This window comes from Cibotium barometz, chromosome 46 (genome assembly GCF_041138505.1).
Source record: "Cibotium barometz isolate CiBa-2024 chromosome 46, ASM4113850v1, whole genome shotgun sequence".
In the NCBI taxonomy this organism is placed as follows: Eukaryota; Viridiplantae; Streptophyta; class Polypodiopsida; order Cyatheales; family Cibotiaceae; genus Cibotium; species Cibotium barometz.
In genome coordinates this window covers 15195012-15267100 of record NC_141091.1, presented here as the reverse complement: position 1 = coordinate 15267100, position 72089 = coordinate 15195012, and positions in this window count along the sequence as shown.

Here is a 72089-nt window from a genome sequence, read left to right as displayed (position 1 = left end):
ATCCGTGTTCCCGTGAGTGAATATTCCCCCCTTCCTAAATCGCGCACGTCCTCGGGCACGGTAGAAACAAAAGCTGCAAAAAACAATGGAAGACAAGTAAAGTCTTTTATTGAAAAAAAAACAGCAATGACTATCTCACACATGAGCATGCAAGTGAAAGGCCGATTAGAGTTTTTAAAGAGTGCTAAAAGAAGCGTGTAAAGACTAGTCAAAGTGAGACTAAGTGGTAGATAGTGCTATGCAAAGGCAAGTATGCTTGTACACCACAGGTTATGACCGTAGTCTCAATGTCCTACAAGTGTTTAAGTTATTCCGAAGTGGCAACCCTACTCCTAAATATAAGCCATGGTGATTGGACCTTTCTTTCTTTCTTTTTTTGTGTGTAAAGAGCTGAAGATTAAAGAGAAAGTTCCTAGACATCATCGAGGTGTTCTCATTCATGTCACTCTCACTCTCAATGTCACTTCACTTTTACTCATAAAAGAGTCACACTCTCACTCTCACTCTCATTCAGGTCACTCTCACTCTTTTTCATAATGGAGTCACACTCTCACTCTCACTCTTCATTAACACTCCCACTCTAACTCTCACTCTCTCACTCTCAAGAAAAGGCTTTAAACCCACATTCCAAATTCATCATAAAAAATCATTTTCCTTCTTTTCAAGAAGTTCAAATCTCATCTTGTCTCCCTTAGGTCCACCTCAAAAGAGATAGAGTATTTTGATTACAAGATTAAGCCTTCTCACACTCTTCATAGCCATACTTTTGTTGTCTCTCATAATCACATATCCCATTACATGCAAAGTATTATGTTAGCACTCGGGGGGGGAGGGGGTGTCACTTATAAATATGTAAACGTAGCACGTGGGTTCAACAAAAGGGTTTTTTTAAATCTATTTTAACACCTTTTTACATACAGAAGGATACCATTCGAAGGGGGTATTTACACATTGAAAAGAAAAAGGGTGTGTTTTATTCATGAAGAATATACAGATAAGGTGTCTTTAAATTAGGCTTTGAATGCACGTGATATAGAGAGTTTACATATAGTGAACCCCCTGAGTGTTAGCACACCCTCTAGACTGAAGATAACTATCCAAAACATTATTAGATTTGTTGTGTACAACCTAGAGTGTAAATTCATCAATATACATCATCACATTCTCTTTTACATTTAAGCTATCATTAAAATCATGACTTTGTGGGAAATCAAGTCAAATTATTGTAATATGGGTATCAACTTGCACATTAGATTCAACAAGAGGAGGAACACATCTTTTACAAAGGGAAAGATGTAGAGTAGATGAAGAACGTGCCCTATAATCAAGGGGCACACTAAATTTTACCCTACTTCTACACATGTGCCTACACCCGAGTACCGTTAGGGGTACCACCATGCCAAATATTGACCACTTTTAAAGGCAAAAGACAAGCCACAACACGAGCCATGAAAGTGAGTCGATTGAGTGATTGGAGTGAAGTTATCAATTACTCAACGTCTCAATCGAGTCACAATCTTTGAAGTCCAAGAAAGTCACCATCTTTGATCAAGAGTGAGTCGTTTGAGTTATTGGAGTGAAGTCGTCAGTCACTCCGCATCCCAATCAAGTCACAATCTTTGAGTCGATCAAAGTGGCCATCTTTGATCGAGAGTGCTGAGCTTCAGGGGCAAGCATAGAAAACTATTGTTGTCATAGGATCATCGATGATGGTCGACAATGACATGGAAATGCTCGGACGTAGCAATGACTTGACTAATGTGTGGAATGGCCACCATCATGATCACATGCACACAAACACACACTAGTTAGGGTTTGATCCCCAAAGGGATTTTAACTCGAAACCTCTCGAATGAGAGATCCAAGCTCTATCCACTAGGCTACCGCCTTGGAGACAGCTCACTCTTTTTTGGGGAAGTGGTTAGGCACGATTAAACAATGTTAGGCCTGTTGGGTGGGGCACCTGTTGCCCAGTTCACAGAGATGCAACATGCAAACCAAGCGGCCATGCATGCTGCCACCCTCGAGGCGGGAATGTATGTTTTTGCTCCTATGCATGAATAGCACCACAGACAATTGCTATATTCGAAGAAATATAAAATCGTTCATATAGAAAAAATATATCAAGTACCGACATGCACACTCGCATCATGCATGTCTCTATTGTCGGTCTCTTGACATTTCAAAAAAATGCTCGTTGAAAACGTATAAATATGTGAGACCATAAATTTCCGGTCCAAGGGAGCGACCATGGAAAACACTACGTGTTCTGCAGTTCATGTTGAAGTTGTGGCCTCAGGCGACCTTTTGATGAACATCCACATTACTGAACTGAGCGCAGGCATGGCCGGCTCTACCGAGAACCTTTGCGAGCCTGGCTCTTCTGAAAGCCTTAGCACGAAGCATGAAAAGCCAGAAAATGAGACATCGTCACCACAGTACGATGACGTAAATGAAGTGCGTAGTTCTCTTCTCGAAGAGGATAGTTGCGCTTCAGGAGAAGGGGCGAAGTCGGATGGTCTGCACGTCAATGAAGAGATCAGCAGTCGCAATATTAACAGCGTGATGGATAAGGCCTTTATTGAGAGCCTCTTCACACAGCTTGCACTACCCGCTCAAGTTGAAGAAACGCCAGATAACTGTCTCTCTGGTTTTACCTGTAATAGTGTATATAATAACGGTGATGCATCTGAAACATTATATCTTGCAGATGAAGAGACCAGGTCCTCTACGAGCTCAAACCAGGGCTCCATTCTTGAGAGCCTAGCCATGCTAACTAGCGATGCCGCTATTAGTACAGACGAGCAACGAAACCCAGACGATGAGGTGCTACGTGGGACAGTCAGCCTTGTATCAGTGGATGAAAGAAATCAGATGGGTGTAGATGAAATTACGGACCGTGCTCTTGAAGAGATCAGCGCAGATTGCGTCGTTAATACCATGAAGGATGCGGCTTATAGCCCCAGTTTTGTTAATCATACAGAAGAAGGAGGTCTCAGTGTAGACATGTGTGGGATTGAGAAGGAGCCTGCTCAAGCACAAGAGTTCAGCACAGACTACGTCGTGAATACAATCAACGATGTAGCTTATAACGATGGTTGTGATAATTATACAGAGGAAGATGGTCTCATCATCGAAATGTCTGAGATTGGTGAGGAGATGGCGGAAGCTCAAGATGCTTGTTGTGATGTGAGAATGACGGAAGCAGTGGATGGCTTCTACTGGGTGGACAAGATGTCATGTCAAGATGATTATTGTGATGTGGAAATAACCAAAGAAGTGGATGGTTTCTGCTTGGTGGACAAGGTGCCATTTCCAACCTCCGTTCTATGGCACCCCATGGTCATCATAGAGAACTACTACCCCTTGGTGGACAATGCATCCCCACATGGAAGGAATATGACCCAATCTAAACATCAAACATGACTATCGGTGTATTGAAAGCTCTTCAAAAAGTTACTCCCTAATAAGATAGTCACCAAACATGATTATCGGTTGTGAAGGCTCTTCAAAAAGCTAGTCGAACATGATTATCGGTTTGGAAGGCTCTTCCAAATCTTCATTCGCTAGTCCCAAACAAGCCTACATCATCAACTAGTAATTTTGTAGTGCTTTTACTTGAATTTTCATTGGATAAAGCCTCTTCCATCTTTTCATTGGATAAAGGAACATAATTTTGTGCATTACCTTAGTGATTAATTGAAATTTTTAGTTCTTTTAATTGAATTTTCATTGTATAACCTTTCTGGTTTATCGAATTAAACATTTAAAAAAGAAACTAAGTTTTTGCCTTGGTCTTCTATGGCTAAAGAAAAACCCTAGGGTGGAAGGTGTCACCTTTAACTAGAGCACATTCTTCTAAGGTTAAAACATTTCTCTAAGGTGGAAGGTCTCACCTTTAACTAGAGCACATTCTTCTAAGGTGAAAACAAAACCTAGGGTGGAAGGTCTCACCTTAAACTAGAGCACACTCCTCTATTAAGCAGATCACTACCATGACACATGATATAATAGGAGTATCCAAATCACTAGTAAAGTTCGTGCACTTAATTGGTTGGTGATGGTATGAACCCCATTCTTCCCAATTTTATGGGCAACTTGACTAAGGTATATGGAAGGTCTACCTCTTTTCTTTACTAGATGATGTATGAACACTAGTTTTCTAGCCTAGTAGGACATGAAATATACTTTTTAAAGATAACAAGGTGCTTTTCTTAGTCTAAACCCTTTCTCTAATGCAATGTTGGTGGATGCTCTCTTTCAGACCATCACATACATCAGGCGAGTACAGGAGATCAGCGCACATAGATACGTTAAATTACTAACGATTGGCACAGACGGGAGATGAGTCTTGGTTTTCTAGTGTCTCTCAGTGGTTCACATTACATGGTCTAGCCAATTTGGCCTTTTGAAGGAAAATATCTTACATAGAAGAAATGGCACCATGGCCATATCTTTCTTACACAAGAAGGGCTAAGTTGTAACTCACATAGCTCAACTTCATCTCACAAGATAGATATGTTTGACTACAATCCAATGTATTTTCTATAGCTGGACATGCCATCAATGCACACTTGAGAAAAAAACTACTCTTAGTATAAGCATGTAGGAAATGGCCACTTATATTAATTTAAAGATCTCTCAAAATTTTGTGTTTAGCTTAAGGGTTACCACAAAGCATGGTAGATTCTGTTTTACAAACACATAAAGCATCATACACTTTTAAATAGTACTTTTATCAACATCACTTATGTCCATGAGATCATGTTCGCCACCACCACTGAATACTTTTTATAGAGAGTCATTGGCTGGGCTCACACGTTGTGGTCATTGCACATACAAGTACTGTAGATGATAGGATGCAAGAGATTTATGAGGTTCTTGAGGTAGCCATGGATAAGCTACAACAATATCAAGCCATGAAATCATGGGCCAAATTTCAAGCACCCATATATCTACCGTTTTCCAGTTATGACCCCTGCTATCAATAAGCTCAGTAATCTCTTAATGGCTCACATGCAAGTCCCAACTATAAAAATTTGTTTTTGCCATTACTATGAATGAAGCTATTTCCATGTGGGAAACCTTCGGAATCATCATCATCATTGGAGAGGAAAGGGAGCTCATTGCACAATGCTGCTCTTGAATCTTTTATTTGATATGAGTTTTCTAAATTTTCTCTCAATAGAGACTTGCTGTTTTTTTATATTGTATGAGCTATAGTTCTATTTGTTAGCCCACTCTTTAACACATATTTACTATGAATGGATTTTATGTTGTTGATTTAATACAATTTTGTTATATTTGAAATCACAAGTGTTTTCATAATTTGTTCTCTGTCGTGCTGCACCCTACTTTAAGGGGACTCCCTCTTGTGGTTTTCTCTATTATTGTAGTGCACTCTACTCTAAATGGACTCCCTTCTAAGTTTTTTGTGTTAGTGACCCTGGGAAAATTCCAGAGAGCAAGCCTATGCATATACCATTGACACTGCTAGATTTAGTGCATGTATTCATATTCAATTTCTTAATTGCACGCGTTTTGTGCTCGGTGTATTGATGTGGTTAGTGATGGGTCACCATTAATTGGAGGTCCAGAGTGGTTGTGAAGAAAACTCCCTTTTTCATGTGCAAGATGTGAGAATGTTTATGTACGTGAATGACGAGTGACAGTGGAGCATATTACAAAATGGGGATCTTTTGAACTAATGCCAGCCAACTTAATGTTGCAAGCGAATTCCTCTGTTAGTTTATAAACTTATGCCTTGAAATGTAAACTCATGGTTTGCCATATGTAATGTTGAGTGTCATTTTGAAATATGGTTCCTTAGGATGAGTTGGGCATGGACATTTGTGCACGAGTACTACACAATATGCCTCATTATTCTGTCATCATTGGGGGAAACTTAAGGAAGAACTTGGAAAGTGGAGCATGTTCAATACATTTGGATGACCCAGGATTTCCTCTGCATGAGATAGAGGAAGAGGATGTCATGGAGGAGACGATCACTCACTTTTTCAAAGGGACGGTGAGGAAGAGGCACTTAACTTCGAAACATAGGAAAGAGAGGATGTGTTACACAAGGAGGCTAACAAACCTTTGTAGGAGGGTGCAAAGTACTCAACTTTGGAGGCATGCTTGGAAATCCTCAACTTGCAAACAGCATATGGATGAAGAAATAATAGTGTGAATATCCTTCTATGGTTATTAAAGAAGATGCTCTCAACAAATAAATTTATGCCCACACGAAGAAGTTATGCTCAAAGAATACTTTCCAAGCTTGGTATGGATTACACTCAAATTCATGTATGTCCTCGTAATGATTGAGTACTATTAAGGAGTGCCTTTGCCAATGTCAAGCAATGTCCAATTTGTGGAGAGGATATTTATAGGAAGGATTTATATAGGGTCCAAAAATTTTGCAAAAGGTATTGAGGCAATTTCTTATTATACCTCGCATTTAGCATATTTTTTGGTGTAAATCCATCACTGACTTAATGACATGGCATGTGAACCATCATTCAACCGATGGTGTGATGAGAATTCCCGTTGACTCATTGGCTTGGACTCACACTCAAGATGGATTTAATTGTCTAGCATCGTCTTACAAAAGTTAAGGACCCTTCTCGTAATAGGTAAGATGGCAAAGCACTTTACGGTAGGTCAAGCAGGCAAAACCATGTTCACCTATAGAGTGGTACACATTGTTAGTAGTTTAATCCTTAACCATTGCTTTCTTCTTTTTCTTGGACTTGATTTTCTTGCACAAGTTCTTCTTGGCCCTCTTGGTTGCCTATGCTAACTCATCAAGTCCTAGATCTTCTACATCCACAATGATGACTGACTATCTCACCTTTGAATTGAGTCCTTTTGTGTCGAAGTGATCATCATCAAACTATGTGAACCCCTCCATTGGTATGTCACCAAAGGTGGCTGTAAATTGGTCTCTCTTTAGCTCCTTTAACCTCGGACCCTACCGATTTCCCTCTGATAGGGTGAACCCATTTGGATTTAATTGTACATCATGGTAAACATGGCCCATTGTTGTTATGAATTACAATATTCCTCCAATGGAGGTCCATCAAGAAGGGTCATATGATGCTTGCGTTTCTTGTGACTGGGAAGCAGAAGGTAAAGAATAAGGTAAAGAATATGGACGTATACCTTGAGCCCTTGATTGATGAGCTCGAGAAATTATGGAGAGGCCTAAGGGTGCATGATGTTTATCATCTAGTTTCATGCCACAATGCAATGGTATCTCGATGTGGACTATGCCTGATTTTCTAGGCTATACGGAGTGCTTACATATGTCAGACTCATAAATTGATTCTTATCCAAGCATGCACAAATGATTCATTTATAACTCTTATTTATTGTAATGTCTATTGACTTTAAGTTCATACATGTAAATTTTAGAGATCTCACAAAATCGCAGGATATAATGTGTATCCAATTTGTTGTCCATCACTTGTTTCAAAACAAGCACATGCGCTAAAGAAAGTGGTGAGACCATGTTCTTTTTGGAGGCTCCTAAAAAAAGGACTTAGCATTCCTTGGAATTTTTTGCACCTCCTTTGTATCCTATTTATTGATCCAATGAAAGGAGTTGCATCGGCTTCATTTTTTCTATGTCTGGTTCAACTTTCTTAACAACTTGAATTTGTACATTACTAACATGTTGAGTAGAACCACCACTATTATGAGTTGTATGACTTACATCTTCTAATGATGTGTCTTTGTTGGAACTTGTTGGATTCATGAAGTGTATAGCAACAACATAAAGTAAGCATGCTTTCTACGCATTTCAAATTCTTATGTGCCCATTCCTAAAAAACTTCTTTGACCATTATATCATAGTCAAGCCATGCTTTTTGAAAGTAGTACAACTTGTACTACTATCTTTGTCACTTGCACTTGGAGCCTCTTGTACGTTATTTTTTCCTAGATTTCTCGTAGTAGTAGTAGCAGAGGTGGCTATTTCTATTGATTCCATAGTCTCTTGATCAAGTTTAGTTTTTTCCAAGTTAGATGTAAAAAAAACCAAGGTTAAACGTCCAAAAAAGCTTTAGTAATGTCAACATATTAAAATAGTGTCACATATGATTGACATACATAAAGTTTACATCATTTAATTTATACTTGAAAGTTGAAACTGAGAATGGTTACAAACTTTCCAAACTGAGAAATGTATTGTGGGTTAGGAGAGAAAAAAAGTCATTTCTCTTGTTGGCAATCATGGTACTTGTATTACATAACACCATTTAGGATCTCTTTGGTCTAGATGAAATATAATCTAAAAGAAAGAGCCACAAAATAGTTACAAGAAAATATATACAATGGCTTCCTTCGATCTGTAGATCCATAAAAATTGAAAATCAAGTGTAAACTTGTTAACAATGTTGTCATAGAACGTATGTGTCTCTTGAATCTTGCCATAATTTGAGTGCCAAAATGTCTACCTTCTGACCACATTGCATTATGCGCTTTATACTACAACCCAGTTAAAATATTTAATATGGCTTATATGTACGCAATTTAGTACTCAACATTATATATCTTGGCAAAACATCTTTACTTACATGGAAGTCTCATCCCCTTGCATACTCCCATTCTTCTCTTGTAATCTCCTCTTCCATCCTTTCGGCTTGATCTAGGGAATCTCTAAGCCATTCAATACTGAAATCCTTTGGAAGAGCCTTTAGTCTAGGTGGGTATGCCATGTGCCTTTGTGTTGATCTCTTAAATGCTCTTCTCTCCTTTGTCCTTGTCTTTTCCATGTGATACCATTGGTTCATCCTCATCGTTATGCATGAATCTATGCATAGATGCATCAATTTGTTTCAAATATTCAAAGATGTATACGAGGGACTTTTGCACCAACCATGCTTCCTTCTGGCGGCCTTGCTCTTTTCCTCAGAAATCCCTTCATGATTTCATGGAGCGCTCAAGAAAGAACATCCCTGGCTATGAACAATGCCACATATAGCCACCTCATCCACCAACTGAACTAGAAGGTGAAATTGAATTGTGAGTATGCTTCCTGGAAAGCTTTCTTCAATCATACACACTGCCTCAATCAAGTGAACTCAAACCTTCTCAATTGAATCTGGATGAATCTCCTTTGACTCTATTCACCTATTCAACAAAGGAATAAATGCTAAATTAAAGATTAATAGATAATTTCAAAGCTATTTGTTATACCAAGCGCACCAATCTATAGTTTTGATTGGAACTTACCCTGCCAATCCACCTAATTTATAGATGGCATTCAGATCTTTCTCTTCTCTGCACCCACCAATTGATATTGGAAGTATGAACTAGTGAAATCAATTTTTGAAAATAGTAAAAGATCAATATAGAGTCCACAAAACATAAACCGAGGAGTGCCCAAAAAATAGATATAGTTATGTAGGTACCTGTATCATCTTGAGCTAATCATGTGATTTGAGACCATACAATTGATGCTCGCCTTTCTTTTTTGTTATTGTAAATGCACCCTTTAATGAGTTCATTACACGGTTAATGTTCAAAAAGGTAAAATTGATTCTTGATATTATTTTCCTCTTTCCTTGTTGTTAACCTCCATGGCGCCTTTGATAAAACCACCTTGTTAGTGACTATCCTTGCCCATGCATTTTAATTCTTGCATCCGATATCCTTACATCATCCCTTATTGCGTGGGTGTCTTTTCTACCAATTAGATGGTCCCAAATCATTGAAGCCACATTCTTAAAAATTTATATTGAATCCAAAAGATGATTTATTCTTAACTCTATCCAATATGGTAGAGGATAGAAGATTGAGTACCTTTTCATGCCCACAGGTGTTGTGATGGCAGTCACCCTTCATCTCTCGCTCCACTTTCCAAGTTCTTCCTTAAGTTTCCCCCAATGACAGAATAATGAGGCATATTGTGTAGTACTCGCGCACAAATGTCCATGCCCAACTCATCCTAATGAACCATATTTAAAAATGACACTCAACATTACATATGGAAAACAATGAGTTTGCATTTCAAGGCATAAGTTTATATACTAACAGAGGAATTTGCTTGCAACATTAAGTTGGCTGGCATTGGTTCAAAGATTCCCATTTTGTAATATGCTCCACTGTCACTCGTCGTTCACGTACATAAACATTCTCACATCTTGCACATGAAAAAGAGAGTTTTCTTCACACCAACTATGGACCTCAAATTAATAGTGACCCTTCACTAACCACATCTATACACCGGGCACAAAAAGTGTGCAATTAAAAAATTGAATATGAATACATGCATAGACTTGCTCTCTGGAATTTACCTAGCGTCATTGTAAACATCGTTAAAAAAACTAATAACACAAAAAACTTAGAAGGGAGTCCCTTTATAGTAGAGTGCACTACAATAATAGAGAAAACCACAAGAGGGAGTCCCCTTAAAGCAGGCTGCAGAACAGAGAACAAATTATGAAAACACTTGTGATCTGAAATCAGACAAAATTATATTAAATCCACAACATAAAATCCATACATAGTAAATATGTGTCAAAGAGTGGGCTAACAAAAAGAACTATAGCTCATACAATATAAAAAAACAACAAGTCACCATTGAGAGAAAATTTCGAAAACTCATATCAAATGAAAGATGCAAGAACAACGTCGTGCAATGAGCTCCCTTGCATGTCAATGATGACGATGATTCCAAAGCTTTCCCACATGGAAATACCTTCGTTCACAGTAATGGCAATCAAATTTTTATAGTTGGGACTTGCATGTGAGCCATTAAGAGATTACTGAGCTTATTGATAGCAGAGGTCATAACTTGAAAACGGTAGAGATACGGGTGCTTGAAATTTGTCAAAGAGTGGGCTAACAATTAGAACTAAGGCTCATACAATATAAAAAAAATTAGCAAGTCTCCATTGAGAGAAAATTTCGAAAACTCATATCAAATGAAAGATGTAAGAACAGCATCGTGCAATGAGCTCCCTTGCCTCTCAATGATGATGATGATTGCAAAGGTTTCCCACATGGAAATAGCTTTGTTCACATTAATGGCAAACAAATTTTTATAGTTGGGACTTGCATGTGAGCCATTAAGAGATTAGTGAGCTTATTTGATAGCAGAGGTCGTAACTTGAAAACGATAGAGATATGGGTGCTTGAAATTTGGCCCATGATTTTATGGCTTGATATTGTTGTAGCTTATCCATGGCTACCTCAAGAACCTCTTAAATCTCTTGCATCTAATGTGCATTTAAAAGTGATGGTGCTAGAACATCGTTAGATCTTGTGGATTTAGCCATTCTCTACACACAACAGTTTCAAGAAAAATCACTCATGAAATTTAAGAGGACAAGGATAATGAGAAAACTAGGATTAAATTTTACAAAATAAACCCAAATATTTACACAACAACAACATGCATATTTATTAAAAATTAAGTGTTATCAACTTTTGCACTCATTACTTATATTACAGTCATATATTATCAGCATATACTCTACACAAAGTTACATACCCAAAGCTATACTTTAATTTTAAGAGGTTTCAAATTGGCATTGAGAAATTGTGGGTGTCCAACCATACCTTCTTCAAAGAGATTTGTGAATATAGAGATCCACAAATCTAGCTTGCCAAGTCTGTATGAGAAAAATGTTGAGTTTTAGATATAATAAATAGGACTTTATTCAACTTGAGAGTTTAGAAGATAAACCATAAAAGTGATTCCCAATTATACCTTTGTGTTTTCTGGTAGACCATATTCTTTTTAGAGGCTCCTAAAAAAAGGTTTTAGAATTCTTTGAAATTTTTTGCACCTCCTTTGTATCCTAATTATTGACCCAATTGAAGGAGTTGCATCAGCTTCATTTTTTCTATGTCTGGCTCAACATTCTTAAGAACTTCAATTTGTACATTACTAACATGTTGAGTAGAACCAACACTATTATGAGTTGTATGACTTACATCTTCTAATGATGTGTCATTTGTTGGAACTTGTTGGATTCATCAAGTAGATAGCAACGATAGAAAGTCTACCTTTTTAAGAATGCTTTCTATGGATTTCAAATTCTTATGTGCCCATTCCTAAAAAACTTCTTTGACCATTATATCATAGTCAAGCCATGCTTTTTGAAAGTAGTACAACTTGTACTACTATATTTGTCACTTGAACTTGGAGCCTCTTGTACGTTATTCTTTCATAGATTTCTCATAGTAGTAGGGGTGGCTTTTTCTATTGATTCCACATTCTCTTGGGAAAGTTTAGTTTTTGTGAAGTTAGATATAAAAAAACCAAGATTAAACGTCCAAAAAAGCTTTAGTAATGTCTAACATATTAAAATAGTGTCACATATGCTTAACATACATAAAGTTTACATCATTTAATTTATACAAGAAAGTTGAAAATGAGAATGGTTACAAACTTTCCATGTCTAATGTATTGTGGGTTAGGAGCCAAAAAGTCATTTCTCTTGTTGGCAATCATGGGTATAGAGAAATGTGTTAAGTTTTGGCCTAGAGGCTATTTCAGTAATTGTTTAAAGATATGGGCTTGGGGTCGTATCTCTCATGGCTATAGAGATATGACCCTAAAGCCAGTGATATGCCTTAAGGCTAGGCTCTATGCCTAGCTCAATCGAGGTAGTCATAGCTCATAAGAAATGTCTATAGAACCATAATATTATATCATCCTATAGATTGGTTGCTCATGTCTATAGAGATGGATTTTTATAAATGATATAGGGCCATATCATTATCATAGGTGAGAAGCTTAAGATGTGGATTAAATGGCAATAGGTGAAATCTCTTTTACTACAATAGAATACATTATTAGCGACATTTATTTACAACATTTTAGCGATGTTTTATGCAACACCACTATAAGCGTCGTTATTAGTGCCGCTCAATGGCGCTGGATAAGCGCCGTTATTAACGTCATTACTGGAGCGGACAATGGTTACACTTGCCATTTTTGGCACCGCCCAAAGGTGCTAGTTAAACACCGCTTTAACCATCACTCAGTGGCACTGTAAAAACACCACTATAAGCATTGTTATAAGTGCCACTCAAGATGCTGAGAAAAAAAAAGAGTAATGAATTTTATAGAAATAAAAACTTAAAATAAATTAGAACCTAAAAAGCTTGACAAACATCCAAATATTTTTGAAATAAAGTAACAAAATTGTCAAATATATTTAATTTGCACCATCATCAAATCCATCTTGCAATAAACCCATGCATGCGGATTGGTCTATCTCTAAATCCATCAGTTCGATGGCTCCTATATCAAAGTCCTATTCCACTACTTGAATAAGATGTAGAGGTATTATCATCATGGTCCTCATGATTGTCATAGTGATTGTTAGTTGCATTCTCCATTGATTGTCCACCATGCATTTCTTCTTCAACATCTTGATCTTGAAATATACATTTATATCGAGAAGCTAGTTGTATTACATAACACCAATTAGGATCTCTTTGGTCCTCATGAAATACAATCTAAAAGAAAGAGCCACAAAATAGTTACAAGAAAATATATACAATGCCTTTCTTCTGTCTATAGATCCATAAAAATTGAAAATCAAGTGTAAACCTATTCACAATGTTGTCATAGAACGTATGTGTCTCTTGAATCTTGCCATAATTTAAGTGCAAAATTGTCGACCTTGTGACCACATTGCATTATGCACTTTATACTGCAACCCAATTAAAATATTATCGCTTATATGTAAGAAATTTATGTAAGCAATTTAGTACTGAACATATTTTGGAAAAACATCTTTACTTACATGGAAGTCTCATCCTCTTGCATACTTCCCATTCTTCTCTTGTAATCTCTTCTTTCGTCCTTTCGGCTTGCTCTAGGGAATCTCTAAGCCATTCAATACTGAAATCCTTTGAAAGAGCCTTTAGGCTAGGTGGGTATGCCATGTGCCTCTGTGTTGACCTCCATCATCACAGAAGTGTTAAGAAGACAAAGTGTAATGACCTTTTTGCACATGGACTCATCCATATTTCAAATGCATTCTTTTCCATGTGGCACATGTGATACCATTGGTTCATCCTCATCGTTACGTATGAATCTAGCCATAGATGCATCAATTTGTTTCAAATATTCGAAGATGTATACGAGGGACTTTTGCACCAACCATGCTTCCTTCTGGCCTTGCTCTTTTCCTCACAAATCCCTTCAAGATTTCATGAAGCACTCAACAAAGAACATCCATCGGCTATGAACAATGCCACATATAGCCACCTCATCCACCAAATGCACTAGAAGGTGAAATTGAATTGTGAGTATGCTTCTTGGAAAGCTTTCTTCAATCATACACACTACCTCAATTGAGTGAACTCAAACCTTCTCAATTGAGTCTGGATGAATCTCGTTTGACTCTATCCACCTATTCAACAAAGGAATAAATGCTAAATTAAAGATTAATAGATAATTTTAAAGCTATATGTTATACCAAATGCACAAATCTATAGTTTTGATTGGAGCTTACCTCCCCAATGTACCTAATTTATAGAAACCATTTGGAGCTTTCTCTTCTCTGCACCCACCAATTGATATTGGAAGTATGAACTAGTGAAATCAATTTTTGAAAATAGTAAAAGAACAATATAGAGTCCACAGAACATAAACCGAGGAATGCCCAAAAAATAGATATAGTTATGTAGGTACCTGTATCATCTTGAGCCAATCATGTGATTTGAGACCATACAATTGATGCTCACCTTTCTTTTTTTCTATTGTAAATGCACCTTTTAATGAGTTCATTACAGCGGTTGATGTTCAAAAAGATGAAATTTTATTCTTCATATTCTTTTCCTCTTTCCTTGTTAACCTCCATGGTGCCTTTGGTAAAACCACCTTGTTAGTGACTATCCTTGCCCATGCATTTTTCATGCATCCGATGTCATCCCTTATTGCGTGGGTGTCTTTTTTACCAATTAGATGGTCCCAAATCATTGATGCCACATTCTTCAAAATTTGCATTGAATCCAAAAGATGATTTATTCTTAACTCTGTCAAATATGGTAGAGGATAGAATATTGAGTACCTTTTCATGCACACACGTGCTGTATGGGAGTCACCCTCCATCTCTCATCCCACTCACCGTCTCTCTATCTTCCCTATAATGTCATTGTAGGAGGTGAATGCCACATGGCATCCCACTCTGCACCTGTCACATCATAATTAGAGAAGCCTTTGATGGATCTGAATTTGAGTGATTTGGAGGAAGAAATCGATGATGTTCATCATACCCCACTTTCTATAGTGCATGTGCTTGTTTGGAAACAAGTGATTGACCACAAATAGACCTCTGAAATTGACATGTAAGAACTGAAAGTCAATAGACATTACAATAAATTAGAGTTCTAAATGAATCATTTGTGCATGCTTGGATAAGAATCAATTTATGAGTATGACATACGTGAGCACTCCGTATAGCTCAGAAAATCATGCATAGTCCACATCCAGATACCATTGCATTGTGGCATGAAACTAGATGTGAGAAACATCATGCACCCTTAAGCCTCTCCATAATTTCTTGAGCTCATCAATCAAGGGCTCAAGGTATACATCCATATATTACCTTCTACCACTCTAGACCTCCAATTAATGGTGACCCATCCCTAACCACATCTGTATCGAGCACCAAAAGTGTGCAATTAAAAAACTGAATATGAATACATGCATGGACTAAATTTCACAAAATAAACCCACATATTTACACAAAAACAACATGCATATTCATTAAAAATTAAGTGTTATCAATTTTTGCACTCATTACTTATATTACAGTCATATATTATGAGCATATACTCTACACAAAAAGTTACATACCCAAAGCTTTACTTTAATTTTAAGAGGTTTCAAATTGGCATTGAGAAATTGTGGAAGTCCAACCATACCTTCTTCAAAGAGATTTATGAATATAGAGATCCACAAATCTAGGTTGCCAAGTCTGTATGAGAAAAATGTTGAGTTTTAAATATAATAAATAGGAATTTATTCAACTTGAGAGTTTAGAAGAAAAAACATAAAAGTGATTCCCAATTGTACCTTTGTGTTTTTTGGTGAGACCATATTCTTTTTGGAGGTTCTAAAAAAAGGACTTAGCATTCCTTGGAATTTTTTGCACCTCCTTTGTATCCTAAATATTGACCCAATTCAAGGAGTTGTATGACTTACATCTTCTAATGATGTGTCATTGTTGGAACTTATTGGATTTATCAAGTGTATAGCAACGCATGCTTTCTATGCATTTCAAATTTTGATGTGCCCATTCCTAAAAAACTTCTTTGACCATTATATCATAGTGCTCGGAACAGGGCCCGACACCAAATTGACCCTTAATTTTCAGTAAGGGCCTCGTATGAGGGGTAACTTTATTTGTCAAAGACAAGTATTAAAGAAAGTTAGTTCATAACAAGAAGAACAAAGTCCGTGTTCAGATAATTTGGAGATTCTGCACAAGGTGGCCGGTATTCAACGAATCCGACACCATTTTCGAGTGATTTGGTTTAAGATCATGTTTTTAGAAGGGATTTCTATCTTTATCCTTTTCGTGCATGATAATATAATAATTCTCATTTATTGAAAATCTCTTTCTTTTCTGACATATGATGTGATTTTTCTCTAAATCTTGAGAAATTTTATGCATAGATCATGGAATAGAATATGGGTATGTTTCAGTTGGTATTAGAGCCTAGGTTGGGAAATCCGCACTTGATTGCGGATATTGCAGGTCTTGGATGACTAATATTATTATCGATTTTTATGATACAGCTAGGAGTTTCTTTCTCTTGAGACTTGTTTTGCAATTTGTTGTACAGTCACAAGATGGCTGCACATCAAACAAATTTAGTAGTCAATCTAAGGCAAGAAGAGGATCTTTTACAAGGATTATTGCGTGTGGGTGTAACTCCAGAGGAAGTTATTATACTTATTGATAGGAATCAAGAATTGGGGGAAAGAATGAGAGCCATGCGCACTGGAGCCTCCATGAATTTAAATGAAGAAGAGAGAGATGACCAAGAAGATGGAGAGATGGAAGATTGTCTAAATTTTGATGATAGACAGGGTCAACGTGAAGGAACGCATCAAGAAATTTTGATAAGCAGCAAAAAGAAGAACCTAGTGAAGTTCTTATAAGCTCTCAACCAAGAGTTATTGCATAGGTTGGTTTCTATCTTCAATACATCGAGATATTAAGGAGTTGCAGGATACAGTGCAGGCCATGAAAATTGCTATGGGCATAGGCTTTAAATCAGGACATGTAGATGATTTTGCACTCAAACAAGCTACAAAGAAAAGTTCACTACCAACCTTTAATGGAAAGGCGAAGAGGAGTGAAGAAGTGGAAGCATGGATTGAGCAACTTGAAGATTATTTTCAAACATGTAGAGTGATGAAACTAAGGCAAAGACGGCAATACTTCTTCCTAATTTGGTTCAAGATCATGTTTTTAGAATGGATTTCTATCTTTATCGTTTTAGTTCATGATAATTTACTAATTATCGTAGGCTGTTGTTTTTTAGCTTCTGTCACACAGCCTTGAGGTGATTTTTGTGCAGGATAGACCGCGTGCGTGAGAAAGAGAGAGAGAGAGAGAGATTTTGAGATTCGGGTTGGCCATCCTTAGACAGGGAAAGCCGGATAGAGAATGCGATTTATGCCCTCTAGGAGCCATGTGGTAGAACCCAGAGAGGACAAGATTTAGAAGAGGCATATGCGGGATAGCCGCGAATGTCGAGCGTGGAGGCTGGGTGGACAGGCTACGAAGGAAAGCCCTAGATTGGCTAGATCTTTTTGTTGGTGATTCTCTCTTTGATTTTGAGATTTTGTATTGGCAATTATTACGTTACTTTGGATTGTCAATTATTATGGATATTGAAAATCTCTTCGTTTTCTAAAATATGATGTGATTTTTCTTGAGAAATTTTTGTGCATAGATCATGGAACAAAATATGGGTATGTTTCACTTGTAACCGTTGAGGTATCCAAATTCAACAGCATCATGGATATCTTGCCATTCTCCTTGTCTTGCGAGCATTGTCACACCATCATGGATATCTTGCCATTCTCCTTGTCTTGCGAGCATTGTCACACCATTGCATTTTACCATGTGCACTACTCCCTTCTCTCACATCAAATCACTCACACACAGTTAGTAGAATACATTAAAGAGAAGATTAGAGAGAGCTGTAGCAAGAGGAAAATCTCAATTGCATAATGGGAGAGTTTCCTTGCATTATGAGATAAATTGGCTTATATACATGGCCATAAGTGTTCACACACACTTAAACTATGGTCAAAGAGGTGCCCAAAGCTTCTATTTGGCCTATTTAATATACATTGCTTCATTTCACAATACATTGATGCATTATAACACTTGGAATCACATCCTAGCTCACTACCACATGCTCTTGGAGGGGGAAACACGATTAATTATCCATCCGACCTTTACCGGCCCCATTCCTATACATAATATGTCTAAATGCTCTAAATATAGGTTAGTCAATACAAAGGGAATCGTCATGTGGACCATGCATCACTTCCTAGGTTATGGTGAGTTCTTTATATACAAATATATATATATATATATATATATATATATATATATATATATATATCACTTCCTAGGTTATGGTGAGTTCTTTATATACAAATATATATATATATATATATATGAGAGGAAATCTTGGTTGACCACCTCCAAGAAAGAAATCTAGGAAACTGGTGCCTATTAGAAAACCAAAGAAGAAGAACGATAAGAAAACTGAAGAAGAAGATTGTGAGTGCGAGTGTGAGAGTGCATGTGTGAGTGCGAGTGGGAGTTGTTAATGAGAGTGAAAGTGTGAGTGAGATAGCTCGGGGGTGGTCGGGTGGTTCGAGCTCTTTCTTTCAAGAGTGCTTGAAGAGCGGTTCTCTCTACCGTGCAATATAGTGCTCATAGAGTACTACCGATCAACAAATGTGTTGAGAAACACAATGTCAATCTGAGGACTCGACCCGATTAGTGCATGAAGGCTTATCCCTTGTGGGAGAGCTCACATACACGAACCACCACTTGACGATTCAACCATTCAACACATCAATCAATCTCTCAATCCCTTAAACCCACTACACTAATCAAGAGAACAAGCAATGCATGGCAATCTCTTAATCCCATTCAAACATTGATTAAATCTTAGCTTTCCCTAATGCCAGTAAACCCATAAGCGTGCATCTACCCACAAGCTTAAGCAAGCATAGAATGTAACATTCACAAACCCACAAGCTCATAGAGAGAGTCTTTCCATGAATAACTCATTGCCAATGAAGTGGGCAAGAGATTGCATCAATGGAGACTACACACACACACACTACAAGCATGCATACACAAGAGAATGAAAGAAGCATTCAACTAATCATAGATTAATCTACTTCAATGATGCTAAAATAGATTAAGAGAAAGAAGTGGAGCTATACTCATTGGAGCTTGATGCTCATTAGAGTACAATAGAGAGAGTTAGAGAGTTGCCATAGCTTGAGAGCTCAAGAGCTTCACTCAATAGCTTATGAGAATGGCCAAAAACATCCTCTTTCTTTAGCTAACATCTCTTTTATAGAGATGTTACTAACCCTAGGCCTCTTTCACACATGGGCAGACAACCCCATAAGTGAGCCTTGCTTAATACACTTAGAACTCTCATTTAGAACCCACATTGGCCTAAAACGATTTACATTGCACTTTGGCACAAAAATATGGAAAAATTATGTGCGTTTTTATGTTCCCATGGCTACAATCCCGCTCTCTCACATTAGTTGCTTCCGGCCTCCTTCTATAATCCGTGTTCCCGTGAGTGTTCCCGTGGAACAGTGCTTCATATCAAATTGTTGTAAGAACTTTCTTGATTATATACAAAGTTGTTCTCTTTCTACCTCAAAAATGTGTGCAAATTCTATTCTCTTTGAATTGTATTGTGATTTTTGAGCCAAATCCTCACAATGGCACATTTACAACATGGGCAATTGGATAAGCAGTCTCATTCCTTGTTTCAATAAAACCTAGCTTTCCATGATTTTTCATATCCTTGAACCACTCACCATGACTGGTCATTTGGTTTGAAGCACCTGAATCAACATACCAAACATCATCACTTCACATGCCACATAACAAACAACATTTCCTCATTACTTTTTCTACAAGATGCATAGTTATTTTACTACACTTTTTCATTTCTCATGTCATTTTTCTTCTTATAGTAATCTGCCTGCAAATGCCTAGCTTTGCCACACTAAAAATAGCCTCATGTATCATTTTTCTACCTTGACAAATTTCCCACGAGCTCTCTGAGTCCCATTGCCTCTCAACTGGCCTCTTCCACCTATGTGTTGTTGTTGTGATTCATGGGACTGTTGTTGCTGACCATAATTTGATTACCTATTGTAACATACCTCCGAGATTAACCAAGTTATGATTTAAGATAATCCTAAGTTTTGGATTCTATATATTTCAATAATGAATTCTAGCAGTTTTTAGCAGGGAAAAATTCTAAGTGTTAAAATTAGGTAAAAATTCAACATTGAGTTTTCAATCTGTACACTATACTCTATATGGAAAATGCAGGGTGAGTTGTGAAGAGCCAAAATAGTCAAATAATAGGAGTAATTGCCCAATCCAAAAGCACCACATGGATTTTCTTAGGGATAGCACCTATACCCAAGCTACTTAAACAAGGGTTGCCTATCCAGGAGAAGAAGCACCCTCTAGTATATCACTACTATTCAAACATGAGATATGACACCATCTGGGAACTTTCGAGATTTTAATAACAATCTTCTAGGCTTTTATAGTTTCTCCATGGGCGTGCTAGGAAAAATCATAATCTCGATGGGCCCGACAAAAACTAACAAAATCCCACTGGGTTTTACATGACCTCCAAGTCAATTTCTTGAGAACGTTAATATAACATTATTAACATTAATTTCAAGAGCCATTATTAAGAGTTAATAACTTTTTAACACATTTGTAATTACATCACTGAAATCCTTAATTCTCTATCCCCAAAACATTATTTAAGCTGATTGAGTGGATTTAATAAAAAAATAAGAAAACGAATAAAGGTAAATCATCTTCATCTTGATTTTCAACATCATCCTCACCACCACAATCTTCCTCTCCACCACTAGCACCACCGTGTGTACCACCACCTCCTTCAGCATCGTCTTCATGTATTTAATATTGAAACAATTCAAAAAAGTTAGTGCTCAGAGACCTAGTGCTTCTTTTGCCGAAGATTTTGCCAAAGCAAAAGCAACCTACTCCCCCCTCGCTAGCATGTCTAGTGCCCTCCAGACTCCCTACTACCTCGTCGTCATGTGGTGAAATCGAACGTGAGGGAGCAGGGGTGGGTCTAGTAGTAGAGGAAGGTAATGTAGGCTTATCATCTCACAACCATATCGTGATGGGCCTACACCACTCGGCCCTGTGCCACTCAGCCCCACGCCTATCAAAGGCGTGGTTTGCCTAACTGAGTAAGTGGGGTAGATTTCCCCCATAGCATCGACTGGCCAAGTGGGGTAGTCTGCCCCCATGGCATCGATTGGTTTCATTGTAAGCCTGCCTGCATATAAGATTAAAATATAAGACTTATACAATGCATAAAAGATTAACTTTGTTTATGTGAAAAGGTTTGATGGAACCATACCTAGGTCTGTGTAAACTGTGACCAAGCTTGTTGCCCATATCGTTCGTTTATAATGGACATCAGATCAGCTACATCAGGATCTTGTGTGACAGGTCGATCGACATTGCTGCTACATACATGCATAGGTAACAAAACACGATTGCTCTAACCCAATCCATACTTAAAGCTTAGATAAATAATACAACATGTGATATTAGAATATTGTTATGACCTCCTACAATACTGCTTAGACAAGTAGGGTGGATAGTGCCCCTTTTCGATAATAGCTTTTGAGGACTTTCCACATGCTCCCCACTATTAAAGCCAAAGGCAACTCCTCTTTTACAAGAGAAGGATAGTGAGAGAAGATCCAAGGATCCTCCTCCACTATAACCACCTACTCACGAATAACCACTCCTACCTTGACATAAGCAGCATTGTAGATGGCATATAACAATGCCTCATATCTCGATGCCTCATATCTCTATGCATAAGTCCATCTCCTAAACCCAGCCACCAAGGGTAAAATAAACATGAGGTTGAATGAATAAGGCCACTTACCTGGACAATGTCAAGCCAACCAAGAGAAAAAAACAACACACCTTAGAGAAAAAACACAACCTATGATATTAGAACTTTGTTTCCACCTCCTACAATACTGCTCGAATAAGTAGGGTGGATAATGCCCCTTTCAAATGATAGCTTCTAAGGACTTTCCACACACTCCCCACTATTAAAGCCAAAGGCACCTCCTCTTTTACAAGAGAAGTATAGTGAGAAGATCAAGGACTCCCCCTCCACTAAAACCACCCACTCATAGATAACCACTCCTAACCTGACATATGTAAGCAACATTCTAGATGGCATAGAACACTGCCCCATATCTCTATGCATAAACCATAGCGTATGCATTGTCTAAACCATACGCCATGCATAGGCTATGCATAGCGTATGCTGACCCCATACATAGCCTATTCATACCCTATGCATAGCCTATGCCTAGGGTTTACATACCCGATGTATAGCCTATGCATAGTGTATGTAGAGCCTATACATAGCCTATGCATACCCTATGCATAAAGGTCGTATGCATAGGCCATCGACTGACCAAGTGGGGTAGTCTACCCCCATGGCGTCAACTAGCCTGACTGCAAGCCCGCTCGCATATAAGATTAAAATATAGGACTTATAGAATGCATAAAAGATTAAATTTTTATATGTGAAAAGGTTTGATGGAGCCATACTTGTGTTTGTGTAAACTATGACCAAGCTTGCTACCCATATCATTCATTTATAATGGACAATAGATTGGCCACATCGGGATCTTTTGACAAGTCGATCGACATTGCTGCTAAATACATGCATAGGCAACAAAACACGATTGTTCTAACCCAAGCTATACTTAAATCTTAGACAAAATACATCATGTGATATTCTCACTAGCCAATTGCATCTTGTGGTGGATTTGGTTAATGAAGTGGCATTGTGTGGTGTTGTTCATGTTCGATGGATGTTTTTTCTTGAAAGGCTCATGAAAAACTTAAAGGAATTTGTGAGACAAAGACCAAGGCCATAAGCAAACATGGAAGAGGGATGGTTGATACAAGAGTCTATTGTGTATATCTCAAAACATTTATCTTGCATAGATTCTTCCATGCCACGATTGTGCAGCAATGGAGGAGGACAATCGACTCTACTCACTAATGTGCCTCAGGGAAAAGGAAGGCAACAAAGACTAAATGAAGAATTATGCAACAAGGTGAATACATTCTGCATTCTAAATATTTCCATCATGGGGAGAAGTGGATTGGGAGATACAAGGATGCAATCAATAGACGAAAGGATGAGAGAGAAGCTTTCAAAAGAGCAAATAGACACTTGCCATCAAATGTGATCAATATAGAATGGCTTTATATGGAAATATAGATGGCATTGCAAAATGGAGAGATGATCACAAGAGAAGAGCATGAGTATGCAAGAGGATGTGCCCTCAAGTAAGTACATTCTTCATCTCTATCTAGCGTACATACCTTTTTTAATGCACTATACTAAATGTCATGCTTTTGTTTAATGTTGGTACAAACTATATAATGTAATATGGTCAGAGGGAAGGCACTTTTGTATGGAGTGTGTGGATTCTAAAAGAAACACATTTGATTTTGGTGTGGTGACAACGTTTGAGCAGGAAAGTCGAGCCAGTAAGTAGACATGATACCAATGTCATAGAGGACAATCTTGAGTAATGTGGAGCTATTCAAGATATTCTTGAGGTTGGATTTAGAGCATTTAGTCTATTCATCTTTGATGTCAAATGGTTCTAGGTGATATATAGAGGTGCTCAAGCAATCGTGAAGAAACATCCAAATTAGTTCTTTCAAAATGATTCCAAAAAGATACCTTCATACTACCTCAACACTAGGTTAGTAACCCAACCAATCCTAAATTAAATCTTGATGTAGTACAATAAAAATGTAACCACTGTGCTTTCTGATATAGGTTGTGTTTCACGCTGATCGAATTGATCCAAAGTGGTGGTATGTTATACAAGTTTCCCCTTGTTCAAAACATATCTTTCAAGATCAAGATGTCTCGGGCACCAAATTGACCCTTAATTTTAAGTAATGGCCTCATATGAGGGGGTAGATAACTTTATTTATCAGAGAGACGTATTAAAAAAAGTTAGTTCATCACAAGAAGAACAAAGTCCGTGTTTGGATAATTGGGAGATTTTACGTGAGGTGGCCAGTATTCGCGAAACAAAAAAACATATCATCTCTAAATTGGGTTAAGATCATGTTTTTAGAAGGGATTTCTATCTTTATCATTTTCTTGCATGATAATGTACTAATTAACGTGGGCTATTGTTTTTGGGCTTCTTCCAGAGCCTTGAGGTGATTTTAGTGTAGGATAGAGAGAGAGAGAGATTTTGAGATGTGGGCCGATCGTCCTTAGACATGGAACGCCCGATAGAGAACGTGATTTATGCCCTCTGGGAGCCATTTGGTAGAACCCATAGTGGATGAGATTTAGAAGGGGCATACTAGGGATAGCCGCGACGTCCAATGTGGAGGTTGGTTGGACGCACGTCGAAGAAAAGCCCTAGATTGGCTAGATCTTTTTTGTTGGTGATTCTCTCTCTGATTTTTTAGATTTTGTATTTGCGATTATTATGCTACTTTGGATTGTTAAACGATTATGGTTTATTAAACATCTCTTTGTTTTCTGAAGTATGATGTGATTTTTTTGTAAAGTTTGAGAAATTTTGCGCATAGATCATAGAAAAGAACATGAGTATGTTTCACAACATCAAACATTGATTGAGAGATGCACTTGTTTTGGGGACTAACACAACCCTTGAATGGAGAGTTGTGAATAAGAACTCTCCTCCTAGCATCACAATTGAATTCTAATGATTTGAATGCCAAGGGTTTGAACATTGCCTCTACACTCAGATTTCTTGGCTTGATAGTTTATTTTTACGATAAGTATAGCATCTGATCTGGCTTGAAATAGCAAAAAAAGGTAGTTCTCGCTTAGCATGAGTCTCCAAGACTCTGACTGTACTCGTATCATTATGCTCCATTATTACAATTAACCAAATGCCTACATTGAGCCTCTAGAACTTCATACACCCACATCAAAGAATCATATTATTATTTTCATCATACCTCAAGGAAGTATGTGCTGGTGACTTAAACATGCAATGTTGTATAGCGACAGTCCATTTAAGTCCAATATCATGGTCAAGCCAGACTTTTTGAAAGTAGTAAAACTTGTACTACTTGCACTTAGAGCCTCTTGTACTTCTATTTTTCCTAGATTTCTCAAAGAAAAGGTGGCGATTTATATTGATTCCACGTCCTCTTGAGCAACTTTAATTTTTGTGAAGTTAGATGTTTAAGAAACTAGAGCTAAATGTCAAAAAAAGGATTAGTAATGTCACCATATTAAAATAGCTTCACGTATGCTTAACAAACATAAATTTTACGTCATTATTTTGTTTATACTTGAAAGTTGAAATTGAGAATGGTTACAAACTTGCCATGTCTAATGTATTGTGGGTTAGGAGCCGAAAAGTCATTTCTCTTGTTTTTAATCATGGGTATAGAGAAACGTACTAAGTTTAGGCCTAGAGGTTATCTTAGTAATTATTTAAAGGTATGGGCCTGGGGCCATATCTCTCTTGGGGATATGGCGATATGGCTTAAGGCTTGGCTCAAAGCCTACCTCAAGTTAGGTAGTCACATCTCATAGGAAATGTCTATAGAGCCATAATAATATATCATCTAGAGATTGATAGCTCATATCTATAGAGATGGATTTTAATAAATGAGCTAGGAGGTGAGAAGCTCAGGATGTGGATTAAATGCCAATAGGAAAAATCTCTTTAACATGCTAGAACAAATATGTCTTTAGAACCATAGATTATGCTTCTAGCTTATCTAGTGGCTTCTAACGGTATGTAGGTATTGCGTTGGGGGGGAAATGGCTATAAGTCCATATCTTTTTTAGAGGTTTTTAGCTCACGGTACAAAGATATGGCCCAAGAGAAATATCACTTAAAGATATGACCCAAAGAGCAATGTCTCCTCATCCACTAGTGAAATATTTCTTCAAACCCACATTACAAACTTTAAGTCTTACTTAAGGTGTTAGAGGTGGATAAATCATGGCATATAGATATGGCCATCAAACAATAATCATTTGGATACACTACAAGAGGCAGGGCCATTATCCACGCCTTTTTTAATGCTTTAAAACTAAGCTTAAAATCCCCTAAACGTCGAAAGACGCGTCGAAAAAAGCGTCGAAATAGATGCCGAAATAAGCATCGAAATAAGAGTCGAAAAAAGTAATTTTGCCACACATTTTTCCACGCCCTTTTTGACGATTATTTTGACTAACATTCCGACTACTATTTTGACGGGTATAGTCATGTACTAGGAAAAAAAATAGAGATTATAGAGAACATTCTTGAGAGCTCAAAATATCCCAATATCACAAAAGACGTGTGACGCTTCATAATTTCGTATAAATATTTTTCACAAATTCATGTTGTAGAAAGTGTGTAGAATGTTTGTTATAGGACATCTAACGTGTTTTGAAAAAAATTTGTGTTGTAGGAAATTTTTGGTTTTGGTCATTTTTAGGTAGTCATTTTTGTGGGTGAGTTTTGATTAGGTTAGAGGTGGAATTAGGAGAAGTCTTGTATGAGAGAGTTTTTATATTTTGTACATAGAGCAACTTTGCTCAAGTGAAAATTTTGTGATTCGCATTATTTCACATCCGTTTGGTGACTCCAAAGTGGTTTTGTGTAAAAATGTGCCTAGATTTTTGTGTGGAGACATTTGAGGTCCTTCAATGGAGGCCAAATATAAAGATTTAGCCTCGAACGAACACATACAAAGTCAAAGAGGAGGATGGAATGTTTGAGATGAGCTAGTGAACATCCTCATCGGGTCACCGAGGCAAGAGTGGCACACCATGAGAAAGGGTTGTTTTCCCAGTGTTAAAAAAAAGCACAATCTAAGAAGATTGTGAGTGTGAGTGTGAGTGAGAGTGAGAGTGGTTGTGCCAGTGTGAGTGCGAGTTGTTCATGAGAGTAAGTGCGAGTGAGATAGCTCGGGGGTGGTCGGGTAGTTTGAACTCTTTCTTCCAAGAGTTCTTCATATCAACTTGTTGCAAGAACTTTCTTGATTATATATAGATTTGTTCTCTTTCTACTTCAAGAATTCGTGAAAAATCTATTTTCTTTGAATTGTATTGTGATTTTTGAGCCGAAGCCAAATGTATTGTAATACAATTAAATATAGACTAGATCAAGACTGGCAAATTGAGCAATTGTTTATTGAATTAGGGTGACCTTGGTCCAACATCGATCGCTTCTTCCATCAAATACATACATGTTAATTGGTCTATCTCAAGATCCATATATCCCATTGCAAGATCAACAAAGGATATCTCACACCTAACAACACACTGAAGATCATCTCTCCATCATCAATATTATGCTCAAATTCAATTCCACATTTTCATTTTCTACTACCACGTCCCCTTGTGAGCTCTTTGACATCCCTGTCTTGAAAAATAATCTTTGAATGAGGAGAGACCTGTATGATACGACCCATTTCTTGTTATTTATATCCACATAAAACACAACCTTGTGAGAAGAAACACATCGAGTGTAAATTAAGCATGAATAAGGATGATCTAATAAAAGCTTATGGTTAGACTTTGCATGTTAACAATAGTGAGGTAGCACAAATGTGTCCCTCTCTTTTTACCAAAGCTTTGTGGAATCGATCTCGCCATAAATCCATTTGGATACCTTTTCACGGTTGCTTGAGTGCCTCCACACACATCCTAGAACCACTTCACATACAATATAAAAAATTGGAATGTCCTGAATCCAACATTTAGGATGTTCTGAATCATGCCAAAATAATCGAGCATTCCTTCACTTTTTTTATCATATCCCCACAATCTTGGGTATTTCTCTTTGAATCTATATTTTTACTAGAGAAATGTCTTCCTTTGGACAACATGGAATTGCATACTTTATGCTAGAGAAATGTCTTCCTTCGGACAACATGGAATTGCATACTTTATGCTACCACCAACACTAAATGATATATATTTATGATATTGAATAGCCATATTATGGGATTCTACTTAAATTAAAAAAAGAGAAAGTAGAGACTCTTCTTTTATCACCATCTCTCCATGTTCTTCCGCCTTTTCCATTTCTTCTTCATAAATCCAATCAATATTATAATCTTTTTGAAGTGATGAAAGCAATGGAGAAAATATGACAAGCCTCGAAAACATCCTAAAGGCTTTTCTCTCCTCATATTAGTTTCTCCTCAACTCTTCTTACCTTGCCACCCACCTCTTCATAACTTCACTATTGACAATACAAAATGTACTCACCTTGTTCAACATTGATGTGTCCAATCTCCTTGCTCTTCCCTTGCCTTGTGGTACATGGAAAAATATGTGCTTTTCTTCCTCGTTACTCCACAATAGTGGAATTGTGGGATCCACTCGAGAGAGATACTTTAAAATGTGGACATATGTTTCTAACACTAGTCAATCCTCTACCACGCTTCCTTCTAGCCTCTTTTCTTACCTAACAAAAAACTTTAAGGTCTTCATTAAACACTCAAGGAGGAACATCCACCAAGCATGCACAACACCGCACACTAACACTTCATCTATCAAGTGTACCATGAGATGAAATTAACTAATAAGGATAGTTCTTGTGAGGTTTTTCTCTATCACGCACACAACCTCTGCTGGCATTACTTAGGTTGCATCAATAGTGGATGGATGGATCTCCTTCGAACTTATGTACGTAGGATGGACTTGAGTCTATTTAATTATCATTACATGTCTTAAAAACTAGCACAATAATAAAATGAAGCCACATTAAAATTTTAGGTTTTCATACCTTACCACCACCCCCATTTTGTAGATGGCCTCGAGCACTTTTTGATCTTCACACCCGCTAATGCATATGGGAAGAATGAACTATTTAACACAAAACATTGCAATCAATGTAGAGAAATTACATTGAAAGATCATCATGAAGCTTATATAAGTAAATTAAACATATGTAAAACCTCTTGTACCAATCATATGTTTTTATAAGACCATAGAATTGAGTTTCTCCTTTCTTCTTTGTTTTTTTGAATGACCCCTTTAAAGAATGCATGACACCCATAGGGGTACGAAAGGAGGAAATTTGATCCTTCACTCACTTCTCCTCGTTATTTTTTAAAATCGTAGGTGCTTTAGGTAAAATTACTTTCCCATTGTCTTGAACTATTCTCCAAAAATTGGGGAGACATTCAATCAATCTCAAGTACTCCCAAACTGCTAAAGAATCTCTCTTGCTATTTCTGTGGTACCAAATATTCAACGCTACATTTTTGAGGATATGCATTGGATCTAGAAGATGACTAATTCTTAGCTTTGTCCAATTTGGGAGACAAAATAAGATTGAGTACCTTATCATTCCCAGTGGTGAATTGTGGGATGATTCTCTCCATAATACTTTCTAACATCCTACTCTTAGAGGATATGGGGGGACTCCTTTTGTAGATGGAACAAACTTATCATGATCAAATAGAAAAAATCGGTGATGGTCGTCATACACGACCTTCTTAGATGCATAGGCCATGATGTAACGAGTGATGGTCCACAAATTAGAAAAGCATTGAGATTGGATATTGTGAGTCCTAATTATGCACAATGCACAAATAAAATATATTTAGAGACAACTCATATTTCATAAATCAAATCAAGTGAAAGGTGATTGAGAATGGAAAAATTACCATATTACTCTCCATATCCTAAAAAGTCATGCATTGTCCTTCACATTAAAAATTCCTTCACCTTCATGCTATTTTGTGTAAGCAGTCAAGACACATCACGCACTTGGATGCCATGCTATAGTGTCTCAAGCTCCTCGATCAAAGGTTCAAGGTACACATCCATGTTCTTGACCTTGTGCTTGCTATGCACGAGAAGATCTAGCATCACACGACACTTCTTTATTGACTTCCAAGGAGGGAGATAATAGTTCATGACTACTACTCGCCATGTGGTCCATGATGTTGATTTGAGACAAAATGGATTGAATTCATCCATTCCTAATACAACTCATAAGTGATGCGGCTTTTCTTTAAATTCTAGCCACTTCTCTCCTATGTGTTGACATGCTAGTGAATCTTTAGCGACCCTCATTGTGCCATCGGTTGAACAATTATGTGCATGCCATGTCATGAGTTTGGCATAGACTTGCACCGTAAAATGTGTTGAATTGGGGGGATAATAGGAAAATGCCTCAACTCCTTTTCAGGAATCATTGTACCTTAAAAATGACTTTGGTAATGAGACTCTCCACATTTTTGACATTGAGTTGCATCTTTATGAGAACCTCAAAATAGCACACAATCATTGACACATGCATGTATACTTTTGTAATCCATGCCAAATGTCGTCAATACTCTCCTAGCATGGCTACCTAGCCCCTTCTCCTCCCTTTCTCTTCACAATCCCTTCTTCTTTTCTCCCTTGACAAGACCTCCTTCACCTTTAGAAGCCCTTCGCCCTTTGAAAGCCCTTCTCCTATTCTCCCTTCACAAGCCCTCCCTCAGATTCACAAGCCCTTGTCTTCTTCTCTCTTCTAAAACCTTCACAAGGAGTGCTCCTTCTCACCTTCACAAGCCCTTCTCAGAAAAAACCCTTCGCCTTCACAAAAAATCCTCTTCTCTATTCATAAGGAACAAAGGCCCCATCTCCACAAGCGTAACAAGAAAGCCATATCAAGGTATGTACCATAGTCTTATCTTCTTTGTTTTCTTTATTCTTTTTTCTTAAGTGAACTAATTGCTAGGGTTTGGGATTTACCTCAAATGTATTGCTTGTTCTTTTGTATGCTTGTATGCTCTCTTAAATGCTTAACTAATTGTAATAATAGTTTTTTATAAATAAAACATTTACTCATGTTTTTCTTTTTGTGCCTAGTTCAAGGAATTATTTGGCTAGGTTAAGGAAATTTTCCCCAAATAAAGAAGATCAACTACATACAAGATTCTAAAAAGAATAAGAGTTAGGCCCATTGACCAAAATCTTTGTTATTTTTGCACCTTAGGGTGTCAGAGGTTATTTCTTGCATATATTTTTCCTCTAGTACTTATGCATGCATTAAGTTTAGAACATTAAGCTTATTGCATTATGCATTCATGAATTAAGCTTAATTTTTTAATGCATTAATGCATTAAGAATAACATAAATGCATTAAGCTTATTCTTAATGCATTATTGCATAAGCTTTATACAATATTGCATAGAGCTTTATGTAATATTGCATTCATGCATTAAGCTTATGCTTATGTATTATTGTATAAATCTTGATGCATAATGCATTAAGAAATGCTTAATGTATTATTGCATAAGATTTACGTATTACTACATAAATCTTAATGCAGTATTGCATAAACTATATGTATTATTGCATAAAGCTTAATGCATGAAGAATATGCTTAATGCACTATTACATAAGCTTAATGTATTATTGCATTATGCTTAATGCAAAATGCATTAATGCAATAAGCTTATGATTAATGCATTATTTCATAAGCTTTATGCAATAATTCACTAAGCATAAGCTTAGTGCATTATGTGCATAAGCCTATGTATTCTTGCATTAAGGTTAATGAATAACGCATTAATGCATAAGATTATACTTAATTCATTATTTCATTAAGCTTATGCCTAAGCATTAAGCATAAGATTATGTGTTATCGCATTGAGCATAAGTGAACCCCCCCGGGGCCTCAGTTTACATTTAAAGCCTGTGTCCATAGCAATTTTCATGGCCTCCACTGTAACCTGCAACTCCTTAATGTCTCGATGTACTGAAGATCGAAACCAACCTATGCAACAACTCTTGGTTGAGAGCTTATAGGAATTTCATCAGCTTCTTTTTGTTGCTTATATTATCAAAATTTCTTGATCCTTGCACTTCTCGTTGACCCAGTCTATCATCAAAATTTAGACAATCTTCCATCTCTCCATCTTCTCGGTCATCTTTGTCTTCTTCATTCAAATTCATGGAGGCTCCAGCGCGCATGGCTCTCATTCTTTCCTCCAATTATTTATTCTTGTCAATAAGTATAATAACTTCCTTTGGAGTTACACCCACACGTAATAATCCTTGTAAAAGATCATGTTCTTGCCTTGGGTTGACTACTAAATTTGTTTGATGTATAGCCATCTTGTGGCTGTACAGCAAATTGCAAAACAATGCTGAAGAGAAAGAAAGTGGTGTCAGATTCATTTCGTGCGAATACTGGCCACCCCGTGCAAAATCTCCAAATTATCGAAACATGGATTTTGTTCTTCTTGTTATAAACTAACTTTCTTTATTACTTCTCTTTGACAAATAAAGTTTCTACTCCCTCATATGAGGTCATTACTGAAAATTAAGGTCAATTTGGTGTCCGGGCCCTGTTTCTTCGGGCACCCATTTGCGGTTACATTTACTATGTGAACCCCCATATGAGTTTCCTTTAGGCTAAACTAATCACTATATCCCTCTTATAAATTATCTAGCATGGTTAATTATAGAATAGAAATCGCTTAGAAATGACACCACAAAACATGCATAAAAAGTCACAAATTTGACCAAAAATGTACATCTCTAAAATTTCTAAATTTGTGACCAAACTTTATCTTTGTCCTCTAAGTATTTTCCATTTTTCAACATTAAATGTAGATGCTAAAAATAGCCGAGTCAAATGGACCCAAAAATACATACATATGAGTACGTTACACAAGTTCGTCCATTGAAAAGGTCCCAACGACATGTTGGGGAGAGTAGAGGTGAGTGGTTCCCTCTTTGCTAGCACTTAGTCTTAACAATGTGAGAGTGCATGTATCATTTTATTTCTCCGTATACCTCACCATTGATTCTAGTGAGAGTGTGACAATGTGTGTAAAGAGAGGACTATTATCTTGATCCTAACTTGGAGATCTTCAAGCCATGGGAGTCCAAAGCTCAACATAGATAACTCACATGGTGACAACGCTTCTCATGTGCTAGCTTGCTACAACAAGACGTATAAGCATCCTAGTTCCCCATGATAAGAGAAAGGTAAGTGTACTCCATTTGGTTAGTCTTGTGCTAGTGGTGCTTTTAAACTTTTCAAGGAGAAAATTAAGTAGTTTCTAAATCAAGGTGTTTCATTCTAATGTGTGTATCTTCGGGATCATGAGAAACATGTCCAAGAGGTACAATCTTAAAGGAGGCACAAACTCTTCTCCAAAAAGAGTAAATGTATCTTCTTCTGGGATAGGATTGAGTAGTTGGGCTTCATTCTGGCCCTCCTTGTGGGATAAATGTATCTTCTTCTGGGATAGGATTGACGAAGGTTGGGATTTCAACTGATACTCCTAAGGTCTAGGCACTTGTAGAATGGGAATTTTTTTTTGAAGCGGATACTGATGCCAATGGTTTTTCTATTGGAAGTGTGCTAATCCAAGAAAATAGACCCATAGCTTACGAGTCTTGTAAACTCAAGTCCCAAATGAAGAGATCTGCCACACATGATTTGGAAGACAATGGTGCATGCACTTAAACTATTGAGAAACAATAAAATTCCCAAGTAGAGTTTTATATAGCTTGGTCCAAAATATGATTCAACGTAGATGGCAGTGTGAAAATGGGAAGTGTGGTTTGGATTTTATTCACGAGGTCAGGTACACTTGGAACAATAACCACAAGATATACAACGTACAAAAAATGGTATTAAATCTTGACATAAAAGTTAATTGTTTCGCTTCACTCAAGACAATACACAAGTAATTAGTAACACATATAGCCAAATTGGTCAAATATGTTCAAAGGTTCTACAGTAGTCGACATTAAGAAATATATATCAAGTACCGACACGCTGCAATGTTTACCAGTAGGGTCCTCGTAGAAAACGTATAAATGTGTGGCCTTAGGAGCGGGAGTGACCATGAGTCTATTGATACCGCATAAACAAACGGGAAACAATACGTTCTGTTTGGTTCATGACGTTGTGGCAGAAGCTGTGGCAGCTGGCGACCTTCCGACGAGCATGCAGAGCACAAGCATGGACTCTACGCAGAGCTTTTGCGACGTGCGTTCGCGGTTCGCATGCAGCACCAAAAGCCAGCATCACCAGAAAACGAATATGCCCTTAGTGAAGCGGCTGCTTCTTTTATACAAGAAGATAATTGCGTTTCACGAAAAAGGGCCAGCACAGATAGGAGATGTAAGATTCCTCCCCCAACCCCTTTTTTGATGTCTAGTATCTTCCCCTGTAATCAACCCTCTTCAGAAATATAAAGACCTTGTTTCTATCTGTTTTAGCCTAGAGAGAGAAAAATATTCTAGAGAGAGAATATTCAGATTTTGAATATTTTTGGATAGAAAAATATCTCTTATAATTCAGATGAGTTCCCCTGAAATAGAAATTCAAAAAGAATTTTCCAATGTGCAATTGGAATTAATTGGAAATAGGTATAAAGAACCTTAGTCTAAGGGTCTAGATTTTCAGAAATCTTTAGACTATGGTCCAATTAAGGTTCCTATGGGCCAATAGCATCAATCCATGTGTAGGGAAGAGATAAATCCAAATTTGTAAAAAAGAAGATATCCAAAAATGAGTAAATGCTCACATAAGGTGAAGAGTTGAAAATGTACAAGGTTTATTAGTAAAAAACTATGAGCAATATTAAAAATATGAGATATTTTGGGTATCCAAAAATGAGTAAATGCTCACATAAGATGAAGAGTTGAAAATGTACAAGGTTTATTAGTAAAAAACTATGAGCAATATTAAAATGATGCCATTATGACACATATGTAAGGAAGGGGAATTCTTTAAAGGAGGTGCATATTTCACATAAGATGAAGAGTTGAAAATGTACAAGGTTTATTAGTAAAAAACTATGAGCAATTTTAAAATGATTCCATTATGACACATATATAAGGAAGGGGAATTCTTTAAAGGAGGTGCATATTTCACATAAGATGAAGAGTTGAAAATGTACAAGGTTTATTAGTAAAAAAAAACTATGAGCAATATTAAAATGATTCCATTATGACACATATGTAAGGAAGGGGAGTTCTTTAAAGGAGGTGCATATTTCACATGCTTGAATGAGTTTTAAACTTATAAAAATTGAGATATTTCATCTCTCCTCTCTCCTCATTCAAGTCTAGTTCCAAAAAGTTAGCTTAACTGACCTAAAAATGGTCAAATATTGACCAAACTGATTTAGAAAATTCTAGAATCAGTTTGTTTGGTTAGGAGCTCAATTTTTCCTATAAATAGAAGCCTCCCCCTTGTTGAAAAATAGTTAGTGTTTATGCATCGTTACTCTACTCCACCTAAGCCAAGAACTGTGAATTCATTTAATAATTCACTAGTTTTTGGAGCTTCCCTCTTTCTTCAATCCCCATTAGTGGCTCCATCAACATACTTAACCAATTGATTGGTTGGGGGCCTCTACCGTGAACAAAGAATCAAGCAAGTTGTAAGGTAATTAGTGAATATTGATCTTTCTATAATTTCTCAATGTTTCTCTCTTCTCAACCCCTCTCAAGCTTGAGAAGTTTAATTGGTATGGTTTTTTTTTAAATACTATTGAAGTTTGAATAGTAGTGAAGAGTTACATAAGTTAATAAATGCTATTGAAGTTAATTTTCATTTATGTTTAAATTCTAATGATTTTTATGTAAACTCTCTCTCTCACTCAAGAAATGGTCATACTCATGACCCGTTCTCAATCCAAATCAAGCTTTTCATAAAGCTTTTCCTTAACCCAAGATTAAGCTATGCTTGAGGCCAATTTAATGGCTTTTTTCTATGCTTTTAGTTTATGCATATTGATGATTCAATCCACTATAGATTAATTATCCAATTAGAGATCATTTTAATTATTTCCTTAATGATAAGCTTTATCCCTTAGAAAAAATTGAGATTTATCAGTCATAGCAGCGGAGCTATGGCAAAATTTTTATAAAAATTATGCATAAAATAATTTCATTCAAAGCATAAAAAGAGGACTTCCTACCATATTCTAGGAATTATCATCCTAGATTAATTGAAAGAATTTCATTATAATCATGGAGAAATTGAATTTTAATATCATGCATAAAGGATAATTTTTTTATATCAAAAGTGTTACTTTTATCATTTTTAATTTTCATGCATAGAAGTATGCATAAAGGAAAATTTTTTATATCAAAAGTGTTACTTTTATCATTTTTTTTTTAATTTTTCATGCATAGAAGTATGCATAAAGGAAAAAAATTTATATCAAAAGTAATACTTTTATCATTTTTAATTTTCATGCATAGAAGTATGCATAAAGGATAATTTTTTATATTAAAAGTGTTATTTTTATCATTTTTAATTTTCATGCATAGAAGGATGCATAAAGGAAAATTTTTTATATCAAAAGTGTTACTTTTATCATTTTTAATTTTCATACATAGAAGTATGCATAAAGGATATTTTTTTATATCAAAAGTGTTACTTTTATCATATTGGATTTCATGCATAGAGGTATGCATAAAAGTTGAATATTTTATTATAAAAGTGTTACTTTTAGCATAATTGAATTTCATGCATAGAGGTATGCATAAAAGATATGGGAAGTGATAAGATATGTATGTATGCATGTGGATGTGGATATGGATGTGTATGTATGAATGTGGATATGGGATGTGGATGTATAAATGAGGATGTGAAAATGGAGATAAGCATGTAGATGTGGATGCATGAATGTGGATGTATGGATGTGAATGAGGATATAGATGTGGATGTATGGATGTGAATGTGCATGTAGATATGGATGTATATATGTGAATGGGAATGTGGATGTGGATGTATGTATGCATGTGGATGTGGATATGGATGTGTATGTATGAATGTGGATATGGGATGTGGATGTATAAATGAGGATGTGAAAATGGAGATAAGCATGTAGATGTGGATGCATGAATGTGGATGTATGGATGTGAATGAGGATATAGATGTGGATGTATGGATGTGAATGTGCATGTAGATATGGATGTATATATGTGAATGGGAATGTGGATGTGGATGTATGTATGCATGTGGATGTGGATATGGATGTGTATGTATGAATGTGGATATGGGATGTGGATGTATAAATGAGGATGTGAAAATGGAGATAAGCATGTAGATGTGGATGCATGAATGTGGAATGTGAATGAGGATATAGATGTGGATGTATGGATGTGAATGTGCATGTAGATATGGATGTATATATGTGAATGGGAATGTGGATGTGGATGTATGTATGCATGTGGATGTGGATATGGATGTGTATATATGAATGTGGATATGGGATGTGGATGTATAAATGAGGATGTGAAAATGGAGATAAGCATGTAGATGTGGATGTATGGATGTGAATGTGGGTGTGGATGTGGATGTATGAATGTGGATGTATGGATGTGAATGAGGATGTGGATGTGGATGCATGGATGTAAATGTGGATTTGTATGTATGGATGTAGGCATGTAGATGTGGATGCATGAATGTGGATGTATGGATGTGAATGAGGATATAGATGTGGATGTATGGATGTGAATGTGCATGTAGATATGGATGTATAGATGTGAATGAGAATGTGGATGTGGATGTGGATGTATGTATGTATGTATGTGGATGTGGATGTATGAATGAGGATGTGATAATGAATGTATGCATGTGGATGTGGATATGGATGTGTATGTATGAATGCGGATATGGATGTGGATATGGATGTGTATGTATGAATGTGGATATGGGATGTGGATGTATAAATGAGGATGTGAAAATGGAGATAAGCATGTAGATGTGGATGTATGGATGTGAATGTGGATGTGGATGTGGATGTATGGATGTGGATATGGATGTGAATATATGATATGTGATGTGAAGGAATCTGAAGTGAAGAGATGGAAAATGATATGATTGGATGAGTACACATACTGGAATGATGATAATGAATTCAGCAAATCACTATGAGATTAGTGGGTTGTGCTGTCAAATTGTTACTGTTAACACTTGATCAGTAGATCAAGTTAAAGGATGACAAATTGAGAACTTGCTTGACTGAAATTCCCGTGGAGGAATGTTCAGAAGGAAATTTTTCGGTCTAATGGACCATTATCATGTTAAAGATATGAATGATATGATCTGAATATTAATGATGAGTTCTATATAAGGGATATTTATCCCAGTGTTCTGCTGGGTTGACCAGAATATAAGGAACCCCAAAATAAAATTGGATGTTAAGAAAAAGAGTTGTCCTCTACCTTGCGAGATGAGGACATCTCGCACTTTTTAAGTGGGGTAGAATGTAAGATTCCTCCCCAGCCTTCGAGGTATACAGGAGTAAGAATCTCCCTTTCTGATCTTATAATTATTCCCTCTCTAAAAGAAAAGAAAGTTCTGTTTAACAAAGGAAGACCCTTTTCCTAGAATACTTCTCAAGAGTCCCACCTGTTTTAAGGATTCAGAACAATGAGTTCAGAAGTGAGAATCGATGTTTTGGATATCAAGGTTTTGGATATCAAGGTTTTGGTCTTCATTCGAGTACGGCCCAAAAGAAGTTCTTTATCTCTTGGGGAGTATATGAAGTTATCCCCCAGATATTGTGAGCCTTATATCTGAATTCAATGAAAGTAGGTGACTTAGCCTACAAGCTTCTTTTATCTCTTCATCTCAAAATTCTTAATGCCTTCTATAGAAAAATGTGTCAAACCCAAATCATGGAAAGACGGTAAAACTTCAGTGGCAAGTTACCGTTGGCTTCTAAGTTACGCTAGCTCCTTCCTTTATATAAGTCGTAACTTTTACTTGTCGCTCACAGTAATCTTACTTCCATCGATCTTCCTTCTTTCTTAATTTCCTTCATGGCTTGGCAACAGGAATTAGTTTTATCCATAATGATTCCTCACCTTCAAGACGCAAGTGAGTCTGTGAAGAAGGATTTTATAGAACAGTATGAGCGCTCACTTTTTCCTCACCTAGGAACTTCTGTAGCGCAGACCAAATGGCGGACCTATCAAGACATAACTAGGGTAACACCCTGGGGTCAGCAGCACTTTCGTAACAATGTCCGCTTGGCCATGGTTATTGAAGCTTTGGGTTTGGGTCCCTGATACTACTGCGTCATGAGATCAAGGCATCCTGGGTTTTCTGAGCGGGTCTTCTTACTGGCGTGTTTTCTTCCTCATGAGAAGATATGCCTTTACCCCGTTTTTGGCTTGCCTCTCAGAGGTCCTTTTGTTAGAACACCTCATACCACTGAGATAGGCGCAGCAATAACCCACAGAATCATTCCCATAGATGAGTTACCTTATACTTGTGCAGCTTGTGAGGACTGCTTTTGTGATCATATGATGGACGGGCTTATGGAAGTGTAAAGAGTTCTTCTATCTTTACTGTATAAGTTCCGAGAATGAATAAAGTTTAAATCTTGTTCTTATTTTGAATCTTGCTCTCTTTAAGACGTTTCTTGGTGGTTAATCTTGATTAAAATTTTTCTCTAAGTCTCATATTCGTGAATCTTGCGAAATTATCACAAGTTGCGAGATGAGGACATCTCGCATTTTTTAAGTGGGGTAGAATGTAAGATTCCTCCCCCAACCCCTTTTTTGATGTCTAGTATCTTCCCCTGTAATCAACCCTCTTCAGAAATATAAAGACCTTGTTTCTATCTGTTTTAGCCTAGAGAGAGAAAAATATTCTAGAGAAAAAGAGTTATCCTCTACCTTGCGAGATGAGGACATCTCGCACTTTTTAAGTGGGGTAGAATGTAAGATTCCTCCCCAGCCTTCGAGGTATACAGGAGTAAGAATCTCCCTTTCTGATCTTATAATTATTCCCTCTCTAAAAGAAAAGAAAGTTCTGTTTAACAAAGGAAGACCCTTTTCCTAGAATACTTCTCAAGAGTCCCACCTGTTTTAAGGATTCAGAACAATGAGTTCAGAAGTGAGAATCGATGTTTTGGATATCAAGGTTTTGGATATCAAGGTTTTGGTCTTCATTCGAGTACGGCCCAAAAGAAGTTCTTTATCTCTTGGGGAGTATATGAAGTTATCCCCCAGATATTGTGAGCCTTATATCTGAATTCAATGAAAGTAGGTGACTTAGCCTACAAGCTTCTTTTATCTCTTCATCTCAAAATTCTTAATGCCTTCTATAGAAAAATGTGTCAAACCCAAATCATGGAAAGACGGTAAAACTTCAGTGGCAAGTTACCGTTGGCTTCTAAGTTACGCTAGCTCCTTCCTTTATATAAGTCGTAACTTTTACTTGTCGCTCACAGTAATCTTACTTCCATCGATCTTCCTTCTTTCTTAATTTCCTTCATGGCTTGGCAACAGGAATTAGTTTTATCCATAATGATTCCTCACCTTCAAGACGCAAGTGAGTCTGTGAAGAAGGATTTTATAGAACAGTATGAGCGCTCACTTTTTCCTCACCTAGGAACTTCTGTAGCGCAGACCAAATGGCGGACCTATCAAGACATAACTAGGGTAACACCCTGGGGTCAGCAGCACTTTCGTAACAATGTCCGCTTGGCCATGGTTATTGAAGCTTTGGGTTTGGGTCCCTGATACTACTGCGTCATGAGATCAAGGCATCCTGGGTTTTCTGAGCGGGTCTTCTTACTGGCGTGTTTTCTTCCTCATGAGAAGATATGCCTTTACCCCGTTTTTGGCTTGCCTCTCAGAGGTCCTTTTGTTAGAACACCTCATACCACTGAGATAGGCGCAGCAATAACCCACAGAATCATTCCCATAGATGAGTTACCTTATACTTGTGCAGCTTGTGAGGACTGCTTTTGTGATCATATGATGGACGGGCTTATGGAAGTGTAAAGAGTTCTTCTATCTTTACTGTATAAGTTCCGAGAATGAATAAAGTTTAAATCTTGTTCTTATTTTGAATCTTGCTCTCTTTAAGACGTTTCTTGGTGGTTAATCTTGATTAAAATTTTTCTCTAAGTCTCATATTCGTGAATCTTGCGAAATTATCACAAGTTGCGAGATGAGGACATCTCGCATTTTTTAAGTGGGGTAGAATGTAAGATTCCTCCCCCAACCCCTTTTTTGATGTCTAGTATCTTCCCCTGTAATCAACCCTCTTCAGAAATATAAAGACCTTGTTTCTATCTGTTTTAGCCTAGAGAGAGAAAAATATTCTAGAGAAAAAGAGTTATCCTCTACCTTGCGAGATGAGGACATCTCGCACTTTTTAAGTGGGGTAGAATGTAAGATTCCTCCCCAGCCTTCGAGGTATACAGGAGTAAGAATCTCCCTTTCTGATCTTATAATTATTCCCTCTCTAAAAGAAAAGAAAGTTCTGTTTAACAAAGGAAGACCCTTTTCCTAGAATACTTCTCAAGAGTCCCACCTGTTTTAAGGATTCAGAACAATGAGTTCAGAAGTGAGAATCGATGTTTTGGATATCAAGGTTTTGGATATCAAGGTTTTGGTCTTCATTCGAGTACGGCCCAAAAGAAGTTCTTTATCTCTTGGGGAGTATATGAAGTTATCCCCCAGATATTGTGAGCCTTATATCTGAATTCAATGAAAGTAGGTGACTTAGCCTACAAGCTTCTTTTATCTCTTCATCTCAAAATTCTTAATGCCTTCTATAGAAAAATGTGTCAAACCCAAATCATGGAAAGACGGTAAAACTTCAGTGGCAAGTTACCGTTGGCTTCTAAGTTACGCTAGCTCCTTCCTTTATATAAGTCGTAACTTTTACTTGTCGCTCACAGTAATCTTACTTCCATCGATCTTCCTTCTTTCTTAATTTCCTTCATGGCTTGGCAACAGGAATTAGTTTTATCCATAATGATTCCTCACCTTCAAGACGCAAGTGAGTCTGTGAAGAAGGATTTTATAGAACAGTATGAGCGCTCACTTTTTCCTCACCTAGGAACTTCTGTAGCGCAGACCAAATGGCGGACCTATCAAGACATAACTAGGGTAACACCCTGGGGTCAGCAGCACTTTCGTAACAATGTCCGCTTGGCCATGGTTATTGAAGCTTTGGGTTTGGGTCCCTGATACTACTGCGTCATGAGATCAAGGCATCCTGGGTTTTCTGAGCGGGTCTTCTTACTGGCGTGTTTTCTTCCTCATGAGAAGATATGCCTTTACCCCGTTTTTGGCTTGCCTCTCAGAGGTCCTTTTGTTAGAACACCTCATACCACTGAGATAGGCGCAGCAATAACCCACAGAATCATTCCCATAGATGAGTTACCTTATACTTGTGCAGCTTGTGAGGACTGCTTTTGTGATCATATGATGGACGGGCTTATGGAAGTGTAAAGAGTTCTTCTATCTTTACTGTATAAGTTCCGAGAATGAATAAAGTTTAAATCTTGTTCTTATTTTGAATCTTGCTCTCTTTAAGACGTTTCTTGGTGGTTAATCTTGATTAAAATTTTTCTCTAAGTCTCATATTCGTGAATCTTGCGAAATTATCACAAGTTGCGAGATGAGGACATCTCGCATTTTTTAAGTGGGGTAGAATGTAAGATTCCTCCCCCAACCCCTTTTTTGATGTCTAGTATCTTCCCCTGTAATCAACCCTCTTCAGAAATATAAAGACCTTGTTTCTATCTGTTTTAGCCTAGAGAGAGAAAAATATTCTAGAGAAAAAGAGTTATCCTCTACCTTGCGAGATGAGGACATCTCGCACTTTTTAAGTGGGGTAGAATGTAAGATTCCTCCCCAGCCTTCGAGGTATACAGGAGTAAGAATCTCCCTTTCTGATCTTATAATTATTCCCTCTCTAAAAGAAAAGAAAGTTCTGTTTAACAAAGGAAGACCCTTTTCCTAGAATACTTCTCAAGAGTCCCACCTGTTTTAAGGATTCAGAACAATGAGTTCAGAAGTGAGAATCGATGTTTTGGATATCAAGGTTTTGGATATCAAGGTTTTGGTCTTCATTCGAGTACGGCCCAAAAGAAGTTCTTTATCTCTTGGGGAGTATATGAAGTTATCCCCCAGATATTGTGAGCCTTATATCTGAATTCAATGAAAGTAGGTGACTTAGCCTACAAGCTTCTTTTATCTCTTCATCTCAAAATTCTTAATGCCTTCTATAGAAAAATGTGTCAAACCCAAATCATGGAAAGACGGTAAAACGTCAGTGGCAAGTTACCGTTGGCTTCTAAGTTACGCTAGCTCCTTCCTTTATATAAGTCGTAACTTTTACTTGTCGCTCACAGTAATCTTACTTCCATCGATCTTCCTTCTTTCTTAATTTCCTTCATGGCTTGGCAACAGGAATTAGTTTTATCCATAATGATTCCTCACCTTCAAGACGCAAGTGAGTCTGTGAAGAAGGATTTTATAGAACAGTATGAGCGCTCACTTTTTCCTCACCTAGGAACTTCTGTAGCGCAGACCAAATGGCGGACCTATCAAGACATAACTAGGGTAACACCCTGGGGTCAGCAGCACTTTCGTAACAATGTCCGCTTAGCCATGGTTATTGAAGCTTTGGGTTTGGGTCCCTGATACTACTGCGTCATGAGATCAAGGCATCCTGGGTTTTCTGAGCGGGTCTTCTTACTGGCGTGTTTTCTTCCTCATGAGAAGATATGCCTTTACCCCGTTTTTGGCTTGCCTCTCAGAGGTCCTTTTGTTAGAACACCTCATACCACTGAGATAGGCGCAGCAATAACCCACAGAATCATTCCCATAGATGAGTTACCTTATACTTGTGCAGCTTGTGAGGACTGCTTTTGTGATCATATGATGGACGGGTTTATGGAAGTGTAAAGAGTTCTTCTATCTTTACTGTATAAGTTCCGAGAATGAATAAAGTTTAAATCTTGTTCTTATTTTGAATCTTGCTCTCTTTAAGACGTTTCTTGGTGGTTAATCTTGATTAAAATTTTTCTCTAAGTCTCATATTCGTGAATCTTGCGAAATTATCACAAGTTGCGAGATGAGGACATCTCGCGTTTTTTAAGTGGGGTAGAATGTAAGATTCCTCCCCCAACCCCTTTTTTGATGTCTAGTATCTTCCCCTGTAATCAACCCTCTTCAGAAATATAAAGACCTTGTTTCTATCTGTTTTAGCCTAGAGAGAGAAAAATATTCTAGAGAGAGAATATTCAGATTTTGAATATTTTTGGATAGAAAAATATCTCTTATAATTCAGATGAGTTCCCCTGAAATAGAAATTCAAAAAGAATTTTCCAATGTGCAATTGGAATTAATTGGAAATAGGTATAAAGAACCTTAGTCTAAGGGTCTAGATTTTCAGAAATCTTTAGACTATGGTCCAATTAAGGTTCCTATGGGCCAATAGCATCAATCCATGTGTAGGGAAGAGATAAATCCAAATTTGTAAAAAAGAAGATATCCAAAAATGAGTAAATGCTCACATAAGGTGAAGAGTTGAAAATGTACAAGGTTTATTAGTAAAAAACTATGAGCAATATTAAAAATATGAGATATTTTGGGTATCCAAAAATGAGTAAATGCTCACATAAGATGAAGAGTTGAAAATGTACAAGGTTTATTAGTAAAAAACTATGAGCAATATTAAAATGATGCCATTATGACACATATGTAAGGAAGGGGAATTCTTTAAAGGAGGTGCATATTTCACATAAGATGAAGAGTTGAAAATGTACAAGGTTTATTAGTAAAAAACTATGAGCAATTTTAAAATGATTCCATTATGACACATATATAAGGAAGGGGAATTCTTTAAAGGAGGTGCATATTTCACATAAGATGAAGAGTTGAAAATGTACAAGGTTTATTAGTAAAAAAAAACTATGAGCAATATTAAAATGATTCCATTATGACACATATGTAAGGAAGGGGAGTTCTTTAAAGGAGGTGCATATTTCACATGCTTGAATGAGTTTTAAACTCATAAAAATTGAGATATTTCATCTCTCCTCTCTCCTCATTCAAGTCTAGTTCCAAAAAGTTAGCTTAACTGACCTAAAAATGGTCAAATATTGACCAAACTGATTTAGAAAATTCTAGAATCAGTTTGTTTGGTTAGGAGCTCAATTTTTCCTATAAATAGAAGCCTCCCCCTTGTTGAAAAATAGTTAGTGTTTATGCATCGTTACTCTACTCCACCTAAGCCAAGAACTGTGAATTCATTTAATAATTCACTAGTTTTTGGAGCTTCCCTCTTTCTTCAATCCCCATTAGTGGCTCCATCAACATACTTAACCAATTGATTGGTTGGGGGCCTCTACCGTGAACAAAGAATCAAGCAAGTTGTAAGGTAATTAGTGAATATTGATCTTTCTATAATTTCTCAATGTTTCTCTCTTCTCAACCCCTCTCAAGCTTGAGAAGTTTAATTGGTATGGTTTTTTTTTAAATACTATTGAAGTTTGAATAGTAGTGAATAGTTACATAAGTTAATAAATGCTATTGAAGTTAATTTTCATTTATGTTTAAATTCTAATGATTTTTATGTAAACTCTCTCTCTCACTCAAGAAATGGTCATACTCATGACCCGTTCTCAATCCAAATCAAGCTTTTCATAAAGCTTTTCCTTAACCCAAGATTAAGCTATGCTTGAGGCCAATTTAATGGCTTTTTTCTATGCTTTTAGTTTATGCATATTGATGATTCAATCCACTATAGATTAATTATCCAATTAGAGATCATTTTAATTATTTCCTTAATGATAAGCTTTATCCCTTAGAAAAAATTGAGATTTATCAGTCATAGCAGCGGAGCTATGGCAAAATTTTTATAAAAATTATGCATAAAATAATTTCATTCAAAGCATAAAAAGAGGACTTCCTACCATATTCTAGGAATTATCATCCTAGATTAATTGAAAGAATTTCATTATAATCATGGAGAAATTGAATTTTAATATCATGCATAAAGGATAATTTTTTTATATCAAAAGTGTTACTTTTATCATTTTTAATTTTCATGCATAGAAGTATGCATAAAGGAAAATTTTTTATATCAAAAGTGTTACTTTTATCATTTTTTTTTAATTTTTCATGCATAGAAGTATGCATAAAGGAAAAAAATTTATATCAAAAGTAATACTTTTATCATTTTTAATTTTCATGCATAGAAGTATGCATAAAGGATAATTTTTTATATTAAAAGTGTTATTTTTATCATTTTTAATTTTCATGCATAGAAGGATGCATAAAGGAAAATTTTTTATATCAAAAGTGTTACTTTTATCATTTTTAATTTTCATACATAGAAGTATGCATAAAGGATAATTTTTTATATCAAAAGTGTTACTTTTATCATATTGGATTTCATGCATAGAGGTATGCATAAAAGTTGAATATTTTATTATAAAAGTGTTACTTTTAGCATAATTGAATTTCATGCATAGAGGTATGCATAAAAGATATGGGAAGTGATAAGATATGTATGTATGCATGTGGATGTGGATATGGATGTGTATGTATGAATGTGGATATGGGATGTGGATGTATAAATGAGGATGTGAAAATGGAGATAAGCATGTAGATGTGGATGCATGAATGTGGATGTATGGATGTGAATGAGGATATAGATGTGGATGTATGGATGTGAATGTGCATGTAGATATGGATGTATATATGTGAATGGGAATGTGGATGTGGATGTATGTATGCATGTGGATGTGGATATGGATGTGTATGTATGAATGTGGATATGGGATGTGGATGTATAAATGAGGATGTGAAAATGGAGATAAGCATGTAGATGTGGATGCATGAATGTGGATGTATGGATGTGAATGAGGATATAGATGTGGATGTATGGATGTGAATGTACATGTAGATATGGATGTATATATGTGAATGGGAATGTGGATGTGGATGTATGTATGCATGTGGATGTGGATATGGATGTGTATGTATGAATGTGGATATGGGATGTGGATGTATAAATGAGGATGTGAAAATGGAGATAAGCATGTAGATGTGGATGCATGAATGTGGAATGTGAATGAGGATATAGATGTGGATGTATGGATGTGAATGTGCATGTAGATATGGATGTATATATGTGAATGGGAATGTGGATGTGGATGTATGTATGCATGTGGATGTGGATATGGATGTGTATGTATGAATGTGGATATGGGATGTGGATGTATAAATGAGGATGTGAAAATGGAGATAAGCATGTAGATGTGGATGTATGGATGTGAATGTGGGTGTGGATGTGGATGTATGAATGTGGATGTATGGATGTGAATGAGGATGTGGATGTGGATGCATGGATGTAAATGTGGATTTGTATGTATGGATGTAGGCATGTAGATGTGGATGCATGAATGTGGATGTATGGATGTGAATGAGGATATAGATATGGATGTATGGATGTGAATGTGCATGTAGATATGGATGTATAGATGTGAATGAGAATGTGGATGTGGATGTGGATGTATGTATGTATGTATGTGGATGTGGATGTATGAATGAGGATGTGATAATGAATGTATGCATGTGGATGTGGATATGGATGTGTATGTATGAATGCGGATATGGATGTGGATATGGATGTGTATGTATGAATGTGGATATGGGATGTGGATGTATAAATGAGGATGTGAAAATGGAGATAAGCATGTAGATGTGGATGTATGGATGTGAATGTGGATGTGGATGTGGATGTATGGATGTGGATATGGATGTGAATATATGATATGTGATGTGAAGGAATCTGAAGTGAAGAGATGGAAAATGATATGATTGGATGAGTACACATATAAATGAAATGTGGAATAAGTAATGTGGATTGCATGAGGGATAATGTGGAAAAATGAGAGTTAATATAGAAATTGTATTTGTAAACTGTTTGTAAATGCTGTTTGTAAATGGCTGTTTTATGTCAAGAATGCTGGGAAAGCATTTTGACCGTCTTGTGATTAAGGTCGTGGAGACCTAACTGATAAAGTTGCAACTGCTGACGGAGAGTCAATGGAGGACGTCTCGCGTAGCAAGGTCGGCCGAGGTCTTGACCAGCCTCGGTTCGATTAAAATGGTGAGCTTCCGGTACGGTGGATGAGGGACCAAGGAAGCGGCCTATGAGTGAAGCGCTAGGTCACCTGCGAAGGATCCTAGAGGGTGCTGACCATACGGTGCTCGGGCTCTGGGTCGCCCAGGATACCCACGCGTGCGTCGAGGAAGATATTGGAACAAGGAGTAAGAGTTGTTTTCTGGAACCGGGCATGGATCTGGTTGACTGACCTTGCTGGTCCTCAACGGATGAGTCCATGGCTCTTTTATATGGATCTGTTGGTTGATCTTGCTGATCTTCAACGAGAGTCCATCTTGATAAGTGATTATATTGTTGAGTATTATGGGCTAGGAACTATTGAAACGGCCCCTGTGTGGACAGGTGGTGAGCGTTCTAGTTGCCAATGATGCCATAGATACTCTGATGAAGGAATGATGGGAAATTATGAATCAACTGGATAATTTGGGAGATTGTGATCAGTGGTACTATGGTTTCACTAAAGGATTGTTTTAAAGTTAGCTGATGCTAAGAAAAAGGCAATTTTCATATTGGGTGTGTAAGTGGTGTGGCTAGTTTTATGTTTGCATGAAATTCCGGCTAGGGGGCCTTGGAACTCTTTTCCTTGGTACCCGGGACAAAACCTAACCAAATTCCAAATGGGATCCCATCACTACAGTGGTTGGGCGGTTGGCTAACCCATGGGATCGGATGGGGTTAGGCTGGACTGATGGATCCGTAAATCGAGACTCAATTTCTGTTATTACGATAGATAAAGTAAATCCCGGATAGTAATTGTTCTATGGATAGGAATCAACGGCTGTGCCTCCTTGGTGGGGAAAAAAGCGTTGATCCCAATGATCCAAGTGCAAGTTTCTTCCTTGATCTGACCAAGTATCTTTATAGATGCAGTCGGATCTGTTTGATCAGTAAGAGTTTTGACTACGTTAGAGTAAAAATTATCCTGGTGGAATCGCCCGTGCTTTCCGGATAAGGGAAGTTTTTCCGGGTCTGGTTTTGGAAAAACCGACGGATTAGTCTTTTGTCCGGATATCCGTGGACGAGGCCCCGAGTGTGGGACCCTGCCTCGCGCAAGAAGTGCTACTTCCGCTGCTAGTACCCCGAATCCATTGCGCGGTGGGAACAGGGATCCCACAGGAGAAGTAGCCTTCACATAAAAGAAGAGGTGAGGAACCGCAATACGAACAACGTGACGGATAAGGCCTGCACTGAGAAGCTGAGGAAATCTCAAGATGATTGTAGTAGCTGTGGAAGTGGATAGCTTCTACTCCACGTCCTGGCAGCCTCGCCAGCATCACCAAATCAGCCCCTCCGGCCATCACCAACACCAGCGCGCTGTATTCATGAATGAATACCCACCAATATAGGGTGTAATTGCCAAGGCAGCAGCAGCTCTAGTATGCAGGTTTTGTTTCTAAAGAAACCCAATTGTCCTTTCTTTTCTCAAATCATATCCGAGCAGTGATCCCCTGGTGATTCGTTGGGCTATTTGAAGTGCTTTTCAATATTAGGTTTTCAACGAATCACGAGGGAATGGATGCTCGGATATGATTGGAGAAAACAAAGGACAAATGGGTTTCTTTTGAAACAATACCTGCATAGTATGCAGAGGTGGTGCTGCCTTCGCAATTACACCCTATATTGACCGGTATTTATGAATGCAGCGCGCTGGTGTTGCTGATGGCCAGAGAGGCTGATTTGGTGACGCTGGCGAGCCTGCCAGGAGCCGGAGTAAATAGCTAAAGAAGACAAGACGTCATCTTAAGCTGATCGTTGTGATGCGGAAATAGCTAAAGAAGTTGATGGTTTCTGCCATTTCAAAAGGCGGTTCTGTGGCACCCACTGGCCCGTGGTGGACAATGCAGCACCACATAGAAACAGTATGGATCTCATACAGTCATCAAACATGTTTATCCGTTTTTAAGGCTGTTCGTTAGCTAGTCACAACGCCATGTATAAGCCTACATCACCTACTGTGGTGACTTTGAATTCTTGTTGTTGGATGAAGGATCATAACGTTGTGCGCGACCCTCCATGGTTATTGAATTGGTGTGACTGCAAAAAGCAACTAAGGTTTTGCCTTCGTCTACTAAGGTTAAAACAAAACCTTACAATGGAAGGTCTTGCCTACCTATAACTAGAGCACATGCTCTTATAAAAGGAAACACTAACATTAGGCATGATTTGAAAGTCAACTTGCCTAAAACATAACCTATAAAGAGAAGTTTTCTAGCTGAACTACGAGAAGAAGGATTGTATAGCTCACTAGTAGAATGCATGCATTCAGTTGATTAGTGATAATAGAAATCCGATTCTTCTCACTTTTTGAGGGCAACTTGCACTACTAGCCATTGGGGATTGTAGCGAGGGTGTTAAAAATATAGACCGTCGCTTACACGATGACGAATGCGTCGCTTAAGCGATCTTGCGTCGCTTAAGCGATGTCAAAAAATTATTTTTAAAAAATATGTTGCTTATGCGATGCCTTTTTTTTAAATCGCTTATGCGATGCTGTTTAACGACGTTTTGTGCGACGCTTGCAGATTGACTACGTCGCATTGACCTTAAAATTTTTTTAAAAAATCCTCGCTTAAAGGAACATGTGGCCAGAAGTTTAAACCTCGCTTAAACCTCTTCTCCTAGGTGGCCAGAGGACAGAAGTTTCAAAGGAAAACAGGCCTAAAGGTTTCATGTGGAAACACGCCTTTCGCAACCAGACAAGGAGCTTTGGTCAAGAGACTGCAAAGCTTCAGGAGACTCAGCTATAGCCTGTCTCATGGTGGGAGAAGTATGGAAATTGTGCTCACAAGATTGCAGTTCGGGTCCATGTGAGAGGAATTGGAGCACATGGGACCTCTTCCATACAAAGAAGAGGAATAGGCTGAGTACCGCTCAGCTAGAGCGGTTGGCGTTTTGTCATTGCAACCTCCAGCTCCTTGAGAGGAATGCCTGTATCACAAACTCATACAAAGCATATATCCCCCTCACATGCTCTTTTCTCTCTCTCTCGCTTGGTACATAGGAGGGATGGACTGCAGCGCGCTCAGGGTTGCATGCTCTTCTCCTAGGTGGCCAAAGGGCTGGTTTCTCTGGACATAAAGGCGAACAGGGGCTGGTTTTTCATGAACATAGACATCATGTCGATGGCATTCAATTGATGGAACTTTCAGCTTCACTTTGCTTTGCCTCCTTCAGGGAGAAACGCGGTCCTGTGAAAGTAACTCCCAAGTAGACATATGACCTGACGTACTCTACCGGCTCCCCTCGGAAAGTGAACTGAGGCTCTGATTTCGTCACCCATGCCTGTGTGGTGTTAAACACCATAACCTTGGTTTTCCCAAGGTTCACTGTCAGATATTTATCTGCACAGAAAGCCTGTAATGCATCCAGGTGTCTCTGTAATCCCTCCGGAGAGTCTGAGACTAGAACAATATCATCAGCCCAACACCCCTGCCAGGCATGCCCCTGGGCCTCCCAATCTGTCTACATAATCAGAGACCGCATCAATGTACAGTCCAAAGAGGGTGGGCTTTAGCGGGCATTCCTGCTTCACCCCTATCGTGCTGGTCGCCAACATCCCTACCAGGCATGCCCCTGGCCCTCCCAATCTGTCTACATAATCAGAGATGGCATCAATGTACAGTCCAAAGAGGGTGGGCGATAGCGGGCATTCCTGCTTCACCCCTATCGTGCTGATCACCCTGGAGCTCGGACTCTACCTGTCACAAACTCATACAAAGCATATATCCCCCTCACATGCTCTTTTCTCTCTCTCTCGTGCTTGGTACAGAGAAGGGCTGGGGAGGACTGTAGGCGCTCAGGGTTGCGTGCTCTTCTCCTAGGTGGCGAGAGGGCTGGTTTCTCTGGACATAAAGGCGGACAGGGGCTGGTTTTTCATGAACATAGACATCATGTCGATGGCGTTCAATTGATGGAACCTTCAGCTTCTCTTTGCTTTGGTTCGGGACAATTTTGAGATTAGTTTGAGGACAGTTTATGGGCTGTTTTTTTTGGCTGCAAATTCAGCTATGTACATGGGTTATTGACTGCAAGTATAAGGTCACCTGGTTATGTTTCTTGGCATGGGAGTGATGCAAGCTCGCATCGCTGCGTGCTCATGGAGCAGATTGTTTTTCTTCCTACTAGAAAGGAACAGAGGGACCTACAGTTATGGGCATCTCTATGTTGCCAGATGTTTCATGAGGGAACAGGTAACTAGATGTATGACATCTGTTGTTGGCACTATTGTTGAATGGTGCCATGAATGGTTCTGTATGGAAACACGACAGAAGTTTCAAAGGAAAACAGGCTTAAAGGTTTCATGTGGAAACAGGCATTTCGCAAAACCAGACAGGGAGCTTTGGTCGAGAGACTGCAAAGCTTCGAGAGACTCAGCTATAGCCTGTCTCATGGTGGGAGAAGTATGGAAATTGTGCTCACAGGATTGCAGTTCGGGTCCATGTGAGAGGTATTGGAGCACATGGGATCTCTTCCATACAAAGAAGAGGAATAGACTGAGTACCGCTCAGCTAGAGCGGTTGGCGTTTTGTCATTGCAACCTCCAGCTCCTTGAGAGGAATGCCTGTATCACAAACTCATACAAAGCATATATCCCCCTCACATGCTCTTTTGTCTCTCTCTCTCGCTTGGTACACAGGAGGGCTGGACTGCAGGCGCTCAGGGTTGCATGCTCTTCTCCTAGGTGGCCAAAGGGCTGGTTTCTCTGGACATAAAGGCGGACAGGGGTTAGTTTTTCATGAACATAGACATCATGTCGATGGCGTTCAATTGATGGAACTTTTAGGTTCTCTTTGCTTTGCCTCCTTCAGGGAGAAATGCGGTCCTGTGAAAGTAACTCCCAAGTAGACATATGACCTGACGTACTCTACCGGCTCCCCTCGGAAAGTGAACTGAGGCTTTGATCTCGTCACCCATGCCTGTGTGGTGTTAAACACCATAACCTTGGTTTTCCCAAGGTTCACTGTCAGATATCTATCTGCACAGAAAGCCTGTAATGCATCCAGGTGTCTCTGTAATCCCTCCGGAGAGTCTGAGACTAGAACAATATCATCAGCCAACATCCCTGCCAGGCATGCCCCTGGGCCTCCCAATCTGTCTACATAATCAGAGACCGCATCAATGTACACTCCAAAGAGGGTGGGCGATAGCGGGCATTCCTGCTTCACCCCTTCATGCTGGTCACCCTATTAGATAGTCCGCCTTGAGCTCCGACTCTACCTCTCACAAACTCATACAAAGCATATATCCCCCTCACATGCTCTTTTCTCTCTCTCTCGCTTGGTACAGAGGAGGGCTGGATTGTAGGCGCTTAGGGTTGCGTACTCTTCTCCTAGGTGGCCAGAGGGCTGGTTTCTCTGGACATAAAGGCAGACAGGGGCTGGTTTTTCATGAACATAGACATCATGTCGATGGCGTTCAATTGATGGAACCTTCAGCTTCTCTTTGCTTTGGTTCAGGACTGTTTTGAGATTAGTTTGAGGACAATTTATGGGCTGTTTTTTTTTGGCTGCAAATTCAGCTATGTACATGGGTTATTGACTGCAAGTATAAGGTCACCTGGTTATGTTTCTTGGCATGGGAGTGATGCAAGCTCGCATGGCTGCGTACTCATGGAGCAGATTGTTCTTCTTCCTGCTAGAAAGGAACAGAGGGACCTACAGTTATGGGCATCTCTATGTTGCCAGATGTTTCATGAGGGAACAGGTAACTAGATGTATGCTGTTTTTGGCACTATTGTTGAATGGTGCCATGAATGGTTCTGTATGGAAACAGGATAGAAGTTTCAAAGGGAAATAGGCCTAAAGGTTTCATGTGGAAACAGGCCTTTCACAACTAGACAGGGAGCTTTGGTCGAGAGACTGCAAAGCTTCGAGAGACTCAGCTACAGCCTGTCTCATGGTGGGAGAAGTATGGAAATTGTGCTCACAGGATTGCAGTTCGGGTCCATGTGAGAGGAATTGGAGCACTTGGGCCCTCTTCCATACAAAGAAGAGGAATAGGCTGAGTACCGCTCAACTAGAGCGGTTGGTGTTTTGTCATTGCAACCTCCAGCTCCTTGAGAGGAATGCGTGTCACAAACTCATACAAAGCATATATCCCCCTCACATGCTCTTTTCTCTCTCTCTTGCTTGGTACACAGGAGGGCTGGACTGCAAGCGCTCACGGTTGCATGCTCTTCTTCTAGGTGGCCAGAGGGCTAGTTTCTCTGGACATAAAGGCGAACAGGGGCTGGTTTTTCATGAACATAAACATCATGTCGATGGCGTTCAATTGATGGAACTTTCAGCTTCTCTTTGCTTTGCCTCCTTCAGGGAGAAACGTGGTCCTGTGAAAGTAACTCCCAAGTAGACATATGACCTGACATACTCTACCACCTCCCCTCGGAAAGTGAACTGAGGCTCTGATCTTGTCACCCATGCCTGTGTGGTGTTAAACACCATAACCTTGGTTTTCCTAAGGTTCACTGTCAGATCTTTATCCGCATAGAAAGCCTGTAATCCATCCAGGTGTCTCTGTAATCCTTCCGGAGAGTCTGAGATTAGAACAATATCATCAGCCAACACCCCTGCCAGGCATGCCCCTGGGCCTCCCAATCTATCTACATAATCAGAGACTGCATCAATGTACAGTCCAAAGAGGGTGGGCGATAGCGGGCATCCCTGCTTCACCCCTATCGTGCTGGTCACTCTATTAAATAGTCCGCCGCCTGGAGCTCGGACTCTGCCTGTCTCACAAACTCATACAAAGCATATATCCCCCTCACATGCTCTTTTCTCTCTCTCTTGGTACACAGGAGGGCTGGACTCTAGGCGCTCAGGGTTGCGTGCTCTTCTTTTATGTGGCCAGAGGGCTGGTTCCTCTGGACATAAAGGCGGACAGGGGCTGGTTTTTCATGAACATAGACATCATGTCGATGGCGTTCAATTGATGGAACCTTCAGCTTCTCTTTGCTTTGGTTCGAGACTGTTTTGAGATTGGTTCGAGGACAGTTTATGGGCTGTTTTTTTTTGGCTGCAAATTCAGCTATGGTCATGGGTTATTGGCTGCAAGTATAAGATCACCTGGTTATGTTTCTTGGCATGGGAGTGATGCAAGCTCGCATGGCTGTGTGCTCATGGAGCAGATTGTTTTTCTTCCTGCTAGAAAGGAACAGAGGGACCTACAGTTATGGGCATCTCTATGTTGCCAGATGTTTCATGAGGGAACAGGTAACTAGATGTATGACATCTGTTGTTGGCACTATTGTCAAATGGTGCAGTGAATGGTTCTGTATGGAAACAGGACAGAAATTTCAAAGGAAAACAGGCCTAAAGGTTTCATGTGGAAACAGGCCTTTCGCAACCAGACAGGGAGCTTTGGTCGAGAGACTGCAAAGCTTCGAGAGACTCAGCTATAGCCTGTCTCATGGTGGGAGAAGTATGGAAATTGTGCTCACAGGGTTGCAGTTCGGGTCCATGTGAGGAATTGGAGCACATGGGACCTCTTCCATACAAAGAAGAGGAAAAGGCTGAGTACCGCTCAGCTAGAACGGTTGGCATTTTGTCATTGCAACCTCCAGCTCCTTGAGACGAATGCCTGTCTCACAAACTCATACAAAGCATATATCCCCCTCACATCCTCTTTTCTCTCTCTCTCGCTTGGTACACAAGAGGGCTGGACTGCACGCGCTCAGGGTTGCATGCTCTTCTCCTAGGTAGCCAAAGGGTTGGTTTCTCTGGACATAAAGGCGGACAGGGGCTGGTTTTTCATGAACATAGACATCATGTCGATGGCGTTCAATTGATGGAACTTTTAGCTTCTCTTTGCTTTGCCTCCTTCAGGGAGACACGCGGTTCTGTGAAAGTAACTCCCAAGTAGACATATGACCTGATGTACTCTACCGGCTCCCCTCGAAAAGTGAACTGAGGCTCTGATCTCATCACCCATGCCTGTGTGGTGTTAAACACCATAACCTTGGTTTTCTCAAGGTTCACTGTCAGATATTTATCTGCACAGAAAGCCAGGTGTCTCTGTAATCCCTCCGGAGAGTCTGAGACTAGAACAATATCATCAGCCAACATCCCTGCCAGGCATGCCCCTGGGCCTCCCAATGTGTCTACATAATCAGAGACCGCATCAATGTACAGTCCAAAGAGGGTGGGCGCTAGCGGGCATTCCTGCTCACCCCTATTAGATAGCGGGCATTCCTGCTTCACCCCTATTAGATAGTCCGCCTGGAGCTCGAGCATTCCTGCTTCACCCCTATCGTGCTGGTCACCCTATTAGATAGTCCGCCTCGAGCTCGGACTCTACCTGTCACAAACTCATACAAAGCATATATCCCCCTCACATGCTCTTTTCTCTCTCTCTCGCTTGGTACACAGGAGGGCTGGACTGTAGGCGCTCAGGGTTGCGTGCTCTTCTCCTAGGTGGCCAGAGGGCTGGTTTCTCTGGACATAAAGGCAGACAGGGGCTGGTTTTTCATGAACATAGACATCATGTCGATGGCGTTCAATTGATGGAACCTTCAGCTTCTCTTTGCTTTGGTTAGGGACTGTTTTGAGATTAGTTTGAGGACAGTTTATGGGCTGTTTTTTTTTGGCTACAAATTCAGCTATGTACATGGGTTATTGACTGCAAGTATAAGGTCACCTGGTTATGTTTCTTGGCATGGGAGTGATGCAAGCTCGCATGGCTGCGTGGCTGCGTGCTCATGGAGCAGATTGTTTTTCTTCTTGTTGCTAGAAAGGAACAGAGGGACCCACAGTTATGGTGGGCATCTCTATGTTGCCAGATGTTTCATGAGGGAACAGGTAACTAGATGTATGCTGTTGTTGGCACTATTGTTGAATGGTGCCATGAATGGTTCTGTATGGAAACAGGATAGAAGTTTCAAAGGGAAATAGGCCTAAAGGTTTCATGTGGAAACAGGCCTTTCACAACTAGATAGGGAGCTTTGGTCGAGAGACTGCAAAGCTTCGAGAGACTCAGCTACTGTCTCATGGTGGGAGAAGTATGGAAATTGTGCTCACACGATTGCAGTTCCGGTCCATGTGAGAGGAATTGGAGCACTTGGGCCCTCTTCCATACAAAGAAGAGGAATAGGCTGAATACCGCTCAACTAGAGCGGTTGGTGTTTTGTCATTGCAACCTCTAGCTCCTTGAGAGGAATGCCTGTCACAAACTCATACAAAGCATATATCCCCCTCACATGCTCTTTTCTCTCTCTCTCGCTTGGTACACAGGAGGGCTGGACTGCAGGCGCTCAGGGTTGCATGCTCTTCTCCTAGGTGGCCAGAGGGCTAGTTTCTCTGGACATAAAGGCGGACAGGGGCTGGTTTTTCATGAACATAGACATCATGTCGATGGTGTTCAATTGATGGAACTTTCTTCTCTTTGCTTTGCCTCCTTCAGGGAGAAATGCGGTCCTGTGAGAGTAACTCCCAAGTAGACATATGACCTGACGTACTCTACCAGCTCCCCTCAGAAAGTGAACTGAGGCTCTGATCTTGTCACCCATGCCTGTGTGGTGTTAAACACCATAACCTTGGTTTTCCTAAGGTTCACTGTCAGATCTTGATCCACACAGAAAGCCTGTAATGCATCTAGGTGTCTCTGTAATCCCTCCGGAGAGTCTGAGATTAGAACAATATCATCATCCAAGAACCCTGCCAGGCATGCCCCTGGGCCTCCCAATCTATCTACATAATCAGAGACCGCATCAATGTACAGTCCAAAGAGGGTGGGCGATAGCGCGCATCGCTGCTTCACCCCTATCGTGCTGGTCACCCTATTAGATAGTCCGCCTGGAGCTCGAACTCTGCCTGTCACAAACTCATACAAAGCATATATCCCCCTCACATGCTCTTTTCTCTCTCTCTCTTGGTACACAGGAGGGCTGGACTGTAGGCGCTCAGGGTTGCGTGCTCTTCTCCTAGGTGGCCAGAGGGCTGGTTTCTTTGGACAGAAAGGCGGACAGGGGCTGGTTTTTCATGAACATAGACATCATGTCGATGGCTTTCAATTGATGGAACCTTCAGCTTCTCTTTGCTTTGGTTCGAGGCTGTTTTGAGATTAGTTCGAGGAGAGTTTATGGGCTGTTTTTTTGGCTGCAAATTCAGCTATGTACATGGGTTATTGGCTGCAAGTATAAGGTCACCTGGTTATGTTTCTTGGCATGGGAGTGATGCAAGATCACATGGTTGCATGCTCATGGAGCAGATTATTTTTCTTCCTGCTAGAAAGGAACAGAGGGACCTACAGTTATGGGCATCTCTATGTTGCCAGATGTTTCATGAGGGAACAGGTAACTAGATGTATGCTGTTGTTGGCACTATTGTTGAATGGTGCCATGAATGGTTCTGTATGGAAACAGGACAGAAGTTTCAAAGGGAAAACAGGCCTAAAGGTTTTATGTGGAAACAGGCCTTTCATAACCAGACAGGGAGCTTTGGTCGAGAGACTCCAAAGCTTCGAGAGACTCAGCTACAGACTGTCTCATGGTGGGAGAAGTATGGAAATTGTGCTCACAGGATTGCAGTTCGGGTCAATGTGAGAGGAATTGGAGCACTTGGGCCCTCTTCCATACAAAGAAGAGGAAGAGGTGAGTAATGCTCAGCTAGAGCGGTTGGTGTTTTGTCATTGCAACCTCCAGCTCCTTGAGAGGAATGCCTGTCACAAACTCATACATAGCATATATCCCCCTCACATGCTCTTTTCTCTCTCTCTCGCTTGGTACACAGGAGGGTTGGACTGCAGGCGCTCAGGGTTGCATGCTCTTCTCCTAGGTGGCCGGAGGGCTGGTTTCTCTGGACATAAAGGCGGACAAGGGCTGGTTTTTCATGAACATAGACATCATGTCGATGGAATTCAATTGATGGAACTTTCAGTTTCTCTTTGCTTTGCCTCCTTTAGGGAGAAACACGGTCCTGTGAAAGTAACTCCCAAGTAGACATATGACCTGACGTACTCTACCGGCTCCCCCCGGAAAGTGAACTAAGGCTCTGATCTCGTCACCCATGCCTGTGTGGTGTTAAACACCATAACCTTGGTTTTTCCAAGGTTCACTATGTGGGGAATATGCTTTTTGGCTGAGGCAAGAGCCTCCTTTAACAGGAACAGGAGCAGCTAACTGCTGCTCCAAAGCAGGAACAGGTGAGGGTAGTTATCTCACCACGCAGGTGTCCAATTCAGCACTAAATTAGTGCTGTTTTTGTACTATTCAGGGGCTGTTTCAAGGCCCAGTTGATGCCAGATTGTAGAGGGACCTTTCTAGGGTCTACCAAGATAGTGTGGTGGTTGTACAGAGTTGAAAACAGGTCTGTACAGAAAATACAACAAGCTGAAATTCACTGTTTGGGACTCAAATGGAGTGCCCAATTGCACGCCCGCTTTCTATTCTCAATCTCTTAATGAAGAAATAAATACCACAAGGGGCGCTGGACTTCGGGGCCAATCTGGTGTTGAGTGAGGGAGCGAGGATTCTGTTTGTGTGTGTGTCATAAAGTCCAGGTATTTAGCAATGTATCTCTAGTCTGACATATAATTGTTTTAAATATATAGATACGATGAGTGACCACGGCCGTAAAGTGAAGTTGGCGATAATCAAGTCTTTTTGCTATGAGGCACTGGACTTTCTGGAGATACACTGTCAGAGGCCATGACAGATTATGTGGAGATGGATGATGCGGGTTTAGATGGCGCGATTGAGATTCTTGGGAGATTTAGTATGCCCGTACGACCTGGAGAGGGTACATCCTCCCACCAGCCACATGCAGGAGTGGAGACGTCTTGGCATGCAGGAGTGGAGACGTCTTGGCATGCACATACTACTGCGCATCGATAAGCTTCTTGATTGATAAAATAGTAATGTCATCCATTTTTTACATATAGAATTCTTAATATATATATCCTTTTGATGTCTTTTTTTGCTTAGGACTCCTATCCCAGTTACATCACATCACGAGAGTCAGCGGCTTACTCCTGATGTACCTCCTAGTACTCAGGTGACACCTGATTCACAGGGTAGTGGCCGTTCCTCCCGCAGGTATATCTTTTATGGCGATTACGGATTAAATATCAAGTATTTTTCACAAACTCACATCTCAATATATTGTATGTTTGTATTGCGCCTAGGCATCAGCAGCGGCGGTAGAGTACCACACCACCAGTGCCCCCACAACCAGTGCCCCCACCACCAGTGCCGATGCGCACGTGCACTGGGACTTTGGGTGTCACATGCGACATCACACCTGACGGGGGTATCCTTCAGGTCAGAGCCGGCATCGCCTTCAGACGACGGATGAGAGATCTTTGCATGTCATATCTACAGCGAGTTCATATACCATGGCAATAAGTATTATTTAACATAAAGAATATGAATTACAGTTTTTTATTTGAATTATTAACTGACTTTATTTTGCAATGCAGCGATCAACTCGAGGATGACAAGAAATATGTCATCAACACACTGGAGACGGAGTTTGGGGTAGGATGGAGTCTGAAGTGGTTGTTGAAACAAATGTGTAAACTCCTAAGTCATCGACGCGACAATGCACGGTAAGTAGAGAGAGAGAAATGAAACAAAATGAAATGCTATATTTACGTCTTCAAAAGGCCAAGATGACCTATGAGACCAAAAAGTTACCACCAGAGAGCTCTGATATACCAATGGGCAGCATGGGCTGTGTTGCGGTTAAGGTACTGAGGGTGCTGCTTGAACTGCAAGTAGTTCGAGCTGAGCAAGTGACTGACAAGCATACACAAATTGAAGGGTTTGGGCTCACTCTTGAGGGATAGGCCCTTGCTTGGTTTAAGGCACTAGAGGCTTCAGACAAATCTTCTTTACGAGTTTTGGAAGAGAGATTCATTGCTGCATTTTCCTTGATGGGGATTCAGCATTACATAGTAGCAAACATCTACTCTTTCAAGCAAGGCGAGACTGAGAGTGTTAGAGACTATGTAAATAGGATGAAGCAGTACATTAATCGTTGCCCAGAAGATGAAGCAGTACATTAATCGTTGCCTAGAAGATGAGAAGCCCACCCAGAGTCGATTAATTTCTCTCTTCTTAAAAGGACTCAAAAATTCAACACTGCACACACATCTCTATGCAAAGAAGTATACAAATTTCAATGAGTGTTGCCATGACGCCCAGGGGCTTCACCTTTAAAAACTATTGCATATCATGTGCGTTCAAGAGGTAATAAAAAACCCCCTCTACTTACATGTCATAAGCTAATAAAATGACGCCTCTTTCTTAATAAACTTACAGCTTTTTTTCAAAATTGGATAAACTACCCCCTCCTATATATGTAAACCTGTAACTTCTTGAAATTGAAAACACCTCTCTTGTTGAACGCACGTGCTACACTTACATACTTATAGGTGAAGCCCCCGGGCCATGACGCTATGGATTTCACAGATAACTTCAAATTCCAAGATAGTACTAGCCCTGAGGTGCAACCTAGAGATCAGTGGGGTGATGACCAAAGTTCAGGGTCTAGCACACTAGTAAATCCAGACCACATAGCTAACCTAGTACTAAGGAGATTGGGACAAACCTATCGCCCACCCATGCAGCCACAACAATAGTAGCAACAGTGAATGAGGAGTGTACTACCTACAGGTCCTCATCTTTGTGGAGCATGTGGCGGCGGTAACCATAAAACTGAAGAATGTAATACCTTTTCTCCTTTAGTCACACACCAACCCACAAAGAAGTGGTGCCAGGCCTGTAACAATTGTTTCTCCTAGAAGTAAGCATACAATGAAAACTTACCATCTTATTTGGGAGAATATGAGAACTGTTCTCAAACCTTGAGGATACCCTCCATGCATAGAAGGTTCACAAAGGAGATGGATATGGGTATCGTGCAAGCTATTTTGTCAACACCAGTGGCTTGTACCTTACCTTTGCTTGATTTGATAAAGCTTCGACCAGAGTTGTGGAATGATATTGCCACATGTTTGTCAGAGCAGGTATTGCTACAAAAGGGTCACCATCAATGTACTATACACCCTGAGACAAAGCATGTTATGCCAGTTCCTATCAACAAGGTAGGAAAATTTTGTGAGGACGATCAGGGAAATGCTACCCTCCCATTAGAAGTGCAAAAAGTAGCTTCAACTGCAATGCTTGATAGTGGTGCAGGAGTGGGCATTGTGTGACAAGGTGCATCTGGGAAAAGTGGGGCAAACCAGCTATCAGGAGTACAAGGATGCACTTGCAGCTAGCAGATGGAAGCTTAGAACATCCCATTGGGGTGCTAGAGAACATATTGGTCACCACATGTGGGATTGAATATGAGCACACATTTGCAGTAGTGGATTTTGGAAAGCATCCAAACTATGAAGTGATATTGGGTAGACCATTCATGCGACAATTTTAAATGATTCAGGATTGGGGATACAATTATTTGTACCTCCGACATGATTCTGTCATCACAAGGGTCAACCTAAAGAATCACTCATATCGTGATGTAACGCGGTCTCCAATAGATGAGTTTGATTCTGCTTCATCTGAGGGCTTAAGAGTTACATTGTCAGATGGGCGAGAAGATCTGTGGATGTGTGGAGCCTCATGTAAGGATTTCAACACTCAAAGAATTAAGGGTAATCGAGGTGTATCAGATGAGGCATACATTCCACAACCCTTCCCTGAGCACTTAATTGATCCCCTAGAATGGAGTCATGTCCTTGCAACATTATCGATATGTGCTTTACCTAAGCCAATTGTATTTTGTGACTCAGATAGATATGACATTATTCCTATACGAATGGTACAACCATGTGACCTTCTAGATGATTTGTACTATGGGGTTGCATCCACACCACTGCATGTAGAGGAAGTCTCAGTGGAGGATTTAACACTCAAATCGGCTAATGATGCTGATAAGAAAGACGGATGGGACTCTAATTTTGATGATTATGTGATAATCCCCGAGGAAGAGTTAGGAAAGGCACGCCTACTCTTGAGAGGAAGGGAGGTTCAAATAGAGATCCCTCGAAGCCGACCCAAACGTAAATGATGTAAGAGCCATAAGAGAATCGGTAACCAAGATGAGAGGGAATGACGTGAGAGAATACAAAAAGAAAACAATGAGTTTAAGAATGAACACTCTCGACCACCACCTCACTTCTCAGAAAAGAATGGATATCTATACTATATCCAAGCACAAGATAGTATCAAAGACCAAGTAAAACGATTAGATGGATTCCAACCAGGAGAAAAGCTAAAAACTGTTAGCAAAAATCATAAAAAAACAAAGAGACCAAAACAAAAACTCAAGTCTCAAACCGATTCAAAAGAGAGTGTCGGAAGTGCAAAGATAACAGTTGAACAAAAAACTCTGATGCAAGATTGCAAAAGAGATCTCAAAACCGCATGGTCTTCAATTAGTGATGACTCAAGTGGACAAGAACAAGGTCTCAATGTTCCCCCCAACTTCACACAGTACACTCTTCAAGATCGGAAGATTGTTCTTCAACAGCCCATGCGACAAAAGCCAAGCATGCCAGGGGTTTCATATGATGGTCCATAAGATGCAAAAAAAAATTGATATCGCTAAGTCAGGAGAAGAGCCTCGCTATGTGTGGATTGCCACAGACTTGTCCTTAGATGAGCAGAAGTTATTAATTCAAACAATAAAGGAGTATCGCGATGTTTTTGCTTGGAGTTATAAAGACCTCAAAGGAGTTGATCCAAGCATATGTCAGCATACAATTCCATTGCGAGAGGATGCAAAGCCTTCCAAGCAACGTCCTTATACTTACAATGAGAATTTTTCACGAAAGATAAAATAAGAAATAGACAAGCTCTTAGAGGCAAAATTTATCTATGAGATTGAACACACTGAATGGGTCTCCCCTATTGTAGTGGTGCCCAAGAAAAATGAAAAACTTCGAGTATGTGTAAACCTCAAGAAGGTAAATGCAGCTACTGTACGTGATCATTACCCACTTCCAATCACGGATCATGTTTTAGAACGTGTTGTAGGGAAAAAGGCATATAGTTTCTTGGATGGATTCTCCGGTTACAATCAAGTGTCAATTAATCCAAAGGATCAACACAAGACAACCTTTGCAACTGAAGGTGGCATCTTTGCCTATCGTGTTATGCCATTTGGTCTAACATATGCACCTACAACCTTTCAGCGGTTAATGAGTCATGTATTCAAGGAGTACCTTAGGCTATTTCTTGATATCTTCATGGATGATTTATGTGTTCACTCACAAGAGCGTGATGATCATATAGAACACTTCAGACTTGTGTTTAAAAAGTGTCAAGTTTATCATATATGCTTGAATCCTGACAAGTGCAAATTCATGGTAAGACAAGGAAAGATTTTGGGCCATATTGTTTCTCACAATGGTATTTCAAGTGATATGGATAAAATTGATGTCTTTGTCTCATTACCTCGGCCTATCAACCCTAAAGGGGTACAAATATTCATGGGACATTGTGGCTATTATCGTCGATTCATCTAGATGTACGCTGTCCTAGCCAGACCATTATATGCTCTTCTTGTAAAGTTTATTTGGACTGACGAGTGTGAGGAATCCTTTGAGAAGTTGAAGCAAGCATTAGTGTCTGCACCCATCTTACGGGCACCAGATTGGAACCAAATATTTCATGTCCATATTGATGCTTCAAACTTTGCAATTGGATGTATTTTGGCTCAATAGGGAGAACATAATAAGGATTTCCCAATCTCATATGCTAGTCGTCGACAGTTGAACAATGCTGAGAAGAATTATACCACAACAGAAAGAGAAGGTTTGTCCATGATATATGCAGTGAAAAAGTTTCGCCATTACCTTTTGGCAAACAAATTTATATTTTTTGTGGACCATCAAGCACTACTATATTTGGTGAATAAGCCTTGTGCCACTGGAAGGATTGTGAGGTGGTTTATCATCCTTCTTGAGTTTGATTTTAAAGTGGCAGTTTGAAAAGGAAAAACTCATCTTAGGGCAAATCATTTGTCTCGAATCACCTCTGGCGAAGCTCCTGTGGGGTGTGGATGATGATATGTTAGATTCAACACTTTTCCTTGCAGAGACAGCTCCTAAATGGTCTGAACCCATCTTAGAAATTTTGACAAGTGGGCAGATACAACTAGCGGGTCCTAATGTGGACCTATCGCGACCATTCAAGTTAATCTCAGGGAGATTATATCGTCAGGGTAATGATGGAGTGTTGCGGCTTATACCTAACCCTGACCAATATATGAGGAGATCTTGGAATGGGCACATGAGGGTATTGGTTGAATCCATGCATCAGCTACTACTTGTGTGCGACGTATAACTCAGGATGGGCAATGGTGGCCTACCATGCATGCGGATGCTGAAAAATTTGTCCCTAACTATGCTTCATGTCAAATTCAACAACTAATTCATAATGTCACATTATTCCAAATTTCAACTACACCAAGTTGGAGCAAGTATATTGTGGACTATCTTCAGCATGGTCATACTGATCGAACAATTCCTAAATATCGAAAGCATGCTATTGAAGTTGAAGCGGCCAACTATATGCTGATAGAGGGCCACCTCTACAAGATGGGCAAGGATGGCAACTTGCGCATGTGTGTATGTGAAGCTGACTACTGTGACACGAAGTTGGGGTTTGGACTTCGGTCATTTCTTAGAATCAAAACACACTTGTATGAAACCTCACAGCATCCTCACCTCCCTTTCTCTCCCTAAGTGAAGATGAAGATATACACATCAAAGGTGAGATCGTAATTCATGGAGGAAAAGATGAAGGGCTGAGGAGAAGCAAGAATTTCTGCTAGTCTCGTCGCTCCAAACAAGAGGGCAATTCTTTGTTGGAAGAAAATCTTCCGACTCAGGATTATGTGAACGAAAACATACGGGGAATGTTGGTAAGGTTCATCCGTTCGAATTGGGCGATTTGGACGGAACATATTAAAGAAAAAGAATATAGCAATCACTTAAAAGAGGATGAGACACATGGGGTTTGCCTTTTGATAAGAGATTAGGAGAAATTAATCATGATTAAGAAGAAATAATGGCTAAAAGTCTATAAAAATAGAGATATACAGAGAATTGCAGTTTTAAATCCATATAGGCTATGCAAGAGAGGATTACATAGGTGCGTAGAGATTAAAGAGAGCTTCGTGCCTTTATGAAAACTTTTAAAAACGGGCAACGGAGCGAAAAGTTATGAGCATTTTACTACAAGACTATAAAACTGCCAAAATTGCCTAAAAAATAGCAAGTTTGGAAGAAATTCTGATCATCAATGAATTAAGGGATTAAGAAATTAGTTATATGAGTGGAAAGAGCATATAAAGAGCTTCCTAGACATATGATCAATTTTAGAAAACAATACCCGAGTGATGAGTAATTACCGGTTGAAATTTGGGTATTGGACCACGAAAATTGCACTTCCCTCTCTTTGCATGAAACCTCAATTTTCACATAGCCTCTTGCCTTTCATCTCCTTCATGATTCAAGCTAAAGGGTAAGGGTTAACATTGCTCAGTGGACAATCATAAAGATTTACCTATGGTCCCCAAAGTCTTTCCGCATGCTCATTACCGCTAAAACCATTAGTACCTCCAAAGGAGGGCGGCAATAAGGCAAGGGCTACCTTGAGAAGTCATAGGCCCACCAAGATAATAACTCCTTATCCCACTTATCATGAATCATCAAAGACGCCCAAAATTGGGTTAAGCATGAGGAGCTAATGCTAAATGAGATATTCACATGTAAAGAGAGTGTTTGAATAAGGGTTTGAAAGATAAGAGAGTGGCAATGACATAAAAATGCTCAATTGAGGAGGCTTCATTCCCTTGATTTGAAAGGGAGAGGAGGGCTTCTTTTATAGGTGGAGAATCACCTTCTCTTCCATTTTTACAAATTACAACATAAAAATCTTCAACCCTTCAGTGACATAAGGGTAGATGTCACCATCAATTGTCCTCTTAGGCTAACTCTTCTATTGATTATTAAATTGAAGACTTTTTGACTTTGAAAGTGTGATGAGATAATAGCCAAGTCTAAGTGGCATGTAGGTGGAGATCCCACTTACACATGGCGGAATTCTCCTCTTCCATGTAGACATTCTAGAAGAATCTTTCCCAATTATGCAACTACACACACTCCTCCACATGCCTTCCACACTCCCCAACTTGTAGCCTTATGGTGAGAACCATATGAATAATACAGTAAAAATCCATGTGAGGATGAAGGCCCACTTTTATTTTCCACATCACTAGCCTATCTACCATACCAAGGTATTTATCAAGCATACTTGTGGCATTTACAATGTGTACACCCTAAATCAAGCAAAACCATTATATTTGAAGATAGAATGCTATTATCAAGGTAGCCACCAAGCCGCCGCATCACCACGCCGTTATTCCATTGTGGGCGCCGCAATCTTCTTGGACAAGCTTCCACCTTATTACCATTGAGAAACCATCAAAATATGCACAAAATTGAAAATGAAAGATATCAATTTTTCATGTCACATCTTTCCCCCCCAGCAGATCCTCCATGCTTGTCTTGGAGGTCTGCTGGCCATGGTGCTCGAGAATAGAATATCTTTAGCCGGTACTCATTGGCACGTCCAAGAACCTCTTGGCCACTTGCATCCTCTAGAAGATAGGTGTTATTTTTGAACTTTTGCTTTATCCTAAAGGGGCCTTCCCAGCGTCGAAGAAGCTTCTTATCTAGCCGTTTCTCTACACGGCCATCATACCTCTTTTCCTCTTGGATCAAATAAAACTATCCCCCTAGCCCCACATTGCTTGGAAGGGCTAAAGGCTCCATCAAAATGCATAGTGAAAGCAGTTGGTGGTGTCTCCAAATCTTCATATACTTCTTCCTTTGCTCCTGTTCCTTCTTCCTCTTCCTTCCTGGTAAGCAAATCTGTAAGAGAGGCCCTAGTGGTGTTTTCTGTAATAAAAGTGAAAGAGAATTCCTGAAGCTCACAAATCCACTTTGCAAACTTCCCTCCTGCAGGATTGGGTTTGCAGACCAAGAATTGTAAAGAAGGTTGAGATGTGAGGAAGAAAAAAGGGCGAGGTAACAAGTATAACTTGAACTTCTTTACTGCAAAAACAAGAGACAAACCACCTTTCTCCATTTCACCATACCTCTCCTCGGCATCAGTGAGTTGTTAGCTTGCATAATACACTGGTTACATATGCCCTTGCTCTCCCTTTTGCAAGAGTATAGCACCCACTGAATGTGATGAGACACTTGGGTTCACATAAAAGTCCTCCCCCCACCTAGGAGGCTGCACAATTGGACTTTGACTCATGCATTCCTTGAGCAAACAAAAAGATTGAATTTGATCGGGCCCCCATTGAAAAGAAACATTCTTCTTTGTCAACAGATTTATAGGATACATCTTCTCAGAGAACATGTCAACAAAGCGGTGTAATGCTTTGTTTTACCCAAAATCCTCCTTACCTCCCGTACATTGGTAGGTGGTGGGAGGGCCACAATTGCGAGCACCTTCTCAGGATCCATCTCTATGCGTTCTTCAGAGATAACATGTCCCAAGAGAACCACCTTCTTTTTTATTCTTAAGGTACATGTAAGAAAAAAGAGAAAATAGCTAAAACATGCATGTGAAAGAAAGTGGAGGAGTGGAAAGCCTAAACCCTCCACACTCACTAGCTCAAGGCTAACCAAGTGAAGAGTAGTCACCTTTTCGTGTGTGTGATGTTGGGAACTTGGTAGCTCACCCGCCACTCATGGAAGAGGAAACTACACGAATGCCAGCTAGCACTTGAGAATACCGACCTCCCATTGTCATCAATCAGAGATGTCTATGTTGAGCTTGGCAGTCCCTGTTGTTGCAAGACTATGCTCCACTGCACAAAGACAATAGCTCACTCTCATTGTCTCACTAGAAAGACATTGCAAGACCAAGAGGGAAAGAGGAAAAACTCTCCCACACACTCTCACAAGCATTGCACTACTAAGAGAACACTCTCAATCAACCCTCAAGGGAATGTCTCTTTCTCATTAGAGAAATTCACCTATATACAAGGGAGATATAAGTTTGGGCATCCACACATTGTCCAGGCTAGTCTAAGCACACATTGAGTGGATGTCAACTCTTTCACTTGGCTTGGTAATCCCTTTAGTACATCATTGAGAGCAATTACGCATGACATATAATGATTAAAATAAGTTATTAATTCCCACTTAGGTAGACAACACATGAGTGAGGGTGAATAAGGATCTTTTAGGTGGTGCCCATTATGTGTGTACATACTCTAGTGACTTTACACTACTTGTTCATGCTCCTCTCTCTTGTTTTAGATGTCTCTTGTTGTAGATGTGTGTACATCCTCTAGTGACTTTGCACTACTTTTTCATGCTCCTCTCTCTTGTTGTAGATGTCTCTTGTTGTAGATGACTTTGCACTACTTGTTCATGCTCCTCTCCCTTGTTGTAGATGTCTCATCTCCACTTGTGTGACCAATGCACACTTCCACTAAGTTGTCATAGATGCAGGTGTGAATGTTGTTGATACATGTCGATGTTCATGTTAACCTCAAGGTAACATTCCCCCCTCCTCATTCTAGGTCCATCCTCAAATCTAGGGAACTAATGGTTGTGGTGTGAGTCTTGAGTGGAAAATAAATTGAGAGGTTTTTGGTGGCAAAGTTACAAGACATGTCATTTTTTGGTGAGACTAGTGGTGTGTGATTAGAAATTCAATGTTGAGGGTACATATGTAGGTGCAAATATTGTTTGCTTTCTCTTGTTGTGGATTTCACGATGGTTTTCATTATGGATTCCTATGATTTTGGATGTTATGATTTTGGTTATGGATTTCAATGATTCTTAGCTCACTGTATGGTTAACATAGTTGTATTTCTATAGCTTCTAGTTATTTTTGTATATGTGGTGATAGTGAATATATATCTAAGGAGGTATGGTTAATATATCTTGATGGCGTGGTTGTGAGAGATAGGGATTGGAATGTGAAATATATATCTAAGGAGGTATGGTTAATATATCTTGATGGCGTGGTTGTGAGAGATAGGGATTGGAATGTGAAATTTGTTTGTCATGCCTGAAAAACCTTTTTTTTAATAAATTCAACATGAAGTTGGATGCCCTAGTGTGTGGAAGTGATGGTAAGAACCATGCCTAAAGACCCATGATTTGAGATGAAACATAAGGAGTGACACTAGATCCTCCATTTGTTTATCGATGATGACTTTCAAAGGAAAGGTAAATTTTCTTGCACGACTTGTAATTTTCTTCTTTCTTATGCATCACTAATTTTAGCTAGTTCATTTCTCCTCATGGATTTCATATCTTAAGCATGTTATAATTGGTTATAGGAAAGGGTAGCAAGTCATGTTCCAAATTCTTGGGAGAATAGGTACCCAATCATCGCAGCAGTTAAGTTGAGACTTCGAAGTGGTTGAAATAATTGGAAGTGGTCACCGATGATGCCGATATCTAGTGAGCGTGAGGGAACTATGACTTTGTAAGAAGTCGATTCTTTGAACTCTAAATTCAATTATCACCAAAGTCTCAAATTCTTATGTTGTTTTTCTTTGAGCACTAACTTTTTTGAATTGTTTCATTAGTAAATACATGAAGACGATGGTGAAGGAGGTGGTGGTACACATGGTGGTGCTGGTGGTGGAGAGGAAGATTATGGTGGTGAGGATGATCTTGAAAATGAAGATGAAGATGATTTACCTGAATTCGTTTTCTTATTATTTTATTAAATCCACTCAATGAACTTAAATAATGTTTTGGGATAGAGAATTAAGGATTTCACTGATGTAATGACAAATGTGTTAATAAGTTATTAACTCTTCATAATGGCTCTTGAAATTAATGTTATATTAACGTTCTCAAAAAATTGACTTGGAGGTCATGTAAAACCCATTGGGATTTTGTTAGTTTTCGACAGGCCCATCGAGATTATGATTTTTCCTACCAGGCCCATGGAGAAACTATAAAATCCTAGTATATTGTTATTGAAATCTATAAAGTTCCTAGATGGTATCATATCTCATGTTTGAATAGTAGCGACATACTACAGGGTGCTTCTTCTCCTGGACTCGCAACCCTTGTTTAGTTAGTTTGGGTAGGTGCTATCCCTAAGAAAATCCATGTGGTGCTTTTGGATTGGGCAATTAGTCCATTGTTTGACTATTTTGGCCCTTGACATAGACAACTCACCCTAAATTTTGCATATAGAGTATAGTGTACAGATTAGACATCTTGTGCTTGATTTGGCTTTCTAGCATCTCTTACACTCTTGTAGAGTTTTTTGCCATTTAAAACTTTTGTCTTTATGTAAAAATATGATTCTAAACACACGAAAAGATAAATGCTTTGCAAAAGAGTCCCTAATGAAGGCTATACCTAAAGTTTAGTCACAAACTAGTCAAATATTCTTTCTTCTAACTCTTTACCCCACCAAAAGTGTTTATTCTATGAGTCTATGTGTCTCATAGACCAGGACGATCATGTAAAATTAAGAAAGTTTAGAATTACTATTCGTTAGGCATATATTCATTAGGCATGTCCTATATCGCTCATATTCTCTCATATACACTTATCGATTTATATATTTCATAGCAAAAGAATTTGAAGAAAAATAATAAAAAGTGAGTTTGTGTACTTTCATGATATATTTGCTGATGTCTTTATTTATTGGGAATCCATGTCTTTATTTATTGGGAATCCATGTCTACTCTCTAGAAGTTGTGTACTTTCATGATATATTTGCTGATGTCTTTATTTATTGGGAATCCATGTCTACTCTCTAGAAGTTGTGGAAGAAATTTTTGTAGATTTGGCAAGCCTCTTAGATTCTATTGTCAGGGTT